The sequence below is a fragment of the Aphelocoma coerulescens genome, chromosome 7 (assembly GCF_041296385.1).
Source record: "Aphelocoma coerulescens isolate FSJ_1873_10779 chromosome 7, UR_Acoe_1.0, whole genome shotgun sequence".
Classification (NCBI taxonomy): Eukaryota; Metazoa; Chordata; class Aves; order Passeriformes; family Corvidae; genus Aphelocoma; species Aphelocoma coerulescens.
The window spans coordinates 161,696-217,287 of record NC_091021.1 but is presented as its reverse complement, the minus strand read 5'-3'; the positions used below and the strand labels follow the sequence as shown (position 1 = coordinate 217,287).

General features: G+C 44.1%; 2 protein-coding genes across 6 annotated transcripts; both read right to left on the bottom strand.

Annotated features, from left to right (window-relative positions):
• Positions 1–296: 296 nt before the first annotated feature.
• LOC138113428 (semaphorin-3D-like) lies at positions 297–36,720 on the bottom strand. 5 transcript variants are annotated; one of them, XR_011152164.1, is made up of 7 exons: positions 31,337–31,598; positions 16,981–17,141; positions 8,450–8,512; positions 6,684–6,803; positions 5,032–5,140; positions 2,141–2,233; positions 297–633 (listed from the first exon to the last, which is right to left on the bottom strand). XR_011152164.1 is itself a non-coding variant. In XM_069021601.1 (6 exons), exons 1-6 carry the CDS (start codon positions 31,449–31,451, stop codon positions 628–630), a joined length of 558 nt encoding a protein of 185 aa, XP_068877702.1. In that variant the 5' UTR covers positions 31,452–31,598; the 3' UTR covers positions 297–627. The 5 variants fall into 5 exon arrangements, 3 of the variants coding, with proteins under 3 accessions (XP_068877702.1, XP_068877700.1, XP_068877701.1); XM_069021601.1 differs by lacking the exon at positions 5,032–5,140; XR_011152165.1 differs by lacking the exons at positions 16,981–17,141; positions 31,337–31,598 and adding an exon at positions 13,639–13,960 and having other exon boundaries at positions 298–633.
• LOC138113427 (inositol 1,4,5-trisphosphate receptor-interacting protein-like 1) lies at positions 21,965–23,868 on the bottom strand. The gene has a single exon (XM_069021598.1). It carries the CDS (start codon positions 23,791–23,793, stop codon positions 22,045–22,047), a length of 1,749 nt encoding a protein of 582 aa, XP_068877699.1. The 5' UTR covers positions 23,794–23,868; the 3' UTR covers positions 21,965–22,044.
• Positions 36,721–55,592: the final 18,872 nt, after the last annotated feature.

The following is a 55,592-nucleotide window of genomic DNA, read 5'->3' as shown; positions in this document are numbered from 1 at the left end:
AAAATAATTAAATAACCATTTGTTCTTGCATCTATGTTGCTTCCAAATACTGGCAGAATTCCTTCAAATAAACAAACTGCTAGTTTTTTTGTTTTGTTTTGAATTTTTAAAGATTGCATGTTGGCAGTCATTCAGGCAAATCTGGACATTTGTTCCATTCGTCTGAAGTGAAAAAAAGCGATACATCTATCACATTGCACTTTCTCTCTTAGGAAGCCAAAACTAGGGCCCTCCAGGGAACAAGAAGTTTAATTACAAACTATCACTGTACAACAAGACAGATTATTGGGCAATAGTGCGTTCTGAAAGGTATTGGTCATAATGAGGAATGGGCAGGGTAATTGGTGTTTGCCAACTGACAGGCACTCGGTGATCGATGCATCTGAAGGGCCAACAGAAATTCTCCATCCTTGCTTAGGCTCTGCTGACAAGGCACTTTCAGCACTTCTCTCAGTGTTTGGTATCTCTCATTCCAAGTTCCTGCTACGTCCTGAACAGTTTTGGTGAGTGGTAATTTGTAATAGAGGATGGATGATCAGCAGGTGATTCTTCAGTCAAAAGGACTAGTTTTTCCAATTGATCTGTGGGATTTACTTGAAGTGATATGTCATGTAGTACTCAGATGACCTATTTCTACAAAGAATGAAAACTACTCAGCTGCATTAACTTACATATATGAGTGAAAATACAGTTAGATATTACTTAGCTCATAAATGTATAACTGAATAAAAAGTGTTCTCTGAAGGATACAAGTAATCTTTACTGCCATTTGGCGGTAGACAGAGAGAAGTGACACACCAAGGTTACTCTGCTCATCAGTGGCAGAGATGGGAAATGATCTCGCCTGAGCTCCAGGGCAGCATCTTATGCATGAACTGTACTGCTCTCCTCGTTCATTTGGGAATAAGGTTAGCATCCAAAGATAGAGCAGAAACACATTCTCTGGTCAGGCCTGTAACTCTTTACAGTGCTCCTTGTACATTATTGTGAAGCACTTGACACCAGGCACAATCAAAAAAGGGATACTAGAATACCCTGACCCTTAATTTTATCTAGAGCAAAAAATTGTTACGTAGCAAAGTTCATGTCTTAGGTAGCTAAAGGAGAGCAGCTTCTTCATTTCACAAGATTTAATAGAACAGTCAAAGCACTAGAATGCTACTGAAATTAGGAAATGCTGCAATAAATCACAGAGTTCTACTGCTTGCATTAAAAAAAAAAAAAAAAGTTAAAGTTTCTGGATTCCCATTTTAAAAATAGACTTCACAGTCATTAAAGAGTACTAGGGGTCTCTGAGAAGAATAAGCACAGGCTTTAATCTATTGTTTTTAATAAAGGAAGTCCTGCCCCATCTGTAGGGTCAGAATCACAAATGATCTATCTTATTATCTGAGAATAAAGACTGAACATTAGTCATATTCTTTTTATAACACAGAGTGACCGATACTTCAAAGCATTGTAACCACTGCTCTCTGGCTGTAAATGAAAACGTCATGGTGCTTCACTCTCATCTTGTATTCATATGCTTGACAGACAAGTTAAATGAGAATTGTCCAAAGCTATGAACCAAACCATGACAAAAGTAGCTCTTAAGAGTGGTTTTAAATCACTCAAGCTGACATTCCTCGGCCCCAAATGTCAGACCACACAGTGCTGCGATGCACGCAGCAGGCAGAGAGCACTGTCTTGTTCCTCGGCTCCCAGCTTCAGAAGTGGCTACTCGAGTAAATAGAAACCTCAGAAACGTAGTTATGGAAATAGTGCATGTCAGCAGACTTCAAAGGGCAGAACATATTGATAATTGCAGAAAGAGGCCCAAAAGGGCTTCTATCACTCCCTGTCCCTGCAGGTTTTTTTGTTGTCCTCTTAAAGGAGCAATGACTGGGTGAGGATGAAACTGCCTTCCTGCCCAGCTGACAGAGGCTTTACAGGCATTCTAATGCTTCTGTTTGCACGGCTGCCCTTCCAGCTCTGTGCTGTCTGCAGCCTGAAGGCTTCCCCAGCTCTGAGAGCACAGACCAGCGCTGGAAACACGACCAGTGCCGGAGGAGCTCCAGCGGTGACATCTGCTGAGCCCCCGGGCTCGCATCCTGAGCCATTGCAGGTCCGAGGGAAGCACCCGGCTCTGGTGGCTCCTTACCTGCCAGCACTGAAGCAAACGGCTGCTGGGGATCGAACGGCATTTCAACCTGCCAGACTCCAGGTTCTGGGTATCCAAACGGAATACCATTTCCTGAGAATAAACACAAATTCATTATCCTGGTGTGGCTACAGAGAAAAACTCACTTAGACAGCCTGTTCTGCTAATGTACAAAGTAAAGATGTGTTAGATCGTGCAGCTGTCATCGCAGCATTGATGTTTACAGTCTGTGTCTGTTTTACATCTGTATATTTTCATTCAGTGTTTTACTGTATCCTGGTCACTCTATAGTGAAACACAAATCTTAAAAAAATACAATTATTTTCAAAAAAAAGGAGATGCATTGTTCATTTCTACTCCAGTGAAAAGCTGGATTGTACTTAAAAGGCATTGGCTTCTATTTGGGAAAGTGCTGATAGACTGTGTTGCAACCCTGAAGGGATTCTGGCTGACTCAGAAATTTCTCCAGGGACTGCTGAATAATGTTCACAGCAGACACAGTTCAGACTCTTTTAAAATGAAAGAGCATATGCTCTCTCTTATTATTTTTAACAAGGCTAACGATACAAGAGATATCAGAATAGATTTTTCCTTGTCGTTTCCAAATACCGTGTGATTAATTCCTGGGCCACAGAACAAGGGCATAGAGGAAGATAAAGAAAATAAATTATTTAAAAATTATTCCCTATGTTTTCAGTGGGTAATCAACAAGTCGATTCCTGTAAGCATCCATTTGAAGCTTTATTATAGTTCAGAATTGCCAACAAGGGCTCTTTTACTTGCCCCTTTCAGTGGTTTCCTGAAAGCACACTTAAGCTGAAATCCATTGTGAGTCCTGCTGAAGGCAAATTGATAGCTCAGAGGAGTAAAGTGAACTCTCTGCAGGTATAGAGACTTGATCTTCAGAATTGTCCTGCCATTAAGAGAAGGGAGATTGCCTAGAGAATGGCTTTTAACATATTTTCATTCACCATGCTTTCCTATCTACTGTGACACTTAAAATCCCTCTAGTACTCAAAAACCCATTCAATGTGGATTTAATGTCTATTGTAGAGAAAAAACTTTAGAAGCTAGTTTAAAAAAAAAATCAAAACACCTCCATGGTTTAAACAATTAAAAATAGGTGAAGTGATTTTAATTATTTGTTTCCATACCTCTGACTTGCAAGACGCCTGGAGAGTACAAATGACAAGCAAGTATGTCCAAAGATGGCCACATAGGATTAGACTTCACAACACATTAATTCAATTCATCCTTAATGGACATCAGATTATAAATGACCAAACCTTTCTATGTTATTGAGGTGCCTCCTAAACTCTCTAGGCTCAGAAGACAAAAGCCCAGGATATTGAATAATTAAGCTCCTTAAGAGAAAAGAAAAATCAATTCCAATCTGTGAACATAAATTCAATTTCCTCCAGCCGTCCTAGCTCATACAAAGCAGAATTTAACCAGCAAAAAACTTGTTACCTTCCCAAACCTGTGGAATATCCAGCAAACCAAATTCTCAGGCTCCTACAGTGAGCAGAGCAAGGACAGAACTAAACTGATTTTTTTTTTTTTTTCTTACAATGCTACGCTGGTGTCCAATTGTCCTTAGTTCTAGGATGTGCAACCCTGAGCTGCTCAGGGAACCCTTGCCTTATCACATGTGAAGAGGCTGTCTGCAAGCCCAGCAATACTCAGGGGACCAAGGGAGTTACAGATCAACATCAAGTATTTCAGGCTTCACCCCGACAAACTAATGGACACTACCAAGCATTCACACAGAATTAACCTCCTGCTTTCACTTCGGGCAAAGCTTTCAAAGAAAAGAGCATCCCTTGGAGAGCTGTGGCTAACAGCACCAACCGGGCCAAGCCTCTTCTTCACCAGCCAAGAGAAGTTTTGGCAGCGACTCGAGCAATAACAAGACAAGGACTTTAATCCCCTTTAATTGTGTGATTCTGTTGGGGATTTGTGCTGCTTCAAAAGCAGTGTCTGCTGTGGTTTTGAGTCACCTGATCCACACTGTTTTCCTCTCTGTTTTCACAGCTCTGGCATTGGCCAGGAGAGCACTGTGCAGATCCACGAGCAGCTTTCAAAGGTCAGCAGAGCACTGCCTGGTTTCACAGCCTCCGTGAGGCTATCTCAGGGCCTGGCTCTCCCAAGCATCCCACAGCTTCCTGGAGAGGTTGCTAATTACCAGACATTCATTATCTGTTCTTATAACCCAGAGATTTAAATTGAAAAAAAAAAAAAAATTAAAAAGGGGAGGGACGGAAGAATGAAAAAATACTAAGAGAATGGATCTGCACTAAAAGTGCTTTGACTTATCCTGTAGGACTCCTGGCTTCAGTTCCTACAAGGAGACATTTTCAACTGCCTGTCAAATTCACATCACTGGGCCTATCCTCAGCACCCTCCAGCCTTGTCACATTTATATGGAGAGGTGGTGGAAGGATGGTGGCTGAAGGGTGTTTGGGGCTCCAAGAAGGAAAGGGAAAATATGCCTGATGCCATTCAAGGCTGATAACTCAGTAGGAGGCTGTAGAAGAGCTTCTCTGTCAGAAGAGGCAGGAGCAGTGCTGAACACTGCCCAACCTACCACTGCAGCTGAGCAACCAGGAGGAATGTGGGAGAGGCAGGACTGGGAGACAGTGAGGGGATTAGGAAACACGATGCCAGGATTCTTCTTCCATTTCCTTTCTAAGGTAATTGGTCCTGTCTAACTGAGACAGACCCCTTGTCTAGACTGGCTGCCGGACTGAACAGTCAGACCAAATCCATAATTTCGTAAGGTCTGGTGAAAACAACCTTCACAAATGAAGTAGTTGAAATGAAGTAGGGCAATGGTAGAGTGAATAAGGAATCTTGCTAATGAGCCAGAGGTAAACCAGAGCCTTACTTACACTCTTGCTGAGAGCTGTTCTGTTCCATTCAGCTGTGTATTTGATCATTCAGCTAAGAAACCAGCATGATACAAGGGATCTAAAATTTCAGTTGCTTCAACCGGAATATCTAAAGTAGCAAAGCAAAGAAGCCAACAAATTATTTCATTGTAAGCCAAATTATACAGGATATACCAGACAATACCAGGAGCATTAATGGTTTATTAGGGAAAGAACACCACCAAGTAGATCTCTCATAGCTTCAGTTTTCTGTTGCATAGGCAGCCCCTCTGGGTTGGTCATCCAACACACAGATTGGGGGGTACATAATTATGGGTCTCAGTCTGGGCAAGCTTAATCACTTTTTTTTCCATGAGGACCTTCCCTCGATTCCATGTGTCAGTGATAGAACAAGGGGGACTGGCTTTTAATGAAATATGGTAGGTTTAGATAAGATAGCAGGAAGAAAATTGTTTCCTTTGAAGGTGGTGAGGCCCCGGCACAGATTGCCCAAAGAAGCTGTGGATGCCCCATCCCTGGAAGTGTTCAAGGCCAGGCTAGATGGGGCTTTGAGTAACCTGGTCTAGTGGAAGGCATCCCTGTCCATGGTAGGGAGGTTGAAACGAGATAATTTTTAAGGGCCCTTTCAACCCAAACCATTCTATAATTCTATTATTCTGTTTCAGGTTATTGCATTTATTAACTTTAAACCTCATTTCCTATATTCCTATAGAATTTCACCAAGCCCTGAAGAAAAGAGAAAGCTATTTCTATAGCAGCATAGAAGCCTGCACCACAGGCAAGCAGAGGGACAGGTCACACACATCTCAACACTGTCTGAGAACAGTATCAGTGGGATAAATACAGCCAAGGTGTGATACATATAGGAGTTAAAAAGAGACTTGTGTACTAAGTGGCTGCTTGACACAACACTAAAATTCTTCTGTTGTGGGGGTTAGGTCTCAAACATTTACCACTTAGGATAGTGATTTCTTTGTCACCAGTAAATGAAGACCAGTCAGCTGCTAACTTCAGCTCAGGAATATGCCACTAGTGATGGAGGACATCCAAGACCTGCTTGGTGACCAGACTGCAACACACTGCAAAGTCCTGAGATGCTGTCTCTGGACTCAGGCTTAGAGAACCTTTTCAAAGTGTTTATTACTCTCACGCACAAGGCACAGGAAACCCTCTGCGGTATATGTACATTAAAGACAGAACCACAAGTTTCATCTTGAACTCTGAATGTGTGTGCGCAAGGAAAGTATGTGCAGAAATGACTTACTAGAAAGGAAGACATCTGGGTCAGATGTTCTCTTCACTTAGTTAATCACATGGAAGTGTCATTCTGAAGAACTTTGTGTATTAAGCCTGAGGAAAAGTGCTTTGTTCAAAAGCGATATGCACATAGCAAATGTGAGAACAAGAGTTCCCGTCTGACCCACAGAATCCACCACTTACCCTGTTATTTATGCAAGCTGCTGTCAGGTCATTTTTTACACACTCACATAGTATTTTCCAATCTATGATGCCACCACTTACCCTGTTATTTATGCAAGCTGCTGTCAGGTCATTTTTTACACACTCACATAGTATTTTCCAATCTATGATGAATGCTACACAAGATGAGGGCTATTCCTTGACATGTCAGACTAGTGAGAAAGTTAAATTACCTCTTTGTGAGTTCCAAGCTCAATGTATCCACAGAGAGGGTGAAACGCTCCTGTGCCACAGACATAAACATGGGTCCAGTTGTACGGCTGAAGAACTCGGATAAAATTGGCACACTCTGTCTGTTGGGAAAAGAAAGATAAAGGTTACTTTTCATGTTTATTCTTCTCTTTCACATTATACATAGAATATAAGTTACAGCCATATAAGCTTATATAAGTTACAGCCATAGCATTGGTGTATTTACACTCAGAACTACTGTAGCAGAAACTGTTTACAAGTAGTTCAAACCTGTTAGGACTATAACTTGACAGTGGCTATCTACCAGGCAGTTCATCAATCAGACTTGCAAACCTAACTCTGCTGTATGCTTACAGCCACGAGAAACTGTCTGCTCACACCACGGTTTGGAGGGAATCTGTTCAGCCAGTGTTGTAGCAAACACCACCCGTCAACAATTGGGCAGAGGTCGCAGAGCCACTGGGTTTGTCTGGCTACCAGTCTTCCTGCCTTTGCTCCCAGCTCAGGGTACTGCACATGCTTTAATACCAAAGATCACATGATTAAAGCGACTGCGGTGGGCTGAAAGGCTTCAACACACTTCCAAGGGCATGCTTTGTCTCTGCACCAACCACATCTTACTGGTGACTTTTATTTGGTCATTTCTGAGTCCAGTGGGACATCCTGGCTCTAGCTGGGCTTGCTCCATGTTGTTGTTGTTGGTAAGTAGCACAGGCATGCTTGCAAGGATGATACATGGGGCTGGGGGAAAAGCCTTGATTTAGCCTTGCCCAGAACGAAATGAACACAAAAACACATAACAGATACTTCAGAGGGAACACACAGGATTTGTTCATATGTTCAAGCCATCACCCTGCATCTAAGTGAGAGTCCGAAACAACTATTTCCCTCTCAGGACCTTCTCCTTTTTCTCTTAGTGTAGAAATAGACCAGCACAAATCTTCCACATGCACCAGTATCAGAATATTTCCAATGCTCAGCATTGTTTAGGTTCTGACTGCTGTAAAGGTAAGGGTAGTAACAAGTTAGAATAAAAAGCTAAACTCTTCAGGCAGAGAGCTGAGAGCATTTTGAGCTGGAAGATACCTTGGTAACCGACATGCTGGAGATGTTTTTTGGAGAGAAAAAGAAGAAATTTTATTTTACAGCCAGGAAATGTTTACATTTATAGTGGGCTCTAGACACATGACGTAATCTGTGCTGCACAAAACATATAAAAGTTGTATTGTATACACGTATGTACCTTAAATATACTTCCTAAAGAAGATTTGTGGTTTCTGGCAAAAGCCATTGAGTCTGAGATTTTTTTTTAAACCCCAACTGCAGCTATCTGCAAATTAAGTTGATTTGTACACTGCTCTACTACTGTTTCTTTAATGAATTATAATGAAGTTACATTCAGGATACACCCAAGAAAAAAAGAAGCATTTTAATGTGAGAAAAGAGGATTCCAGGGAAATACTGCCTGGTATACATTTTTGAGGAAACGCCATTCATCTCTCAGCTGCATTTATTACATAAAAGAACAACATATCATGATTGATGCCTGCAAGATTGAATTTTTTTAAGTATTAATATTTAAAAACCAATAGAAATGTAACTTTGTTTTTCAATTAAGAAAAAACACTTAGGACATTAGTTCAGAAGAAGTGTAACAAGAGCTTACTAAAGCATTTTTTGCATTTAATAAAAAATACATAGATATGCATAATCCTCAGCCATAATAAAAAACATACATCATACTTACATGGGCATCTTTCCCAGCTAATTTGCATAATTCTACCTTTTCTTTTGCTGCAGGCCAGTAAATCTGTAATAGAGTTAAAACAAGACAAAGATGATGAAGATTATACACTGTCCTGTGACTGTAGATTATTCCAGGAATAAACAGTTAAAACAGATTTATGCATGTTGAAGGACCTTGCATGTAAATTGAAATGAACATGACTTCAAGTACAAGATCCCATTACAAAAAGTTAAGAGGCTTTAAATCAACCCCCCTGATTCTTGTTTATTTCTTCATTGGCTACATGTACTTTTAAAAAGCATTCAGTTAATCTGGCCGGGGCACCTTGTCACCATTATGTGTTTCTCTCAAAGTTATGATGAGCCAAATCATCTGGAAACTAAACTGATTGCAAAGCCAGGCAAATTACATTTGTAAGAATTTGGTCCAGTGGACTTGGCATAACTGTTATAAAAAAACCACTTAGCTCTTTCTGCCAATTTTCAAATGAAAATAATTAGGTTCAAAAAACTAAGGACAGCTGAAGGGAAATTTGTAGAACAAAAAGTACATTTGGCAGGAATCAACAGTGCATGGTTTAAAAACATCAACATTAACTGAGTTTACTGAGAAAATGACACAGAAGTTTAGAGAAGAACTGTGGACCTTAGATAATTGCCAGTATATATTGATACTGTTTCTCTTTCTTTTTTAATCTGCCCTGCAGAATTCTACAAAATAGGTTTTGATGTAGATAAATCCAGATGACAACATACTATCAGTTACTGTAATCCAAATTGTGTTGGTGAAGAAATGTCAGTGAACAACAGTGCAGGTTCTGCCTCACTGATTTCAATTAAGCAGTCAAAACTGGATATGATTGAGTACATCTGATTCTATTAAATTTAAAATAGAAGCTAAATACAGATTCTTCTCAAATCACTGTGTTAAATATGGATATTTTGTACTTCTAATTTTGACAAGAAAAAGCAATTGTTATTTCTCATGACTAGTAATAAAAACACCACAAATCACACTACTTTTTAAGCAAATATTGATTAGTAAATTGCCTGAAGTCCCAGGCACCAGTCAGCAGGTCATTAGTAGTCACAAATGCTTTATAGTAGTCTCCAGTCATGCTTTACAAAATCTTAAATAGCAAATGTATAGGAATGAAGAATTATTATAATATGCACTAGAAATAAAAACAACATCAAGGAAGGACGCACAACTCAGTGGCATGCAAGAGGAGTTGACTGCTGTCATATTCCCCTTCACCCAGCTGTTGGCACCTTACTGGAAGTGGCTTGACATACCCAGGCTCAGTCCCACACAGGTAAGGAAAGCAAAAAGCAAGTGGCCTCCCTCAAGTACCTTTATCACTTTCCAAAACCTACAGTCACTGTTTCTCTCAATCTGGAAACAGTCTGGATTTTACTTCTTTCTCTTTCCTTCCCAGTGAAAATGGATGTATTGGATTTCTGCAAGGAAATTAATTTCCTCTCAAGTGAACTCCGTTACCTTCCTGATAAAAAACCTCTTAGCAGAGACAATGTAGTTTAAGTTACTTAAACCTTAACCCTCTGCAACAATATTTACATGGAGTCAGAGATAAGACAGTGTAACAGCATTGCAGCACTGGAGCACAAATTTGCTTTCCCAGAGCATTTTCTCGGAAAGATCTGGTCAAAGCACCCAGGTATGGAAATGCAATCAGCCATCCCAGGGATGTGTGGATGGCACAGAGCACAGTGCCAGGAAGCACAGAGGAAAGTACTGGAAACATCATGAAGGGCTGAAGGTAGGTCCAGTCTGGTCTCCACTGCAACACAGATAAGTTTAAGAAGAAAAGCTGATGAAAAGCGACTCGTGAAGAAAAGCTGATGAAAAGCGACCCGTGAAGAAAAGCTGATGAAAAGGAACAGATAGAGGAACGTAAGATCATGGATCTCCAAATACATTTGGCCACGGAGATTTGTCTGAGATCTGATCCTCAGTTTTCTTGTACATAAACTTTATGCCCAAGATCCCTGAATCACTTACAGGAAAGCCTCAAGGTCTTCAAGGGGTTTGGGAGATTTTTGGCCAAAGTTTAGTTATCCAATGAGGTAGACAAGATGTCCCTTTGTAGGCTTTTGAAAATGCCCACCTGTTCTTGCCAACTACACAGAAGAACTGCAGGAGTTAAAAACAAGAGACATCTGCTTCAAGGCTTCAGAAGTGTTAATGGACTTGAGTTACCCTCAAATCTTCTACAGATTCGTTCATGGGAATCAGTGTTTGTCCTACAAGGCTGAAATACACACATCCCCCCTTCTATGATAATTGACCACAGACAATTATTATTTAAAAAATCAATTGTTTTACTCTCTAGTTACTCAACAGCCTCAGTATTTAGCATTATATAAGGCCACATTAGACAATGAAAAGTGAAGCTAAGTGATCTAACTTGAAAATCAATTTGCAATTATATATGGGGGAGTAAAAGTGATATTTATTAGCTTACCATATGAGAAATGAGAGATTCCCAGAAACTGTCAGTTCTAAATCGTAATAGATCAAGAAAATTGCATCATTTGATGAGTTGCATCATAAAAATTGCATAAAATAATGAGCTGATGTGCTGAGCAAAAAAGCATGAACTTCATTTTTTATTACAGGACATGCTGTGTAACAGTGCCACAAGCCTGGTTCCCTCAAACACTGGCACAAGCAACATTATACATGTGTACTGACTTTTCTGTAGGGGGTGAAATTAAATTGTACCATTATATTTTATTCCAATGTGTTACTTAGTTTCACAATATGCCAAAAAAGTAAGACTGGCGGCTCCTGTAGTTTCTTTCAGATTTAAAATCATTTAGCTTGTAAATGGTTTGAAGCTTTGAAGTTGGTCTTTTTTTTTTTTTTTTTTCTATTTATATGCTTTATTCACAATGGTAACATCTTATTAACAAATTCTCTTTTATTCCCAAATTTCTCAATAAGTAAAAACCTCAAGGAATGGAAAAAAACCCCCAGATAGCCAGGCCTTATATATTAAAGGTGACAACAACATTGACTTGTAAAGTTACAATAATTTTGTGTTACAATCAGTACAAATTATATATTTAATATACTTTATAGTTGTATGTATCTGAAATGTCTGGAGAAATCTTAGAATAGCTAAGTGGAGTTACTGAATTTAAGGCAAGAATGCAACTAGTTGGAATATGTGAACTGTATACTTAAACAGGATTCTTTTCTTTTCTTAATCTTCGGTTTATTTTCCTTTTAAAATAACCATATCAAAATTCCAAAGGTCAGCTACTGTCATGATTTCTAGATTTTATCTTCTATTGCCCAATTAAAAGAAAAAAAGCAACCTCACCATTACTTTTAAATCATTCTTCAAATATTTTCTTAAATTTAGGAATGGGAAAGAAATTAAATTCTCCTAATAAATGGAAGTTAATAAACTCTTTTCTATCAGAGAGAAAGAAGACCTCCCAGGAGTACAAAATTAAGCAGTACATAAGTGTAGGACAGATAAGGTATCACTTTAAAGGGTAGCTGGAAATTGATTTCTGATTAAAACAAAACATTTAAAACCACAGAGGTCTTTTCCAGATCAGGAGCAGTGAATTTCTAAAAGTAACATTTTCCCTTCCTCCAAATATGCATTTTACTATAAGAAAGGAATGAAAAAGGAAGTAATTTTTTTAATACATTATTTATATATAAATAAATTGGTATGTGAATGCTATATATACATATATATATATATATGTATGTATGTATGTATATACATATAAAAATAATATCTGGATCCACCACTAAGAGCCAAATTTCAGCTGCCATCTGTCATGAATTAATAATACTGGTATTTTACTCATTTTTATGTATGCATCTTTCTCTATCAGATTTTGTTCCTAGCCTAACACTTAAGATTATAAATCTTCAGGAGAAGGGGTGCTCAAAGATAAAACAGTGAAATCTGATTACAAAAAAATGTGTGAAAGTACAGCTTTTTCAAGAATCACTTCTAATTAGGCTACTAAATCTAGGATGGTGCAGAACTTTACAAAATGAGTGGAAAATGCTATCTATTGTCACAATACAAAAGAGGAAGATCACAAGCTATCTAAACAATTTAGAAGCCCACTGGTCTTTTTTCATCTGTTTTTAAGGTTTCAGAACAAGTTTTTAGTTAGGGAAGAAATAATACAAGTTTCCAATGAAAACGGAGTGTGGCAGAGAAGACAATAGAACTTGGTAAACAGCCACTATCCCACTCTAATATTGTACTTTTCTTAAATAACCTAGCTGAATTACATTAAGGTGGTAGAGCTGCTCCTCATCAGGGCTCCATTTAAGTATTCACTACATTGTCACATGGAAACTGATTAGCTCAGCTGCCAAAAACAGGCATTAGTACAAGAAAAAAAAATGGTCTGATAAGTAAAGAACTTGAGGTACAAAGTTACTCGTGCAGTTCCCCAAGAAACAGTGTCAGAGCTCATCCTATTTCATGCACCCTTCAGTAGCTTTGGTAAAAACCCAGAACTCTCCAACAACCCCTGCAGATGACACAAGGTTGGGAAGCATCACTAAAACAAAAGAAGTTAAATTATGCAGGAATAATCAAAGGGCTCTGAAGACCAGAATTATCAACAGCCAGAGGAAATGGGTATAAACTGCTAATAAATAAATATAAATAATAGATTGTAGATTTTAACAAAAATCAAATCTGAAACATCGGCGTAACAAGGATCTGTTCCACAGCAACAACATTCCTAAAGAAGTTGCATGAAGTATCCCAAAGGGCCGCTTACAACAGATGATGATTTGGGACCCTGAGCCAGTGCACGCTGGGACAGATGAAAACAACTTGTTCCAAAGCTGCTGTTGGGGACCTGACATGTTTATCTATTTGGCCCACATGGGGCTGTGTCTTCTAGCACCCACAGCTCCTGCAGGTTGGCAGCTTTTCAAAAGCTTGTCAGGCCTTGACAGCATTCCTATTCCTGCGGAGCTGGGCGGGTCGCGCTGCAGATCACACCGTGATGATCGCGCTGACGTGTAACCCCGCGGGCACCGTTAGCACAGCCACAGAAAGGGGCACCATTGCTTTGCAGCTATTTACCCACTGTTTACCCAGCTGACAACATTTTGTATTTCGTATTTATTTAGTGCAAGGAGTAAAATAGAAAAGGCTTTTGCAAACTCACAAGAAACTTCGATGTACTGACGTCATGTTTCCAGCAGGATCCCAGAGGTTGGTGCTCCTATAGAATTTCTTTGCCAGCTTTCCAGCCTCTCATGCTATTAAACATCTCTCCGTTTTACACTGCACTTCTGGTGGTAATGGCACAGAGGCCTTCAGTAGAACTACTTTCCTTTGCTGACCATCTTTATTTTACTCACAGGAAGAAATCACAATTTTTCCAGTTTGCAAATAGCTTGCAGAATTTGTCAGGGACACTTCATAATGCCATTCCTGCAACAGGAGCTAATGGCTTCTGTACAGGAAAACTTCAGAGAAAATACATCCCTGTTACAGAAAGAAGATTATCCATTGCTATATTTTATATATTTATTGACTATAATCACTTTCGCTTTCTGCATTCATCTGTCATTCTGGAGGACTTGCTCATTACACTGTGGTACTTGCTGTTGTTTTATAATGAGGTTTACAAGCACTGGAAACCAGACAGATTTTTTTTCAAGCTGCCAGCTAAGGAAATTTTCAACCTATTACACAATACATTTCATAAAAACTACAATGATTTAAGAAATTCTGACTCCAGCAGAACTACTGATTTATTTCATCAGGAAAAATACACCAGGAAATAAAGCTATAACTTAATATATGGAAGTCAAATTAACTAATTTAGGTAAATTAATAGGTTTTAAGAAGGAAGTTATTAAATTATATATATGTATACATTAGAGAAGGGAGCAGGATACAATGCTTTGGATCCTTCTTTGCCAGAAATGTCTTAATATAGAGCATTAGACTCTAAAATATAATCTTGCCAAGTAATTATATCTACACATGAGAATAAATTGTTGGGGATCCTGACTTAGCTTTTGGAGGTATCAGTAGCTCCTAACAAAACAAATATCTGAAATTGAGAGCTTTATCAAAGTAAGAAGTTCATGTTCAGCTTTGTTTTAAAGAACGGAAACCCCAAACTATGCACAATCTTGCACTGCAGTCTCAAAGCTGTTATGCCTCTCTCGCCCCATCAGCGTGCTTTTAACACTCCTTCCACAAAGTCATTAATGAACACATCATTTATCGGCAGAAACTTAATATTCTAATCAATTTCTACTCGTTTTAGTAGCTGTATGTAAGCAGATCATTTTTTCCAGATGACTCGTACTCCAGAGGAGTACAAAGGACACACTTCAGACCCTTGTAGTCCCAACATGTGTGGTTTCCCCACACTGGGAAGGCCTGGAAGTGAGCCGCCTGGCCCAGTGCCAACCCAGACCACGCTCAGTCTAAACACAGCACCGGCAAGTGCTACTTTCTGACACTTCACTGCTACTGTAGAGTATCCTTTAGCTTCCTCCTCAGGGGCTGAGATTTTATACACAGCTCCTCACGCAACTTCCTTCATCTCATCCCTTCCCTCCACTGCAAGATTCAACCAGCCAAGCACAGTGGAATTAAAGAGAAACACTCATGTGACATTGCCTTGTGTTACCCGGGCATTTAAGCAAGAAGATACATTTATAAAGTTGTTGAATGCCCATGGAGACCTGGGAAATCAGCACACCAGGACGTTCTGCAAGGCTTCTCAGTCAGTTCTACCCATTTAAATATATTTTGCCTCAGTGCTTTTTTGTGAAAAGTTAAATATTATCTGAATAGTTAAACTATTATTTTACTACTAAAAGAAGTATTTGAACCTGCACACATATTTAGTCCAGATACGCAAGTGGTTAGGAATTTTATTCCCTCCTTTCTGGTTACCACAGATACGTAAGCATGCATTCTCTATTCATCTTAGGAAATCCAAATTTTCTTTCCAATACAAAGTGAGTCTTTTCTCTACCACATTTATACCAAATGGCACTGTCTGACTGCACATTAGTGCTCCTGGCTCCATCTGTGTTCTGCTCTTCTTGGAAAGCACAAGGTCCGTAATGAACAGCGCTGGTTTGGCCAAAGGGAAAATGTCACCAGCTTGGACTGAGGGGTGGCTCACACAGAGTGCTGCCACCTCCAGAAAGGTCTGGGCTCAGAAAGCCCCACTGAACATAATGGGAGGTGACAGCACTCAGCATCTCTCAGGAGGCAAGCAGAAGCCCACAGAAACAGAAGTCTGCTTTTCACACAAACAAAATTTGTCTTCTACAGAAAGCCTACACCAAAAATCAATTTGTGGTCTGAAAATTTGCAGTTGTGAGTAGTGCTGTTATTAATGCAATATCCTGGGAGGGGTAGTGGATTTTGAATCAATTACTGAGATGACAGAAGCAAGGTAAGTGCTTGATAAAGCATGCCAGGAAGAAATTTCCTGAAATACCCAGAATCTGACTTTTACAGAAACTGCCATGTGCAGCATTGCTGAAGTCCAGATAAGGAACAAGATATTCAGACTGGTACTGTATCTCTTCTATACAATGACAGCAAGCGTTGCTCTCAAACGTGAGGGCAAAATAGTCTCTTGTTCCACCTGTTCAGCTCCTGCCTGCAATCACATTAATTCAGGGTCAGTTACCTCTTCAGAGCTGGCAGCAGTACGTAGTAATTTAAAACCACCCTCTGGTGCCTAAAGAAAATACCAAACACAGCTGAGAATTCAGATTTTCTTCCTATCTGGGACAAGCAGGAAACCAGTTTTCATGTGTTCCTGTTGCAAGCATCTGGTTTCCACTCATAGCAGTCAACTGTGCTTACAAAAGCTCCAGTTCACCATGTCTGCTAGAAATATCGAAGGCTAAATTGTCATCTTATTATCTCAAGTTAACACACTGTCACCGGGCACAGGCAAGGGACTACAGCAGATCCCAGTGGAAGCTTTTCCTAAAACTAGTCATTCTAGATATTAACCAAAATGTTAAAATTGCCACTTATATTTTACTATGATTTAAACCATCCAAATTGCCTCTGCTCTGTTCAGTATTAGAGTAAAGTAATCCCAGGGATGCCAGGAAGCAATGAAAGAGCTGTCTTCAGTTATTTCCTTCCAAATGCTTTGAAATGAGGAGGGTAACCATGACCAGAGGAATTGAGAAGTGAACACTCTGAGCTGCATTTTTCCTGTCTGCTGATATTTTGATGCTATTTTCATGCACTGCAGGGCTCTCCCACACAGCTGATCTCTTGCAGGTCATCAGTCACAAAGGACATCAATCAGCACAAGAAACTCAATTGATTAAAGATAATCTGTATAACTACGGCAGGTGAGATGATCAAATCTTGGTAAATTTCATTGCACAACGAATCTGCAGTTACCCAGAGAAGAAAGAAAGAAAGAAAAACACAAAACCAACCAAACAAAAAGAATTTAACAAAATTTAACTTAGGAGATAAACTCCGTGGAAAAGGCACTGACCTTTTTTACATTTTTGTTTACATCAACCAAGTTGAGCAGGAAGATGTGGTCCTTTGCCCCGACTAGTAGCCGGCCCCTCTCCTCATCCGGCAGCAAGGTTCGAAAATCAAGCCCCTCTGTTGAGCCCAGGAATGGGATGCAGCTGTTTGAAAGCAGCAAGTCTGTGGGAAAACGAAGAAAATCTTTATAATCAAAATGTTTATATATGACTCATCAGTGTCTTTATTAGAAATACATGCAACCAGCATGGAGTGTACCAGGGAAATGAGTGCAGTCTTGGAGCATGTCTTTCCAGAGTTATAATACAACTCCTGTTAACTTCGGGTTCTCTGGGGTTTTTCTTACTTCCAAATTGGGCAATATTTACTTGCACAAAATATTTTTCTATATAAAATTTTCTTAACAAATTATCTGTATGGCATAAAGGAGTGAGAAATTCAACAGAAATTAGAAACCAAGAAAGACATATCTTTGCAAGATGTGTGCTATATCTTTCCTTCATCCCAAGAAAACGAATTCTGTTTATATCACCATACTCATGGATACACATGATCAAGGATCAATACCTCACCGTATTTGGTGCTCCAGCTATAAAGCAGCGAAGAAGGTCAATGCCAGCCAAGAATAATTAGGAGCAGGAAACAGTGGGTAGGAACATTTGAAGATCATCCAGTTCAACTCCCTCACTATGAGGAGGAACATCTTTCACTGGATCAGCTCGCTCAAAGTCCCACCTAACACAGCCTTGAACGCTTCCAGGGATGGGGCATCTGCAACTTCTCTGGGCAACCTGTACCAGTTTCTCACCATTCTCATCATAAAAAATGTCTTTCTTCTATCCAGTTTCTATCCACTCTCTTTTAGTTCAAAACTATTGCCCCTTGTCCTGTCCCTAAAGGCTTTGGTTAAAAAGTCCTTTTTTCCTTTTTTACATCTTTTTCACAAGCCCCTTTTATATATTGAAAAGTTGCAATATGGTCTCCTCAGAGCTTTCTTTTCTCCAGGCTGAACAACCCCAAACCTCTCAGCCTGTCTTCATACGGAAGGTGTTACAGCCCTCTGATCATTTTCAGGGCTCTTCCTTCCAAGGTCCATGTCTTTCTTGAACTGGGTGCCCCAGAACTGCATGTAGGACTGTAGGTAATTAAGAAAAAAAAAAAAGCTCTATGAAACTAATGAAAGAACCTATACTGTTACAAAAAAGCTAAAAAAGCTGTAAAATAAAAATTCTGTAGCATTTTGCCTAATGAATACTCTGTGGACGTAATTCTGGACGAGGACACAAACAACATATAGAAAAGAGCACAAGAATATTTAAGTCTTGTTGGGTAGTCATTACTTTGGGGAAAAGAAAATAAACATGTGAATCAGTTCTTCCACAAGCAAACTCTCCAAGCTAAACTATTTGGAAATCTTCAGACAGAAAGGCAAATCCTGTATTTAACGGGAAGATAAAATTAAGGGTATTTCCACCTTCCTGGCACTGGATGGACAATGTAACATTCCTGCTAGAAAACCCAGACTTACCGCACAAGTTATTGGCATATCCTGATCATGATGAAAATTTGGGCCAGTGTTTTGGAGAAAAAAGTCCTGAATTAAATAAAGGGAAAAAAACCCCACCCAAACATTTTTCTCCAAGGTCTTACACAAACCAAGTGACAGGCAAGAAAAGATTAAGTTCTAGTCCTGGCTAATGAACAGAACCATGGGAGAAAAATATTTTATCATTATTAATCTGACTACCTGGTATATAATTATGACAATTATTTTTTGGCTCAGTCACTTCTACTTAAGTTTGTGTACTTTTGTCTGGCTCAGTGCAGGATGTTGTTATGGTACAATCTGAAAACAAATTGTCATGCATTGCAGCTCCTATTCCCCTAGGTGAGATTTATTTGGCAGTACTTTGGGAAAAAATCTTGCTTCACACTGAAAAATTTTATCTGATGCTGAGCATTACATTACTATACACCAGCACTGTCCTTTCCCACATACCTTTCGTGAAGGCAAAGATGTCAGGATTTGTTTTCTAAACCAGTAACACTTTAAAAGATGTTTATTAATTGCCAGCAAGACCACTTTGGAAGCAGCTTATGGTTAACATGGTACTATAAAAACCTCAGTCCTCACCTGCAGAACACAAGTAACTAGCATACAGAATATGAGGAAAAATTCCTTCTCATCTGCAGTCACAGGAATTTGATCTAAGGATAAATTACATGCTTGTGCAAATGCTCTAAAGCACTTTCAGCACTTAAAGCCATGCAAAGCATGGGCCTCTGCAAGAGTGTCAATTGCAAAAATATGTGGATTTGATTCTTCTCCACATACATGAAGGACGATGACTGAGACTGCTGTCTACTTCCAGTTTCCTTATTTGAAAGGAATGATCTCTGAAGAGACCATCCCAAATGGACATTTGTCATCTGTTGTTTAACAGTTCTAGAATTTCTCAGTAAAAAAAAACCCACCTAGAACAGCTACAACAGTGAGGGAAAATGCTGCCTCATGACTGAAATGCCCAAGTGGGAATGAACCCTGCCTGATGCCTTGTACAATCATTTATTTCACTGCATCGTAAGGAAAACATCTGTAGAATATTCCAGATTGAAATGACAACACTGCACACTCCTTTCTTACTGGTGCAAATGACAACACAAGCTGCAAAGTGGTGAAGAATCAGGGTTTGGTACTTACTATTGAAAACAGCTTGGAAATAAGACTCTGAGCATGGCCACTGATAAGATTATAACTGTAATATGATCTAATAAAACTTTACCAGTAAATATTAACAGAGGGTTGATTAAATTTCAGCTAGATTAATAATTGTTCTCAGTCTATAAAACAACGCATTTTAATCTTACGCATTGAAATTTCCCTTCACAGCGAGACATATTTACTATCACCAAGGATATTGCACTGGAAAAATTTACTGTGAAAAGCACATTTCCCAATGATTCTCAAGCTTAGAGCAAGCTGTTGATTTGAATCACTGCATCTCTGTAGCCTGGCTAACACAGAACCAGCATTCTCACAAGGTACAGTAACAAAGTTACAGGGATGGTCTTTCACGAGTACGTGTTCAGCACTCAGTTTATGGTCTCTATTTGCTGTTTTCCTCAAAATTAAATACTTTTTTCCAGCCCGGTGATTAACTAAGTATCCAGCTAACTCCCCTTCTGGGTTAATATTTCACTGCTGACTGATAGAAGCTGGAATAGTGACTGGGTTTTATTCATTTCACACAGTATCTCGGTGGACTTGGCTCAAAACAGCATGATCATTGCTTACTTATAAAATCTCCAGCAGCAGAGCCACAGCAAAGAGACTTCAAAAGTAAAAATCTCATTCTGTTCTGATCATATGTATTTGCATTTATAAAACATATTTACACTTGTTAGCATCAAGTCACATGTGTGGTGACCATGTTGCCATTCCTCAACTCCAGCATGCTGTCACAATGCAGCAATGTAGAACCACTTGGTTCAGAATCAGAATGCCCTTTGTGACTAGGTACAGATTTTTTTTAGTGACAAGCCATGCCTAAATTAGCAGAAAGGGAACATCTCAGCCACTTTCAAAACAGTTACAGACAACTTTGAAGGACTCTGAAACTAAAGGCTGTATAACTTTCATATACAGGAAAGAACAAAGGTTGCATCACTTGCCTTTAGGGAGGAGCAAGTCCTTTCTCATGTTGGAGAATACACGTGAAGGTTTACATGGGCATTGTAGAAACTCAAGCAAATTTCTGGGATAAAGAAAAGTATTTCTCGCATGACTGCAGCAATTTATCCAATTCCTAAGGTATGCTGAGTTTAAAGTTGACCAGTTGACCCCAGATGTATTGGTATGAAGGCAAAGAGAATAAATACTTCCGGACTACTACCAATCTCTACAATGTAGTGCAAGAAGTAAATTACATTTTGTTTAGCTGCATGTCACCATGGACAAAGCTGTGCATGTGAAGTGGCTCTCATTGATATACAATACTATTAGGCCTGGTGAAAAACGTAATATTCATAGAACAGCAGGGCCTCTCCAAAAGGATACAGACAACTGGGAATAGAGAAAACATGACTTTCTGTGTTCACAGTTTTGTGTTAAAACCTTGGTTATGAGAAGCCCAAAAAAGAGCTGTGTACTAAACCACATGTTTTGCAGTTAGGGACTTCTCTGTTCATCTTTCAGGACGGAATTGTTCCCCAGGAGGGTATTACAGTCATAAAAGTGACTGTGAAAAGAACACTTTTCCAAAGATTCCTAAAAAATTCAGGAGTACTCTGCTGTAGAATTTCAGGCATTTCAGGGCATTTTCACATCAACCTTCAAGCATCTCTATGGGTTTGCTCAAGAGAGAGCACACGCAACATATCCAACATCTCTGTTTGCAAAATGGCATTATTTCAGGCAGGTATATAGGAACGACGTTCTCTAAGATACAGAGGCTTAAATATAAAGAATGTCACGTTTCAGGCAATTTGAGACACTTCTCTCCTTTTATTAATTTTCCAAACATAGCTATCCAGATATTACTGAAAAGGAGACAATCTACTATAGTAGGGTAGCTCAATTTCCTAAACTAAGACCAACTTTGCAAAATAGTTGTACACTGATAATAATAAAGGACCTCTGGAAGCAATGCTAATAAAGAATTCCTATTATAAAAATTTGGACTACCTATTCTCCTATGGTAAAGTGAGCTACAGGTCACTGAACAACTACATCAAGTCCCTAACAGGCCAGTTTCATGTCTTTGAGGTGTGCCAAGCAACCTCTCTCAGTTCGTAGTCTTCTGTAAGGATGTGCAGGTGGAGCCAGTTTCTGCCTCGTAGACGTAGGAACATCACAACAGCACCGTGGTAAACTGGAAGGTGAAGGGCAGGGCAATGCAGAGATGTGTGTCTGCACAGTGAATCCGTGTGCCGCAGCATCTTCCATCCATGGGAGCAGGAAAGCAGCTTCAGGATTGCCAGTGAAAAAAGGAAGAATTATGCAGTGCTCACGTGGCTGCCATCGGGTGTGAGCCCCCCCAGCACAGCTCTGTGCAGGGAATTCCTCTCAGTGGCCGGAGAGCAGCATCCAGAGGCGAAATCGCAGCTGACCGTAAGCTCGCATCGCCTCTGCGTGGGCGGCCGGATCTTGGGCCAGGTGCTCAAAGAGGTTGAGCGGCTCGACCGCTCGCATTGCCGGCGGCAAGCTGATCTCTGCAGGAAGCCTCTGGTTGCCTAGGACAAAGTGCTCCAGGCGTTTCAACTGCAGGCAGCGGCGCAGGTATGCCATGATGTCCCACAGCCGCCGTGCAAATTCCCTCCTGCGCCACTGGGACAGCGGTACGGTGGTCAGCACGTGCATGACCACAGTCTTCCAGGTCGAGCTGGAAAAACCTGTGCCCCTCAGGATGCAGGTGAAGAGCTGCAGGCATTTCAGGTGCAAGCTCTCACACGGCACCTGCCTGGCGACGTGCTGGAAGAATTTTGCCTCTGCCACAGCGTACGTCTCAGGCCACGCTGTGCTTGCGATGGAGTCGGCCTCGGCGGGCTGGCTGCTCACAAAGATGCTGGAGCCGCCTGTCTGGGCCTCTGTGGGCTGGCTGACCACAAAGATGTCGGAGTCCCCGTGGCGCACCCCAAACAACATCTCCACCACCAGGCTCTTCTTGCCTTTGCTCAGCCGGAATTGGCAGGACCGGCTGCAGGGCTGAAACACCAAGTGCCATGAGTACGACTGAGGCAAATGCAGCCACGAGCATCTCACCAGCTGGTAGAACCAGTGGGAGGTTTTCTCCACGTCCAGGTAGGAGCCGGTGCAGAGTGTCTCTAGGAGGCTGGGCTTCTGCTTCCGCCGCAGCTCCTCCTGCGAGTGGTGCAGGAAGCACAACAGCTTCTCGCCCAGCTGCTCCCTCTCGCACGTGCACACCAGCTCCACACGGACGCAGAAGGTCCTTGCTGCCATCTGCCCTCCACTGTTCAGCTCCAGGTGGAAGGCGTGTCCCGGTGGGGGATTCAGTGGGACCAGCATGCGGTACACCCCATCCTGCTCACGGGGACTCCAACCCTCAAAGGCACTGCCCACCCCGATGGCTTCTTGAGGCACCGGGTAGAAACTATTGCTCACGCTGTCAATAAAGACACGCGTGAAGCTCTCCATCAGCTCAGCTGCCACTGAGCGACCTTTCTCCACGTCCTCGACGGGACACTGTATGCGATCCACTAAAAGGATCCCTCGCTTATTCCCAGCGTCACGGGCGTCTTCTTCCTCTTCAGTTCCACCACGGCTGCCTTTGCCCTTGCCAGCATAGCCTTCTTTTTCACTGGCAGCCACATGACCTTGTTCTCCTTCTTTTGCATCTTCATTCTTCTCTCCATTCGCATTTGCATCACCCTGTTTCTCATCTCTGTTTGCAACACTGGTCTCTTCATTTCCAAGGTGAGTGGTTTTTTCTTCAGTTGCAGCAAACCCACTGTGGTCTATTGCCTTCCCACCATCACTGTTGTCTTCCTGCCCAATCCAATCACTGCTTTGTTGTTCACTGGCATCACTGCTTCCCTGCACCTTCACATCTGCTTTTTCTTCCTTTCCATCTACCTCGTATACTCCTTTATTTACATCATCACTGTTGCCTGCCTTCATATACGCATCATCGGTTTTTTCTTCATTTCCATCTCCGTCTTCCTTTCCAGCATCCTTGTCTGGCTCCACCTTCACATCCTTGTTTTCTCCTTCATTTACTTCATCTAGGTCTTCCACACCTCCAGTAACATTGCCAGGTTCTTGTTCATTTCCTTCGGCAGTATTGTCTCCTGGCATATTCCCATCACTCCAGCCTTCATCTTTCTTTGCATCATGGCCATCGTCACTTTTAACATCACTGTCTTTCTTCAACTTCACATCTTCATCTCGTTCATTGGCATCATCATCGTCTCCTTCATTTGCAGCCACAGGACTGCCTTCTCCTTCATTTCCGCTGCCGCTGTCATCTGCCTCCACAGTCACATCTATGGTTTCTCCATCTCCCTTGGAATCCAAACTGTCTTCTTCCTTTTCTTTTTCCTTCTCCTCTCCCAAGGTCTTGCAGGAGCTCTGGTCCTTGCCGCTGCTGTTGGTTTCGCTGGCTTCAGGACTCCTCCTGCAGCTAAACCACAGGCCCAAGAGGAGCAGGAGTCCAGCAAGAGCCCAGAATGGCCACTGCTGCAGGGCACCAAAGAGCAGGGCTCCCCAGCCCTCGTCCTGCTGCTCCGGGGGCCCTTGCTCCAGCTCCTGCAGCAGCCGAGCCATCTCGCGGTCAAGCAGCTCCTCACGCTCCTGCATTCGCCGGTGCGTGGCCTCATCCAGCCCATCCCCAGCTGGCTGGGGGTACTGGATCAGGCTTTGCACGAGCACGAAGAGCAATGACAATAAAGCCATGGTCTGCAAGAGGACACACAGAAGGGGTTCAGTAGGGCCAGCATGGAGGCAGCCAGTGGGGGGCAGGAGCCACAGGGACGTGGCAGCAGGAAGGAGAGGGCCCCCGGCAGCTGGCAGGAGGCAAGGCCTGCACCGCTGCCCCAGCAAGCACCGAGCCTGAGCAAGGCACTCCCACCAGGGGCTGGGCCCTGGATGCAGGGACAGAACACACGCCCCCGGTGCCGGCGCTTCTGCCCCAGCCCTCCCCCAGCCCTGCCTCCCCACCGCCTGTGTGCACTCACCGCTTGCCCAGGCTCTACTGGGGCAGCAGCAACCCATGGGGCCTTTAATAGCTGCCCCCATTGTGACACGGCCCCTGTGCTGTCACAGGTCCCAGAGCGCATCACAGGCCAGCCCCACCCACCATCCCCAGCCTGGGAACTCATCATGGCCCTGGGCACCCAAAGCCTCAAGAGACACAAAGTGCAGACCCATCAGTCGTGAACCTGGGAACCCCAGAGCTTCCCTGTACAAAGCAGGCACAAGTGCCCTCCCACACAAACCCTTGTCAAATATAAATATGGGTGACATGATCCATGGATGCTCTTGGTATATAGGTGTAAGCTTTTATTTAATCTTGGAGGGGGACATTTTTTATTAATAATATTTATATTGATTACTTTTGGGGCAGTATGTCATATAGGCTAATGTTTTGTTACAGATTTAGTGAGAAATCTTTCTGAAAGAAATCCAGGTTGCTTGAATGATGCACAGGAAGATCTAACACCCTCCTTTAAGAGGCCCAGTAAGTTAATTACAAAATTTTGGTGTCTTCAGCAACCTCTCAGCTCTTAAAACTCTATGGTTCAACACAGTGCAAAATTCTGGGATAGCCAGGATTTTGTTCAGAAAGTAGAATGTCTCCTTTTTCAAATTTGTAGCAAAGATGTACATCTGTCACTCCCACCATCTTCAAAATTGTCTGCCTTAAACAGAGTTAACCAATCTCTCTGACTTGTTTGATGTTGCGCTGGTTAAATAAAGGAAATTCTGACTCTTTCTGCTATCTCTGTGTATTTATCTCCAAAGGACTGTGAGTACGGAAGAGTCATCCCCTATATTCCTCAGCTCTTCTTTGGGGAACTCACCTAGAAATGGGACTGCAGAAATGGGGAGGGAGGAAAAAGAAACAGGATGTGAATCGAGCACCTGCATAGTGACCACAGATGTCCACTGCTAGACAGACACTGACGTCAGGCAGATCGTGCCCTCCAAATAGTGCTCAGAAAGAGAACAAGTTTGGGATTTCTGAAACTGCTCTGAATTGGATTTGCTTAAACAGATGTCATTAGTAAAAGTAATCAAAGAAAGAGTTTTGATCCCTCTTCCAAGCTGATGCCACTTATCATGTCTCTTCCCTGCATTCTTCTAGGGAAGCTGTTTTTGATGTTGTCCCGTCCTTCTTTTTATAAGAGAGCAAAAATCCTTTGTTAAGTATTACTCTTTCAGTTTTGTTTCCTCTCATCTTCTGAGATACAGTAAAGTGAACATTCAGCAGAATAGTTTTGTATTTTTTGAACACAATTCTTCTTTTATCCAATTGAGGCCCTTCTGTGATCATGAAAAAACAGCCTCCAGTCAGTGACATCAACAGTTTACACTCATAAGAGCTTGACATGGGTCAGTTCTCCAAGGTTATTCTTAGTTCAACTGCTATGTAAGCTGTTGATGTCACTGACTGGAGGCTGCTCTTCAGGACATGATATATATGATAATTATATGACAGAAAATGCAACATAGAGTTGAATCTGACCTTCAAGTTCACTAGCTTAAAAAAGGAAAAAAAATGTCTGCAAGAAATTTGCTGCTTTTCCCATTACTAAGATGTAATAAATGCCTTCAAGTTTATACTCAGTCGACGGCATATACACATGGACAGCAGCACCCATCCATCTTCAAGCTAGGGTACATTTTAAGTCTCAATGATCACTGCCTCCAGAAAGCATTTTTGAGACAAAACAGGCAAAGTCTTTTGCATATCTAGACAATCATCCAATACTAGGATCTTCACTCTCACATAAACACTTCATGTTTTTCCATAGAGGAATCTGAGATAGATTTTTCTGACAAATAACAGACCACCAAAAATTAATTAAACGACAAACAAGGGAAAAGCACCACTTCCTCACTCAGCACATTTTCCTTGATTTTCATTAAGCATTCAGATTTACAGACGCTGATATTGCCACAAGAGCCGTTTTTTTCTGGTTTTACTTCCTCTTCTAGTAGAGCAAGCACAGCTGCAAAATGCAAGCTCATTTCTAGGCTCTCTTACACATCACCAGTTTACCACATTCCAACCAGTCATAGCTGTGCAACACCCCGTCAGGGTACTGGGATTACTGCAGTGTCACAGACAGCTTAAGTGAGGCTCATGGAGCTGTACAGTTTTAACTACGTTTTAGATGTATAATTAAATGATGCATGACATGGAAATAAGCCAGCTGTACTGAAACTGAACAAACTAACTGCTGTGATGCAACAGTTAAGCATCTCATCGGTTATAAAATGAAACAGGTTTAAAGCAAAAGCAATATAGAGAACAGAATGCTTGACACTGTTAAATAGCATGTTCAAAGGATAATTTTTGAACATTAAGGAAATGTACTCACCCAGTCAAATTTTCAAAAGAATTCCTGGCACCAAAATGTTCTCTGTTTGCTTTTTCACCATGTTTTAAGAATGGATCACTCTTAGGGGGAAGAAAATCCGGTGTGCAAAACACTGCGGGAAACTAAACAATCCTTAAACATGGCTAATTGCCATGTGGAGCTGATGGTTTAGCACGGTCATCCTTCAGCAGAGGAGAAAGAACTGCCTGTCTTTAGTTTACTTAGGTAAGATGAAAAAAGTGAGGAGTGTGAATTTGATCTCGCTTCAATTTACTTCAGTGGAAAAACTCTTGCCATGACTTCAGTGAGAGTGAGACTGCACCTTAATTCATTCTATATGGAGAAAAACAAACCAGCTGAGAATAATGCTTTTGTTTATTAGATTTAAATTACTACCATAGTCGTTTTGAACAGTGCTAAGTAAATCCTGCTTTAAAAGCCAAACCTTGCCTTCAGTCGTGCTTATTCCTCTGTACTGTGTCACAGTGCAGGATTCCTGGTCCTCTGACCAAGTCACGGCTGTCACAGTAAGCATGGTTTGCTCTGGGGAATGGCCACATTCCCACACGGGAATGATACATGTTTGTGGATATCACTGGTGACAATGCCCAAATCTGGCCTGGTGCATGCCCCCCAGCCAAGAAACTAGGGTGCACACTTTGGTAATATAAATGCATTCACTGAGAACACAGACTACACTTACTGAAATGTCCATGGAAAGCAGCCAAGTAAATCAAATCAATAGGGTTAAATTTGCAATTTCTCTCTTTCTGCAGGAAAATTTTAGGATAGCCACAAATTGAGAAAAATTTGATTTTTTTTCTTCTTTTTCTCAGAAGGCAATCAACCTTCTGGGTCTGGCTATTCTTTACTTCTCCCTATGAAGTAAAATCTAAAAAGACACACACGATATTTATGGAAGGACCTCCCAATGAATTAGGAAAAATTATTACTCAGAAGATAAAACAGAAACAAGACTGTCTACACCGTATGAATTAAACATACAAGAATTAGGACACAGAGCCTTCCATTCTTTAGTAACAGAACTGATGCTGTCCTGAAAATGACATGAATGAATTAGACTGGTGTATGAAAACCTTCTGCATCTGCTCTAGAGGTTGGAATGAGGATGTTAAATGAGGCAGCAGACAACAAGGATGGGCTGCTTAGGGAAGCTGTGGTTGTGGAGTTCTGCAGTTTGGATGAAGGTCACAGGTTATCTCCATCTACATGAAAATGAGTGATAAATACACACTGTCGGTCTTAAGACTGAAAGAGTACTAGGCAAAGAGAGTTAAAATATGGAATATTACTCAAAATCATCCCCTGGTTTTCTAAAGATCCTAATCTTCTATTAGAAGACAGTTTGTTACCTTCTCCTAATATTAAAACTACAGTAATAAAAGCACCTCAATCTTGTAGAAGTATCTAAGATACACAGATTAAGTAAGGTATATGCACTGAGAGCACCCTAAAAACATCACAAGAGGAGTGACAATTTCTGGGATAGTAATGACATGAACAAGTATCTAACTTAAGTCTGAGTGAATAAGAGAATTTTTCAACTAATGGATATGGGAAAATGTGAAAAGATGAGATACGTGATTAAAGATCATAGTGGATTTGATTAACACAGGTGGAGAATATATGACTTTGATTCTGTACTACAACGTATTTTAATTGATTTGTGTGTAGTTTTAGTTTTATACATGCACAATTTTTTTAGAACACATCTTTAGACTGGGACAAACAATAAAGGAAATCCATTGTACGACTTTACATTGATCCCGACATCACTCACTGGAATATCTTAACATTTCCTGCACAGATTCCCATTCGTTAAGATGACGACCTTGAGAAGAAGGAAACCTATAGCTGCCATTCAGAGAAGGTCTAAAATTTTAATTGCTGTTTGAACACAAAGGAGCTTTGACATGCTGTGGTTTATTGAAGCACTCCTGCAGTTATAGACACATCTTTAACCACCCTACCCTCTCCCTCTTCCTCCATCCACCACTGATTGTTGCAACTGGAAAATTCAGTAACTGCAAAGTCCTGCTTACTTCCAGCTCTCCTGCCCCAGCAAATGCTCAGCTCTTCTGGGAAGATGGAGCTATGCCATAAACTCATTGCACATGAAAGGAGACGAAACCTTCCCTTCAAAGACACGTGTGACCAGGTTTTTGGAACTGCCTGACGTGGCCAGTTCTCATCTGTTTTCCATAAAGAAGGAGAAGAGCCCTGTATTCTCCTCTTCATGATAGTTCAAGTATTAATTCCAAAGAACAGAGATGCCAGGACTTGTCAGTGACATGACTAACAATTTTATGACAACTGGCAAAACAGTTCATTTCTCCTACATCTTATTCTCAGAAACCTTGGAATTGTTTTGTCTGAAAGATTTGGGGGGAGGAAGGTAGACTTAATTCTCACAACTATATTAAATACTCAGTATATGTGATATCCTGTTGTCAACACACAAAATACAGTTTGATTATGATAAGCCATACTGGAATCATTTACAGTACATAAGTGTGAAAAAACAGCATTAAATTTTTTCTTGTTCCATGTGGAAAAATATACACCTTCCAACCCCCCAAGAAAGTAAGACAAAGCACAATAAATTCTGGTAATTCTCTTTCTTCCGACTTTTCAGTTCCATCACAACTCTCAAAATTAAGATTTATGGGCTATTTTGCATCTGCATCTGTTGTTGATTTTCCCCCCCTACGGGGATATAGGTGAATAAGTTTGGACAGGAAACGGTATCCCTCAAGCCAAACTGAAAGGTTTATAAAGTTGCTAATAAAAGTTTGGGTCAGGGCCTAAATATCAATCATCTGCTCATTGTCTTTTTAAACGAGCTCAGGCATTTCCCCAACTGTTCCCAGCAGGTCTCTGCCACTATTTTAAACTAAGATTTCAGCCATTTTTTTTCCCCTGTGTTGACCTCAATAATTTTTCTTTCTCCCCCTCTTTACCTGCCAAAGGCATCCATCAGGATTTTGCCAAAGGCTATCTGCTTTTGAAGTTGAGAGGAATTCACTAATCGTGAGTGTCAAATCCACAATAAATGCTGTCGCCATGTGGTACATGCTGCTTTTGGGAATTATCTCAAAAGGCCTGGCTGTGAGAAGGCCGGCTGTATGTTAGGAGGGTTTTACTGCTAACTTTCGTAACTCATGTCAGGTCTTTCAGTTTCTCTATTCATTGGCTTCAGTGAGCGCAACTGTTTCCCAAAGTAATAAAAATGTTGTCAAGATCCCTTGATCTTGCTTCCTCTGTCTCTCTCACACAAACACATCCAAACACATTTATATACACAGTGGAATAGCATGCCCAGTGGCACGCAAATCTAGCAAAAGAGAAGCTTGTAAATAAATAGCAAGTCATTCTGCTTACTCAATAAATTTCTCTGGGTGTTAAACTCATGATAAACATATCATAAGCCCCAATGAAGGCTTTACAGCCTGTCCCATCACACCATCCTGAGTGTAACTCTGCAATGCATAGGAAGACATAAGTTTGAAAAACAGAGCAGAAATAGCTCCCATAAGGGCAAGGTGCTGACACAGCTGAAACATAACTAATGGGAGAGCATTTGTTTTCACTAAAGAAGAAAGTATCAGTGACACACCTCTGTGCCTGTGGAGGTGTGCTGTACATTCAAAGCAAAAAGAAATCTACCTTCTTTAAAAACTTGTCCATTAATACATAAATATGTCTGTGTTGAAATCCCTCGGTACCATTCTTAACAAGAACTACACACAAGACTAAGAAATTCTGCAGAGAAACACGCTTTTGTGATCCAAAGAGGCAAGGAGAAAGAAAACCACATATGAAGAGTTTAACATACCCACTTAGTGATAGAAAAAGAATTACTACAAAAATAAATGTCAGTCCCCTTGAAACACTTGAGTCAGCTCTCTCAACTTCCTCTGATGCTGTAGGAAGGTGTGAACGTCCTCCATGTCTCACATCATCCCCACCAGCCACATAGGAATGTCTCCAATGCACCTCAGAGTGTTTCAAGTACCACTCCCCTCTAATTTATGTAGAGTCTGTTAACATCCTCTTGGAGCAAACAGAAATAACACTTTTAAAAGACAGTTATACTTCAGAAACATGTGCCCCGACACAACAAAAAGCCCAGATTTTAATACTGCCCCGAGGCAGAATTCATCCATCTTTAAGGCTTCTATTGTGTATTTCCTGGTTAGTAATACAAAAGAACTGCTGGCAGTATCACATCAAAACGGAAGTGGCAGAATCAGAAAAACTACTGAAAAGTTTACCTTTATAGGAAAGCTTCAGTCTTGGGATATTTTGTTTTGACATTCCAGTGACTGGAAGGAACAGCATCACTAAAGACAGCGGGCTGCAGGCACGTGGCACTTGCAAAGCTCTCATTCTGCTCTCCTCTTCTGTACCTTCTTTTGTACTATGGTGAAGTATCTCCCCACTTTTCAAACAATCCAAGTTTTATCTGGAAGAAAAAAAGAAAACATCTGCAGATCTGCTTTACTGCATAAGTAACAATTCTGTAAGCAAGCCAGACCTATCTTTAAGGAGCACCTCAGTTAATTTCTTTGCTACAAAAGTATTTTTCCTCTAGTACAAGTAAATATGTTTTGTTTCCTTAATACTAAATTTACACATTTTGACATTGGAAAAATATGTAAACTTTTCAGACACCAGTGTCTAGCCTAGCTAAAGTTTAAGCACAAATTAAATTAATGCAGTATCCATAAAAAGAACATCTGACATTCAAAAGTGACCATGCAACTTGATAGTTAATACCAGTCCATTGGATATCTTATATGTTTTATAGCTCTTTTTGTCTCAGTACAACAGCTATTGTGTGTTTATGCTATGACTAGAATGAACTGTAATGTCTCAGATGCCATGGGGGTACAAGCTGAGTTAACAGTGAGTACATATCCATATCCATCAAAAACTTTTCATAAATAAACTAAGAAAACTGGACAGAGCAAGCAGTTGTGTTTCGTTTTAATAGAGAAAAAAGTCAAAGCGGATGATGGATTTAAAAGTGCTTTCAGTATGATATTTCCAGCAGAATAACTGCCTCAACTCATCCACCAAAATGTCCTATAAACTTTAATGAGTGTTTCAGGCTGGAGTCAATAGGCTGATATGGGATTTTGTTAGCACAGTGTGCAACTAAGCCAGCTTTGCAACACTTTTCACTTAGTAAGAATCATTCGTAGTCCATAAAGCTTAAAGTGTTTTACAAACGAAAGCAATTATCACTGCCCTTATTTTCCCTATGCAAAAACGGAACCATAAAGCTGCAATGAACCTATTTCCTCAAGGTCACACAGCCAGCACAGGAGTTGAAAAGAAAACAGCAACAGCAGTCCTGCTGTCCTTTGTACCCAGCTATCAAGGATCCCTTTTGCCCAATAACTCGACTTTTGCACGTGAAATTATTTGAAACGGCATCTTGAGTTCTGAAGGCAAAACTTCACGGTTAATAAATCACAGAGATCAGAGTATGAAAATATTTGTGAGACCAGATCCTTCCCCCTGCAAGTGCCTGATGCTAGAGGTCAAGGGAGATGGCTGGTGAAATGACAAATATCAGTGTTTGAGTAATGCTGGAAAACCAAGGAGTAAGGAAATGTTATGGTTAGTCGAGAGATTAATGGCTCATGATGTGCCATGAAAATTCTTTTCTGAAAGGTACTGGAGCTGCCTGATTAAAAGAGCAATCCTAGTGCCCACATCAGCCAGCACTTGCACAGACACCAAAGGAGAGGTTCCTCGCAAGTCCATGAGAGATGCAGCACAGCTTGTGGCCCCTGAGCCTTTCCACTGGTCTGTTATTTGAACTCCTGCAGCACTAGGTCTTGCAATTCTGTGAGCTACAGCAGCACCCAGAACCAATTCAGCACCTCCTGATACAGGCAGTTCATCCTTCCTGGCATGAAAGGATGGAAACAGAATCCCTTCAGTTCTCTCTGACACAGGAAATCTTGCTCAGATGAAACTTGGGCTTTCTGAGCCTCCAGACTTTCGCTCAGTAGCAAAAGACAAGGAAGTGTGCAAGAAAAGCATGATGGTGAAAAAGAGGGAAACAATCCGTAAAATCCCCAAAGCATAATTCCTATTGCAGAACACTAAGCTTCTTTCTTCTCAGTCCCCTCTTCAACACTCATATTCAGTGTCTGAATGCACTACTCTTGGCCAAGTGTGAGTACACGTTCATGAAATGACATGGAGAGAAAACAGACAAACATGAAATGCCTGTTTCATCTTTCTCTTCCCTTTATTACAGTATCAGATCCTAAGAGAACACCCTTAACTTCTTCTGTGCCAACACATCTATTTGAGGGTGGACCACGAAGGACTGAAGTGGATTAGACTATCCCAGGGTTAAATCGCCTTTAAGAAATTTATTTAGAGGTGAAAAAGGGGAAAAGAAGGAGAGGGGAGGAGGGGGAAGAATATGTGAAAATGAGACACCAGCCCTGTTCATCTTCAGCAGGATGATAGTGACAAACCATACTTCAAAAAGAAGCAATTAAGAGGGAGCCAGTCTCACTGCAAGTATGTTGAGAAGTCATGGCCTGAAGGTCTGGGCCTCAGCCAACAGGGAACTCACCAAAGGATATGGGGCTCATTTTCTTGAGGCAAATTACTGTGAAGAATCAGGACTAAATTTGACTAAAAAACCAGTTGTGTCAATGCACTGTCATTTGCTGAATTGATTGAGAATCAGCACCAAACTCGGGCCTTCGGCCATAGCTCACAACCTCACTTTTTCATGTAGGCTTTTTTTGCTAATGGGAACCTTCCTTTTTTTTTGGTTGGGTTTTTTTTTCCTTTTCCCCTTTTATTTGAATAATGTCTGTGAAAAACCATTTGCTTTCACAAGGCAGTTAGTTTACACTCGAGGCAGCTGCTCTGTGAGCTCGAGCCAACCCTGTCCTGTCTTTAGATTCATTGCAATCTGGCCAGATTGTCACATATATTTTTAGTTTATGATGATCCTCTAATACAATTCCACACAGAGTCCTTCCAACAGTCTAGCTCAGGTTAATGAACTTCAGGCCAACTAACTTGCCATTAATCGTCAGGAAATGCCCTTCCTCTCTGTAACACATGCAATGTCAATCAGTGTCCTGTGCTGAAAAGACCCACGGTCACGCAGCTCAGTAGCAAACAGTTCCATGGGCAGAAATAAAACATAAAACCTAAACGCAAATTTGACTCCCCCATTCCTTCCTCCCCTCAAAAGTAAGAAGAATTTGGTCAGAGAAGGAAAAATTACTGGTTTGTTCAGTTCTTTGATACTTCAGCTAAGGACCAACACATTGTAAAACCTCCTCACCATGAACAGATCCAAAATAACTGAGGAAAAAGAGTCTGAAATGAAAAATGCTGAGGCTAAAGCTGGTTTCCCACCTTGGCTTCAGCTAGGAAATAGCACCGCACTGTGTTCATTATCACCTGCAAGACCGGCCAGGGAAGGAAGCCAGGCATACACCTCGCTGAAACAGGGGCATTTCCAATGGAATAAAGAAGCTTTTATTTGCCCCATGTAGGGGTGGGAGGCACAAGGCTGAGGAGGGGCTGAGCAGCCTGGCTCCATCCTGCTAGGACCTCCCTGCGGGGCCCATAAATTGGGAACAGGCCGTAGGTTAAATGCCAAAAGACAGAAAGCTGAACTGCTGGTGCCCGGCCATCCTGACAGAGAGAGGGGCTGGACCTGACTGGCACATGTGGGATGCCACGTCTCTGAAATGAGGTGTCACCTCCCTGCAATTGGTCAGATTTAGTGGAGCCTATAAAACAGATTGCTCTGAAGCTACTGTCTGAAACAAGAAAACCTGGGGCCAATTTACTAAACGTAATTTATTCCAGGCCCTTTGTGGCAATAAACAGAGCTCTTCAGCCTTCTCAAACACACAGACAGTAAGGAGTTCTGTGCTTATGGGAGCTTTTTCAGATCGTTCAGCTCAAACCTATCTAAATGCAAAGTCTTGCATTCACAAATACTGTGTAGTTTCCGACTTCTCCTGGCATCATGAAGTCCAGAGCTGAAAGGACTGTGACCCATCTGCAAACACACGCTTTATAAACTGTATTCGTGTAACTCTTGGTTAGTTCTGTAAAATAAAAACCTTTATGGAATTGGAGGATAATTTAAAACCTGTTTCCAACACTAGGTTTCCGAGGTCATTTTGAAATTCAGAATTTTACATTCAAATAAAGAGTTACGGCTCAGTTTTAGTGAACCTAACAGCAATGCTGCAAATTGTGACAGCTGAAAATCTAGAGCAACCCAGTCATCATAAGCTTATAAATTCATTATAAACTTAATGAGTAAGTTGCCTAGGCCACGTAGCCTCAATATCTAATTTACTATCACTGATGCTAGAGTTTTTCTTTCTTTTCCTCATCTATCCTTGTTTGAGATGATCTCGAGGTTTTATTTTGTCTATGGAGTCAGAAGCCAGCAAAAGATGTCCCTTCTAGACATCAATAAAATAGCATGAGTGGCCTGTCAGACAAACATACTGCTTTAAAAGATTTAAAACTAATCACCTACAAGAAGAAACAAAAATTACCCCGCCTACAATTCAAATTGATTGAAAGGTACCCTATCTCTTTATGATCTCTTCCTTAAGTATATGTACTTTATATACATGCACACAAATTTAAAGCATGTTACTTTAACTGCAAATGTACAAATACGTGTCCAATGCATTATGTAGATGTCTCACCTTGAAATTATCATACATATTCCAAAAGAAAAATTACTATTGAGTGGTTCAAAACTATACTATAATCATGAACTGGATATTGAATTGTCTTTGTTAATAAGAGAGAAAACTATAAGCATACATGACTCAGATTAGTAACTTATAAAATCAAATAGACTAAAAATAAAATTGCATCATTAGACTTAATATTCTTAACTTAGTTCTGCAATAACAAAGATGACATTCATCCAGAGCACAATGAAACTATGTTCTTGTACCACTTAGATAGATGGTCTGTTGATATATTATTTGGCAGAAGATGCTTTTCACTTTACCGTGTTCTATTTTATTTCATTGGCACCTCGCCGGGCGTTGCGCCGGGCGGCTCATTCGGGGACATGCGCCGGCTCCCACAGCGCCCCGCCCGCCGCCGCTCCCCGCTGCTCTCGGGAGATCGCACACCGCAGGCGGCCCAAGCCCCGTCTCGCCGACGGCCCTCGCCACCCGCCGCCCGCCGCCGCGTTCTCCCGCTCCCTACCGGCACGAAGCGGCGCCGGAATCCCTCCTGTCCTGGAAAAGGTGCGCTAAAGAAAAAAGAAATGAACTCCGAACTTTCCACAAACGTCCCAAAAAACGAAGCCGCTGTGAGGGGCTTCGAGCTGGGCCTGGTCCCTCAGGGAACGGCGCTTTCCATTGGCTGCCGGAGTAGCCAGGGCTCCTATTGGCTGCCGCACGCTGCGACGCTTCCGATTGGCTGCTGCCCGACCCGCCGCCCCCGGGCCGCTGCTGCTGGGGGTCTCGCCAGGCGGGCTGCAGCCAGAGCAGGACACAGCGCAGCGCCAGCAGGCGTCCGGCGGTGCTCCGTGTCTGTCGGCGTCTGCACTTCAGACAGACAAATTGCATCTGGGTAATGGTGGCGTGAATGATCGCAGGGATTATTGGGGTGGGCTGGGCCTGGCCAGGTGCCTGGTGCCAGCAAAACCGCTCTGTCCCTCTCCTCCTCACCCTGGGCAGGGAACAGAACACATCAGGAAAGGGCCGAGGATCGGGAGAAGGGCACAGAGAGATCACTCACCGGTCACTGGAATAAGAGACACGACTGGGGGGAATAAATTGAATTTATTGTCAAACAAATCAGAGCAAGAGAATGAGAGGTAAACCTGCAGGGCTTTAAGCCTAGGAACGAGGACTTTTTCCTCGGCAGCTCGCAGCTGTACGAGGGGGATAAAGGATCCCCCGGGGCCCCCGAGCAGCGGCTCTGCCCCCCCTCAATGGGGATGTGTCCAGACCCGCCGGTCCATGCCGGGCTTCTTTTTCAATTTCTTAATGAATTAAGGGAAAACTCCCTTTAGTCACCATTTCAAAGCCTTGAATCAAGGGGAAAACGGAGCTTCCCTCTCAATTTAGACCCGTAATTGATGCATAAGGAGGGTCTCCCCTAAATATAAACCCAAAGAAAAAGTGAATCAAGGGGGACTTTTGCTCAAATTAGCCTCCTAAAATGAGGGAAAATGCAGCGTCCTCTTCACTTTCCCTCAAGAAACACCATTTTGGGGGCTTTTGGACACGTTTTTCCTCTATGAAGGTCCCTTCAAATGAGGGTCCCCCTCGATGGAACTCTTATAATGGCACATAAAGGGCTTCCCTTTAAAACCAGGGACGGTGGTGTTTTGCCCTCAGTTTTAACCTTAAGATTATGAAAATGGGGCGGTTTCCCTCAATTCAAATCCATCAAACAGCACCATAAAGGCTTTCTTCTTCCAATTAGACAGGAAAATAATGCAAACCAGTGATTCCCAGCCAACTGAGATACAAAATCATGAAAACGTTGTGTCAATTGAGACCCTCCAAACAGTAGATGAAGTGGGATCCTCCTAAGTTCAAGCACAATTAAAGAAATGGAGTGTTTTCCCCTCAATTAAAATCCTTTTTCTTCTCGTAACCCCCCCCGCCCCCCTTTTTTTTGGGGGGGGGGGGGGGGGGGCGAGGCACTGGGAGCACTTCCTCCTCCTCACTGGTCACACTTGGGGCTGCTGCACGTTGGAGAGTGGTGGGAAGTTTCCTCCCAGTTCCCTCCCAGCGTTCCCAGTATCTCTTCCAGTGCTCCCACTGGCAAAACACTGGGGGGCACTGCATGGTCTGATGATGGAGGGGTGCATTGTCGAGGATCACAGAGGGGCCCGGGGGCTCCCAGGCATCCCTGGGGGGGTTCCAGATTCAGCAGTAGGATTTTTCAGACTATGAGGGAGCTATGTGGCCTTTGGAGGTGTCCCTTCCTCTCCTGCTCACAAGAGAGCAGCTCAGAGGTGATTTGGCTCCTGAGCGTTTCAATTTAGGCCCCCAAAGAGAGGAGGAGCTGCTGCCCACATTACACCTTACAGCTCTGCCAAGGGGCATCTAACCCCATGTGTGCTCAGGAGGTGGGGATGCAAACCCCAAATCCCATCTCCGCCTCCCGCTGCAGTCCTTCAAGGGGTTCCTCTAGTCTGGAAAACCAGTTCCATAGCTATAGTAAACCCAGAGTCTCCTGAGTGAGAAACCACGTACTTGTAATTCCTCTGCAATAGCCTCATCCCACCTCCAGCAGCCCCTGGGAAGTTGCAGGCAAGAACACCTAACGTGGTAAGCAACTCCAATTCTTGGCAGATTTCCAGGACAATGCAAAAACATTTCAAATTATTTTTTCAAAACATCTGCTTATTGTCCTTTAATGCAAAATAGTGATTCCATACCAGTCCTAAGAAGAGCAGGCCCAGAGAAGACCTTGCTCTCTACAACGCCCTGACAGGAGGGTGTAGCCAGGTGAGGACTGGCTGCTTCTCCCAGGCAACCAGTAACAGGACAAGAGGAAAGGGCCTCAAGCCGCACCAGGGTTGGGCATCAAGAGGACTTTCTTCCTGGAAAGGGTGGTCAGGCCTTGGCAGGGGCTGCCCAGGGAGGTTTGGAGTCCCCCCGTTCCTGGAGGTGTCCGAGGAACACCTGGACATGGCACTCAGTGCTCTGGGCTGGGTGACAAGGTAGGGATTGGGCACACATTGGACTCGATAACCTTAGAGGGCTTTTCCAACCTCAGTGGTTCTGTGATTCTCATGATTCCAAATTCATTTGCAAAAGTTCTCACACCTCTAGTCACACCTTAGCAGGTGTGTAGGCCCAAGCTCATACATTTGAGAGATTTACTGCCTCCAGTGGGATCTACACCGCAATTTCAGGAAGAGGCAGGACTTGAGCCGTTACGAGAGAAAACTTTGCAAAAGCATTCCCTGGAGAGACATCCTGACGGAAGGTGTCTCCCCCTCTTCTGACCATAGAGGGAGCTGAGTCTCCAGCGTTAATTCTAAAACTTTCGAGCTCCAAGTCTGACTCCCAGAAATTTTATTGGCCCCGCTTCCCAGCACAATACTCAGGCCTCACATGTCGAGGAAAAAAGCAGTGCAGATTAAATAATTAATGCTTCTGGGTACTGTTCTCCCTCTAAACTACACACAATCCCAAAGGAACAAAACCCTTAAAGAAGATGGATTGCTCTCACTAGCACAAGAAGGAGAAATCTGACAGGGATCTACTTCATCATTCTGCCAAGGCTTTGTCAAACACCTCAGCTCCTGCACTTCAGGGAATAAGAAGTGGCTTATAAGAAGTGACTTTTATGTCAGTGAGCATGTTATTATGGATTAATCTCGCACTGGAGAACAGTCTTCATACCCTACTGCATCACCCAAAGAGTCTGGAGGCTGCTGCCTAGTGAGCTCCTGAGTTGTATCTTCCTTGTCAATCTTATCAGCCCCTTGTTTGATTGTAAAAACGTAAACAAAATGCAGCAAGCATTGGCCCAACGGCTCAGGACTTGCATATCTCTTCCAAAGAGAGGGAGAAAAAAGAGTGTTTCTCCCAAATCACAGAGTTTAAAAGTTCATGTTATCTACATATATTTTTAAAAGAAAAAGAGGAACAGTAAAATATCAGTTAATATGCCAGTGGTGCTCCACTCTATTTCTGTTCTCTTCTTCCACTTGTAGCATCTCTAAGAATACTTTAAAACCAGCCAACCAACCAAAACAACAAAAAAACGACGTTGAAATGAAGCTGAACAAGAAGCAATCTGGCTGCTGGCTTGTGGGCACTCCACTGCCTGAGTTCCAGTAAGGGAGTTTATCCTCTCCGCAGTTTTGAGCCAGATCCCAAAGTACTGAGCATCAGCTTCTAGCTTTTTTAAGAATTTAACTGTAAGAAAAGCTGCTGGGGAGGGCCATGCTCCAGGCATATTCATGGGATTTCACCCGTGCAGCTCTCTAAGCTGAACTTGTGTCTGTCTTTTCCTCTACCTTGCTGGGCTTGGCTCATGCGTTTCTTGAGGGGAAGGCCCTGCACTGATCAAAGCATGTACTGACCTCAGATAAACAGCTTCTGTCAGTGTAGATCTATCCTAAATGGACCATTTCCCAAAGTAATTCAAGTACCTGAATTTCACTTACTCAAAACTGCTTTTAAAGAAACCTGGTTTAACACATTCCGTTTCTAAGAAACTACTGGGCAGCGCTCCTTCACTCCCTGTCAGTGTTATTCTCTGACCCTTGGAGAAAGGCTTTAAAGCAACAAAGGGCTTCTTAAGCACCAATAACTTACTCAGTCAAGAATTCAAATCAATAGCAAGGGCAGAGCCTGACTTCAAAACCTATTTTAAAACAGAATTTAAAAGCAGTTGCATTGCCAATTGACAAGATTAGAAAGGTTTCCTTAGCAGTTGTGATTACAAAGGAATGAACTGTGCAGGGAGAGGACCGAGCATGGAGCAGGTGGGGGGTAGGGGGGAAGAAGGGGGAAACCTTCCTTTGCACTGTGGGTTTTTAACCATCATGGTCATATCTCAACCAGTCTAATCTCAAAAAAGGAAAAGCTTCCTGGACATTTTTCATTTCAGCAAGAGCCTAAGGAAGCCCCCAGCAGCAGGAGATTGGAATAACTGCAATCCCTTGAGCAAAGGGAGCAGGGCGTGCTCCTCAAAGCCAGACCTTCATCCACAGCACCCAGAAGGTAGTAAAACAAGGCTACAACAAAGCCTTAAGTGGGGAATGGGTTATCAAGGGTTTTATAAGGAAAGGTCTGAAAAACAGGACCTGGAGGGTGAGAGAGGAAAGAAATAGCAAGATAGCTGAGGCCTCTTGGAAAAAAAAAAGGGGGGAAAGGTCGGGATTAAATTCTAACTCAGCTGGAGCTGATCTTAAATGTAATAGGGGGAAATTGCAGCAAGAGGAGACTTCTTTATAGCAGCCAAGTACTGGGATAAATTCACTATAGAAACAGAGAAATCTACATCAGCAGCAGCTCTCTGCAAAGAGGTCAGGCATCCATTCCTCATGGCAAAGCAGGGCATAGGGAATTGTGCCAGACAACCTCCTCCCCAGGTTGATCCCAGCCCTAATTTCAAAAAATTGCACAAAAATGCAATTGTGCATTAACACAGCAAAGTCTTCTTTCCAGCTTATCAGGCTTTGAGATGCCTTAGATTGAGATGCAAACCCAGCTCCTACCACTGTGCTGTGCTCAGACTCTCCCCCCCTTTCCCCAACCCCATCTCCTGAGCAACCAACAGCTCGCAAGGAGCCGGCACTCCTGGAATTTCACACTCGGCATCTCTTCCAAGCTCAACAGGTGAACAAACAGGTACTCCAACACCTCCTTCCTTTGTACTTCGGGCAGCACAGACCCACTGGGAGAAACTGGAATCCAAGGGCAGATGTAAACATGGGACTCCTGCTTGCCACTGTCTCCACCCGTTCTCCAGCTCAGCCCTGGGCTGGGAAACAAAAGACAAGAAACATTTAAAAAACATCCTTGAGGTGTCTTGAGAATGCCCAGGCCTGGAAGAAAGACCTTCCCATCGCTCTCTTGGCCTTTTCCCACTCTGAGGAACTGTGCAAATGCACAGCCACACCCAAGCTGAACAGCCTGGGATGTTTTCTGCACACCAAACGCCACGTCCCAAGCACCAGGAGCCTGAAGATGCCCTGGATTGCAATTCACAGCATCAGTGAACCCTGCACAGGACAGCCAAGTCTGACAGGAAAAACCTCACTGCTCCAGGCTACTTGGCTCCTCCCAAATCCAGGCCAGCACTCCAACAGGCTCTAAGAACAAAACAAGAAAGAAGGGAAATGATGCTTTTTGTTTCAGTTGAGCTGCACATTTATCTTTTCCCTTTTTGCATTTCCAGGATGCAGGAAGTGAGAAGGAACTTGAGGAGATGTGCTCGGTCCGAGAAAAATAATTTTGAAAAAACTGTGCCTGCCTGGGCAGCTGCAGTTATTGCACAGGCATTCAGGGCTGACAGTTCCCTGCGGGGAGAGCTCAGCACATGTCCACAGAGGCAATCCCAGCATCTGAAAGAAAGAAAGAAGCAGCAAAAGGTGATTGCTTCTCTTTCCAAGTTATTTCAAGTGCTCACACCCAAACCAACCTTTGCTCTTGATGTGAATTATGCTTTCTGGGGGAAATCAGCTGATTTCCAAAGTTCCCTTCCTGCCCCGTGCCTGATGTGCACAGGAGAAAACCCCTTCCCTGAAGGGACTGTGCTCCCTCTAATCCCATTTGCCCAGTCTGTTCCATGGGGATATTGCCAGCCTGGGGCAGCAGAGGCACCCGCAGCTCTCAGCACTCTCTGCTCCAAGCACAGCTCTGGGCTCCTTTGCAGACTGCCTCTGCCATGGGGTTTTCTCCAGGAGAAGCCAAGGAATTGCTCATGGAAGGGTGGAGATTAAGTTAGCCCAAAGGGAAGTAGAGAATAAATATCTCATTTTTCCATCAAAATGCTCATGCTCTGCCCTACAGATTATTTCAAGTTTTTCCCACAAGCTTTGCCCTACCCATCACCTCATTTTTACCCCAAAAAGTAATTTTCTATATCCTCAAGAATGTCTCAGTGTCTATCCCAAAAATTTTCACTGTGTCTCTGCAAATGACTGCCTCAGTTTACCTCATGATGTTCATTCTCTTCCCTGGGGATTGCTTCAGATTTTCCTTCCGAGCTGTCCCTGTCTGTCCACTTCTGATTTCTTCTTTTTTACAAGAAAGTATTCATTCACTACCTCTGGAGATTATCTCCAGTTTTACCCCCCAAACTTTCCCTAACATTCACTCTTCATTGCCTGATTTTTACCTCAGTATGTTCCTTCTCTCCCCTAGAGATAACCTCTGATTTTACCCCCAGTATTTTCCCTACCTGCCCGCTAACTATTTACTCTTTTTGACCTATAAATATTCTCTTTCTGCCCTGGAGATTTCATCAAGTTTTACTATGAAATATTTCACTATCTTTCCAGTACTGTCTCACTTTACCTCACGATGGACGCTCTCCCTGCCACACATCCCCCCAGATTTCACCTCCAAAATTATTGCTACTTGTCCACTACTTATTACCTGATTTTCACCTCCGTATGTCTATTCTCTGCCCAACAGGTCATTTTAATTTCTACCCCCAAAACTTTTCCAACCTGTCACCTAGTGACTGCCTCAGTTTAGCTCAAAAATGTTGTCTCCCCTAGACATTAACCTCAGACTTTACCCCCAAATTTTTTCCCTGTCTACAAGTTACTACCTCCCTTTAACTTCAGTATGTTCATTCTCTGCACTACAGACTCAAATTTACTCTCAAAATCTCCCTGCCTCTCCAACACTGATGACTTCCTTTTTACCTCAAAACATTTATTTATTTTCTACCATGGAGGTTACATCAAGTTTCAGCCCCAGAATTTACTAATACTCCCACAACTGATTCACTCAGTTTACCTCAAAAAGTGTTCATTCCCTCACCTAGAGATGACCTTGTATTTTACCCCCAAAAGTTTCCCTACCTGTGCACAACTGATTGCTATAGTTTACTTCAAAATCTTCATGCTCTCCACTACAGGTCACCTCAAGTTTACTTCAAACATTTTCCATACCTGTCCATTACTGATTATCTCAATTTTTACCTCAAATAAGTCATTCTCTACCTACAGACACTGGATAGTAAATCATACAAAGATCTAAAAGTCTGCACAAGAAACAGCAGAAGGTTTTCCATGAATAACACAAGTTCCTGTTTTCCTCTCCTCCACCTAGGACTGCTACCAAGAGACAAGAGAGTTGTTATCAACACTCGAACCTCCCAAGCGTTGTTATTGCTCAGAGAGCTGTGCCGGCACTGAGCTACTCCCATGCGCCTGCACGGCTTTGGGGAGGGGCAAGACCACGTCCCACTCCTGCCTGGAGAAATTTCAACGCCCTAAAAAGTCATTTCCCTTCTCTCTCTCTGACCCATGGCCAAAGCAGCTGTGTAGAACAACATGGACTATTCATGGAAAGGATGAGTCAGTTGTGGGAAAAACACTAGAGAAAGACTAACACCCCAAATTTCAGGGTGAAAACACACTGCTTGTTAACAGGAGCACACAAACTCATTTAAACCAGAGAGGAAACTGCACACCAGGAAAAGAGCTGAAAGATATGCTCTGCCTTGGTTGATAATTCCAAAGGAAATTCCCCACCGATCATAGGCAATTACCTATAATTTTACCTCCATTATCACTGGATTTCTGACTTGGGTTTCTGTGGAAGTGTTTCACAGATGCCTTGAGGGGTCAGGGGCTTGGTTGGATTCTTTGTGGTTAGTCCTGACAGGCCCAAGCCAAACCCACCCACCTACATCAACGCTCCACCCCAAATTTGCATGAAATACTGATAACAATTTATAAATACTCCCCTTCCCTGTCCTTCCTTACACAGCCATAGAGCAAATGTACTCTATCCATTGTTCCCAAGAGCACCTCTCCAGCCCAAATCCCAGTTTTCACAAACATAAACCAAACAGACCTAAGACAATTATTCCATCAGTGCCTGCAATTCTGAGCTCCCTGTTCCCTGCCACTCACACAGCAATCTCACCTCAGCCCAGAGACTCCCTGTCCCCAAAGGGAAACACAACCTGATGGGGCACAGCTCTGGCACCACATTTCCCCTTGTTCCTGGAAAGCCCCAGGTAAATCCAGTCCCTCAGACCTTGCATCCCTGAACACCAGGAGAGCTGGAGTTTTACCCAGATCCCAGTGCCCTGCACAGCTGCACTGACACGAGCACAGGCTGATTGCTCTGCCCAGCACCATCCCTCATTTTCCTCCCATTGCTCCCCAAGCGTCCCCAAACCACCCCGTGTCTGTGCCGGGGCCAGTGCCTGCCCCGAGCCCAACCAGAGGCCGTCACCCAGCCCTGCACCAGCTCCCACCCCTGGGAGAGCTGGGAATGCACTGAGAGCTCAGCTCCCTGGGCTCCCCAACACCCAAACCAGTCCTCAGACACACAAATAATGCCCAACCTGCCCCTCCGGGCACAGCCAAACACCACAACTCCATCATCCCCAAGGAACTCTGGCAGTTGCCTCTTCACCTCTGCCCTTTTCCAAAAGACACAAGTAGGACTGGGCTGTCAGAAATGGTATTCCCTAGGCAGTTCATCCCAGCAGAGAGGAGAAGAGGAACCCTGTGTCCCTCTGACTAACCCCACAGCATGGGCAGGACCAGCTGGGCTTTTTGTATTCAAAATTTTAAAATGAACTGAAGAACCTGAAAGGCAAAAAACACCACACACATAAGGTTAGAGCCAGTCAACACACACAGAGACAGACACACTCTCAGACACCCCTTCAGCTTACACTCTGACTGCAGCCCTTACTAGAAACACTCCCCCCTAAAGAAGATGTTAAAGCATCTTCCATCTGCTGCTCCTTGATGTGGAACTCCTGGGAAAATTGGTAGCATCAGTGACCATAGGGATCAAAATCTGCCTCGGGGACCTGCAAGACAGCATGAGGCAGTCTACAAGTAGCTGACAGCTAAGAGTTATCCCCACATCAGGCCCATAAGCTTTCTACCCAAAAGCCCACAGACAAGAGAGGAGAGTTTTAAAACTGTTCAAATGAGCCATGACTGAATGCCAGGGCAGGGCAGCTCCAAGCATAAGTGGCACATGGACACACAGTGCATCAAATATAAGCAAAGATGACACGAAGACTTGAGAGAACGCTTCAGAAGATAAATTCTTGAGACCAGGATGCTTTGAGGCGACAGAAGCTATGGAACTACTGCAGTGAGGAGGGTCTAGTACACTGCATATGGAAGTCCAAGGGAATGGCGCATGAAAAAAGATACTACCAAAACTGAGAAGGAAGATGGATAGGAACATCTTGTGTACTTCTTCTGGTCTCAAAAAGCAAAACCATAAAGATGCCAGAATAAGCCCAATCCAGAAAAGTATGCAAGTACTCCCGCTGCCGATATGGCCCATAACGATGCCTGTAAAGAACTGAGACATCACAAAGCCCTGTGACACTGAAGACAACGGACACAAACCACATCACATAGACACAAATTGAAACTGCCCAGCAGTTTCACCTGATGGACCCAAGATTCCTAGTGCAAGATGAGCCAGAGGCCCACGATGCCGAAGGAAAGAAGGCTCTACGGCAGTAGTATGTGACAGTGAAATGTAAACTCCCTATGAGAAGTTAGTGCCAAAGCTGGTAAGAGGATGCTCAAGAAGTGCAGCAGGCCTAGAGAAGGAGGCAACGACTGCCAGGTGATACAAAGGGTTCCCTAGAGAAGGATTCTGCTGCCAAAGGCTGAAGTGACATCAAAAACATGACCGACCGACAAATGGCCAAGATGCAAGATGCCCGCGTGTTATGCTCAAGAGTGTGGCTACACTGAAGAGTAGGCAAAATTTAGACCATGGCAATCATGCCAGACCCGAAGGCAGGCTCCTCGGGTGAAAAGACTGACAATGACATCAAGACTCAAAGTCCAGTGATGCGAAGCTCACGAGAACATGGAGATGGGTTGGAACTGCCCGGCCCGGCAAAGGCTCGAGTGATGCTGAAGAAAAACTCCCTTAACCTCCAAGGGGCCCGGCCCAATACAGCCCTCTCCTCTCAGCTAACTTCAAATTGCCTCCTGTGATTCCAAAGGTGTTTGCCTTCTCCCAACCAACAGTCCCCACACTTAGCTCTCTGAAGACCAGCAGACGAAATCCATCCTCGACAGAAAACATTGCTTCAGCACCGTGGACGTCAATACATGGCCCACAGTCCACTTCGGCGGCTGCAAAAGACAGAACAATGACAAAATTCAGACTGTGATGACACGTCCCAGAAGTGACCCCTTGCACAACGCCCCTCTCCCTCATAACTGCCGAGGCTCATCGCTTACCGGCCGTTTCCAAACTTAGGCTCTGCACCTACTTGTGGTACCTAAGACAACAAAACAAACTGTGACTATTGCCCTCCAGAAGAATAATGCGCGGGCTCCCTCTGCACCGCTGGCCCAGGCTCACCTCAAATCTTCATCCGACTCCGGAGGTGGCCCGGACGATGCCTGCAAAGCAAAAAGGGACACGCTTCGCATGCTGCCACATACCTCTCACCTATCAGTCGCCCCACCTAAATGCCAACTCACCTGCTCGCCTCTGTCCCTTGGCATGCCTAGGGCAGCAGCAGCAGCACCTGCAGAGAAGCAAAGCAGAAAAACATGCTGAGAGACTGAAACCACAGCCTCCCCGCTCCAACTGAAGTACACCACACCCATACCTTAAGCTTGCACGCACCTGGCCTCCAGCATCCCCAGGGCCAGGACACCTTCCCAGTGGACCACCTAAAATGCACAAACAAAAACGGATGCTTAGAGCTGCACCAGAAACTGATACCCAAGCAGTAACAACTCATTCTGTCCACCAGTCACCGCTCACCTCGCTCCATCGACCTTGACCACTGCCATTCAGCATTACTTCCTACAAATAAAGATGAAGAACAAAGCTGTAACACAGTCACCATTTACACTTGCCCTGCAAAGACAAACGGTGACTGACCTTCCTGTGGGAACCACCTCACCTGGTATGGGGCACTCTGTCACAGGTTCAATCCATCTGCAGCTGAAAGAAAGTTATGACAAAAGTCAAAGTACTGCATGAGAACTTACCAGCTCCAGACATCTTGTGTCAATCTAGAAATACCATCTTGAGTCTAACTAATCCCTACATTACAAATGTCAAGTCCCTAGGACTTATCCTATTACACCTACACCCAGACCATGTAGCAGGGCAAAGCAGCCCCGGCCCAAACACACAGACACCTGTGACACAGGAGATGACAAACAAGGGGATGCAACAAGGAGAGGAAACTCTCAGCAAGAAGAATTACCAATGAGATGACCTAGATGAGGCCGATGAGGCTCAAAGAACACCGGCAGAAGAAGACCCTAACAGAAGGACTTATGCCAAGAACCGCAAAGATGGATGCCCGAGAACCATACGGTTGGAATCCTCCACCTATCCTCGCATTCTCACAAGTCCTAATCTGTTATAATGGATCGTTGTGGTGCACAGCTGTCAATACAGCTCAGAACAAGACTGTAAAAGGTGTCTGACTCGATATTGCTAAAGAGAGATGCGATTCCGATGCATGTCCAAGCTTGCAAGTCAAAGGTTCAAGAGTACCAGCGTCGGGCCAAGGAATGCAAAGGAGACGCTAAGGATGATGCCCAGCATTTCTGATAAGCCCCTCAAAGGGGTAAGGCAGAAGACATGTGACACGATGCCCAAAAGACACAGAACACACAATAGACAAGTGACACAACACGCACCGGGACTGCTCTGCCCTGTACACCTCAGCATTGTGATCAAAAGTGAGACTTTCCCTTTACATGGCCTAAGGGGCCCTCTCGTGGACATCCCCATCTCCAAAGCTAATTCAAAAATCCCTCCCACCAAGTCCTGACCCAGCACCCCACTCTCATCCCCCTCCCTGAGGTGTAGCCCTCGACTTAGCTCTCGGACATCCAGGGATGCAAATCCTCATCAGGTGCAAAAGAAGGCCGCCTCGTCCTCTGGGGAGTTCCTGCCCTCAGTGGGCTGTTCTCTCTTAGTCTACTACAAGAAAGAAAACCAAATATCAGTGCCTGAACTCAGCAGCACGTCAGCCAAAACCCAACAATTCCACTACTCACTGTCTCCTGAGAATGCCCCGGTCCTCGGCTCATACACCGTGGCCGCACTCCAAGGCTGCCGGCGCAGGGTATACCTGGGTTAAAAGGAGACAAGGTGATGGGGCATTGCTGAAACTTGAGTGGACCCTCGCTCCTCCCTCCCTCCCCGAGTCACTGCAACTCCTCAACCATTGCCAAAGGCTGCCCAGATGGCACCTTCAAACAGAAAAGGTACAGGCTTCATCGCAGAGTCCTGTAATACTTCTGGAAGGCTCACAGGGGCAGCTCAAGGGTGATAAACTGGCTCCATCAGCTGGTCCATGAGGGGGTTCAGCCCCTGTAGGCATAATACGAGTGGGCCACCTAAAACACACAAATGGATGCTTAGACAATGCATGCTTTGAGCTGCCCCAGAATTTGGCACCCAAGCAATAACTGGTTGTGTCCACTGGTCACTGCTTACCTCACTCATTTGACCTTGACTGCTGATATCCAGGTTTACTTCCTAAAAATAAGGACAAAGAACAGCCCTGCAACATAACCACCATGAAACACCACCCCTGAAAAGCTGAATGATGACCAACCTTCCCAAGGGAGAAGGGGCAAAACAAAATGGAAAGGCACATACCGATGTAGTGTCCAAAAGTGCTGCATTGCCGAGGCAGGTTCCACCTGAAAGTGCTCGACTGTGACCTCTGTCTGGAAGGGTGTCTCTCATGTTGGAGTAGCAATTTGAATGCTGCAGACCACCTGTAAAACACAAAAAATCAAAGGCTACTTATAGTTTCATCACTAATACAACAACTCCAGTAACATCCAGTTCTGTGCTGGAATCAATACTCATCCAGCTCATGGTCCCCCCGGTGCCAATACCCTGCTGCTTCAAGCACTTCACCTCTTCAAAATGAAAGTCCCAACAGTGAGGTAAACATAGAGCCCAAAGTCAGGCCATAGCTTGGACTTCAGGCACCGACCCACCTCGTTGCTGTGCTCCTCTGGCCTCCTCTGTTCATACCAGGTTTACATCCTATCCATCTGCAAAAGAATTATTTGTCAAAGTTACCCAGACAGACAGGGAAAGCTTAGCCTTTCCCAAGTTCTCATTCCTCAAAGCAAACTGCCTAGGATCCCACAACAGTGGGCCTTAGGACAAACTACTATAAAACTGCAAGACACCACTGCACCACTCCCACATCTCCACTGAACACCACACAGACTGGCCACAGTCACTCTGTGCGAGGCATGGCTCAGGTGGCTAAGCAAAGCAAAAGGTTCCCTCTAAAGTCTCCTTTCTTCTCCACCTACCCCCCCTCAGGACTACTCTACAGGGCAGAGCAATTCCAGGCGAGACACAAACTCAACACATTATACTACAAACAGTAGGACACAAGGATGATAAAAAAAGCTCTCGGCAAGAAGAACGATGGCAAGAAGAAGAGATGACGCCAAAAGAGACAACCGAGGGTGTGGCAATGGTGGATGAAGGAGGCTCTAAGGAGCAGAAGAAAAGACTGTAACAGCGACCTCTTCTAAGAACTGTCAGTCACAATGATCAAGATGGCTGTGAGAGACAATGCCACATTTAGAATGCTCCCATCTCCTGACAATCTTACAAGCCCCAGGACATTACAGCTCACGGCTGGAAAGGATGGATGGCAGTACAGCCGGGAACAAGGCCTCAAAAGACATCTGACTCAATGCTTCCAAGATGTGATTCCAAGATGTGGCCAAGCCCACTGGTAAAAGAACAAGTGACATTGGCATCCTACCAAGAAGTACGAAAGTTCAAGAAGCTAGAGATGATAGCCAATGCTTATGATAAGCCCCTTAAGGATAAAAGGCACAGAGATCTGATCCGAGGGATGCCAGAAACACAAAACACACACGGGACAAGACAACACACACTGGAACTGCTCTGCACTGCACACCCTACAGTTGCAATCAAAAGTAGGGCTACTCCCTTTAGCTTACCTAACAAGCCCCTTGGAGAGCATCCCTTTCCCCTACACTAATTTTTACATCTCTCCCAGGAATTTCCAACCCACTACCCTGCTATCATCCCATCTCTGGGTCCTGGCCCCCAACTTAGCTTTTAGATGACCAACAATGTGAATCCACACTGGGTGCAAAAGGAGTCCACCTCAGCCATCTCCAAAGGCACTGTGATCACCAGGTTGGCATCTTAGTCAGCTATGACAAAGAAAACCAAAATCAGTGCACCTGTGGAGTGGCATACAAGCCAAATCCCAACAAGTCAGCTACTAACTGGAACCCTGCTCCCACTCCCACTCATACTTACAGTCCTTAGCTTACCTATCAGAAGCCTCCATCTCCGATGTCATCTCGGACCCAGGGTAGCTCCCTCTTGCAGCAAAATGAATCTGCTGAAAAATTTGAAGTATCATACCCCACACAATCTGGAATTTCAGGAAGTTGCCATGAACCATGCACTCAACGCTATCTTCTTCACAGAGTCTTCAAAGCCTCTATTACTTCAGATACCAAAAGTACCTGCTGAAAAAAAGCTGAGAAAACCCAAAAGACCCCCTTCACAGAAATAAGAAGACACCCTTACCCCAACTCACCCCACAGAGGAAATTCGCCTCTTTTACCCAGGGCTGGGGTTAATATACCCCTGGCCGGGCCCGCCTCTCGTTCCCACAATGCCCGGGAAAAGGGAGGAGGCAATTTTACCATCAGGGATAAAAGCACTGGGAGGAGTTGCAGCTGTTTGGCTGCTCTGACTTAAATTCCAGGGGAGTAAGGGGCTCTGTAGGTGCCTTCTTTTTTACTACAGCCACACCTGCCAAAAGAGTAGATAACAGGTAAGAGAAGAAGCTTCTTGTCTCAGTAGCATAGGCAGGTGAGTTGGGTAATTCCTTGTTAACTTGTGTAATTGTTCTTTAGTCATTCCCGGGTAGTATGCTGTAGGCAACTAAGTAGGCAAGAGAAGAATAGTAGTAGTATAAATGGTGTAGCTCCTACTGGGGCTTCTAGTTAGGGCCATAAGTGTCATGAATAAGAACAAGAAAAGTAATGGACTCTTGGGCAGCATTAGGTTATATGTGTGCTGGGCTCGCTCCCTTGTGAGAGATTTGATGCCAGGGCATGGGTAGAAGTGCAGATTTAAACCCTTAAAATGCTGAAAAAGGGGAGTTTGCTTCAACTGAACCCCTTAAAATGAGGGAATAGGAGATGTTTGCCTTTACTAATGCTATTGTAACAAATGGGTTCTCCCTTCTGAATCACCTGAAATACTGCAGCCTTTGGTACTTCTTTTCCATGAAACCTCTCTATCCTGCCCTTCAATCCTGTTGCAAACACGGGGAAAACCCAAAACTCTGGCTTTTTTCCCCCCCTTTCCTTTTCATTTTACCTCCTCTTTTCCTGCAGGTTTTGGACTATCCAGGCTTGCATGTGGATTAGACACCTTGGAAGCTCAGCTCCAGGTGGGATTGCAGCAGTGTTGGAAGCACCAGGGATTCTCTCAAGGTTTGGTGTGAGGAGCTGCATCTTGGGAGGAGCTGGGATTTTGTGCAGTCTCTCACAGACTTAGAAAATAGCAAGAAAATCCTTGCTAGCAGCATTTCTCTATCTACAGAGTCCTGAGAGCAGGCTTGTACGGCCAGCGCTGGGACTCAGAAATAGTGACTAAATCCTGTTTTCAGGGCTTGAGGAAGAGAGCAAGTCCTGTGTGTTTGGGCTCACAAAGAGAAACTGAAGTGCTGCGTTTTGCTGGACCTGAATTAAAGCACAAGTGCTGTGTTTTGATGCTCAAAGCGGGCTTTTCGGGCTAGGGCGAGTCTGTGGCTCTGAGCTCCAAGTCCTGCCTTAGGCACAGCCCGAAGCCGGGCTCCCCGGCCTCACGCAGAGCTCGGGAGCAGCGACTCAGCGCCGCGTCCGGGGCTGGCGGCAGAGCCCGGGGCCGCGTCGTGGGGCCCAAGGCGGGCTCCGGGAGGGGCTCAGGGCTGAGCGGAGCCCGGCCCAGCGCGTCGGGCCCGGCTCGGGATCCCGGGGCTGCCCGGGCGCTGGCACAGCCCCGGCTCCCCGCGGAGAGCCGGCCGGAGCAGGAGCGGCAGCGCCGGGCTCGGCCCCAGCGCCCGTCCCGGAGCGGCTCCTCCCGGTCCCGATGCCAGCCCCAATCCCGCCGGGGAAGAGGCGGCGCCGCCCGGGACCCGCAGCGGCCCCCAGCAGGAGCCGGAGCCGCGGCCCCGGTGCGCGGGGCGGGTCCGGCCCGGGAGAGAGGGGCGGGGCCCCGAGCGATGGAGCCGCCCCCGTGCCGGGCAGGGCGGGCCCCGGGGCCGGGCGGGGCCGGGGCTCTGGGGCGGTCCCGGGCCCGGCTCAGGTGCGTGGGGCCGAGGTGTTTGAAGCCCCGGGAATCGGCCCCGCCGCCAGTTGCTCCCTTAGAGCCTGGGGAGGTTGCGGCCGCGCCGGGTTCCCCGGGCGTGGCCCAGGTGAGGCCCCCGCTCCCCTTCTTTGTCCTGCACTTATACTCCTTCTTCCCCCGCTTGTCTCTGCTTTCCTACCCACCCCCCCAGTTTCTTTCTCTCTCCCTCACACCCTCCCTTTCTCTCCCATCCTCCCTCCTACCCTCTCCCCAGCGCCTCCCACCCTCTCTCCCTGCTCCCCTGTGCATCCCCGATCCCCCCAGCCCTCCTTTCTCCCTGCTCCCCAACCCGACTCCCCTCTCTTCCCCCTCTCCCCCTCATCTGTCCATCATCCTTTCCCCCCCTCGTTCTCCCCTGTTATCCATAGGAAGGAAAGCCCGGTGCCCCAGTGTGTCAGGTGCAGAGGATGAGCTGTCCAGGTGCCGGGGGCGGGCGGGGCTCTCCCGGCGCGGGGCCGCTCCCGGGCACCGAGTGCCGCCGGTGCCGTGGGTCGCGTGGCTTCTCCGGTCCCCTCGCACCGTGGAACGCCGCCAGCCCGGAGCGAGTCCCGGTAATGGGCGCTGGGGAACACGTGTGGCTTGAATGGAAAAAAACCCAACCCCGACCTCCCAGGCTTTTTGCCTCGGGGCTTTGTTGCTATTGCCTGAGCCACGCCTTTAAATACCGACGAGGGCGCCTGCTGGAAGCGGTGTTCCGTGGTTTTTGTACTCTCTATTTGTGGTGTTCATTTTTATCTGGATGCACAGTTGGGCTTTTTGGGCAGAAGGTGCCCCTCAAACCACAAGGCTCGTTTCAACCTTGTATTCTATTGTTTGGACGATCCAGGGTGGGTGAGGACTTTGTCTTGTTACCGTACTAGGGAATGGAATGCAGGAGGTTCTTACAATTTTGGTATTGAAGTTGGAGTGTTGAAGGATATCGGTCTGACGGTAATCTTAACCTATGAGCTACAGGCATTTGTAAAAAACTTCAGCCTTTCCTTCCAGCAGCCCTATACATCTAAAAGCATGTGCATTTCTTAACAAGTCTCTGGGTCGTAGTGACTTTAAAAATTAAAACACGTGTGTTCTGCCTTACCTAGGACTGGGGCTTTTTTCTACAAGTTCAGTTTGAGCAGATGTTCTTGTCTGTGCTTTTAACGTGAATGGCCTTGATTTTGCAGCAAAGTCAGTGAGATGGCACCTGAATGCAAGGGTTTGGGTTTGTGAAGCTTTGCAGAATGATGGCCTATATTTATATTTCTTTCAGAAACTCTCCGTATGCTGCACACAAACCTAATTTAGAGAGTTTTACTGAGACAGCAGATTCAAGCCCTCATTGTTAGGGGACGTCTGTAATGCCATTGTCTGCTTGACATTAATTCTTCCAGCTGTGCATCTATGTATTGTAATTGCCCTGATTTTTTTGGTCAGTTTGTTTTCTGCAGTGCCCTCGTGCCTGCGCAGCACTCGCGATGCTGCCGTTGAACCTGGGCTGTGTGACAGATGGGGCTGTCCTGTATCAGAAAATTACGGGAATGTATGTAGACGTCAGATGGAATGCTGGTCTCTCTGCTCACCCTTGGCTCTGTAATTTCGTCATCCAGCCATGGAGGACCTGTGCAGCCATAACTGGCCAAGGTAGTGGGGGAGCACAAGCTGCAGCTCTGCAGGAGATAAGGGACCTCTTGCCCACAGCAGAAACAGCAAGTAAGTGCAATTCTCAGAACTCTTTACTGCGCCCTTAACTGCAGTATTCCCCTGCTCTATAATCTGGCCAAAGTTAGGTAGGTTTTAATAGGGATAGACACATTTCTACCACAAAGGTCACCTCTCTGCCAGATTTCAAAATTTCCGTTCTGAAGCTAGAGATCCTCATATAAAAGGTTGCCTGAATTTATGTAACATGTGCCAAGCAGTCTATTTTTCCTTTAATAATATTCCTGGAAATAGTGGAACTGTTTTGGCTAAAGCAGATGCTGAACTGTTCAGAATGAAATTCTCAGAGCTAAAATCTGGCCAAGTAGAGTAACGTGCCATTTTGTTAACACTGGGGAAGGCTGAGCTCCATGGCAGCAGGGAGGGGAGGTGGCACTGCTGGTCGGCAAACCAAGGAAAGCAACAAGCGCTGCTTTTAGGGAACTGCCAGCTTGAAGCCAGTGAGGAACATCCTTGGGCTCCTGCACTCTGTGTTTTTATGTTCACCTTAAATAATGAACAGAGAAACCCAGAGGCACCAGCGCTACTTCCAGTTACCTTGAACTGCTTAAACACGTAGTTTAAATCACCCAGGCTCCGTTCTCCCCACCTGTATTGCTTCTGGGCTTAAGGCTGGATGTATCTATGGAATCTATAGTTATGTATTGGAGTTTGGCCTGAAGTAATTTGTGTTGCCGACTTGGTACTCTTTCCCTGCCCTGGAAGTCCATCTGCAGAACCCCTCTGTGCC

Bases quoted from the DNA above. Each gene is read 5' to 3' on its own strand.
- LOC138113427 (XM_069021598.1), bottom strand. From the start codon at position 23,793: ATGCCAGGAGACAATACTGCCGAAGGAAATGAACAAGAACCTGGCAAT.
- LOC138113428 (XM_069021599.1), bottom strand. From the start codon at position 31,451: ATGAGAGCTTTGCAAGTGCCACGTGCCTGCAGCCCGCTGTCTTTAGTG. The intron at 6,804-8,449 runs GTAAGTATGATG...TTTTCCCAACAG, and splicing joins TAGCTGGGAAAGATGCCCAT to ACAGAGTGTGCCAATTTTAT. The intron at 2,234-6,683 runs GTAATTTAACTT...GTTTATTCTCAG, and splicing joins AGCTTGGAACTCACAAAGAG to GAAATGGTATTCCGTTTGGA.